Raw genomic sequence first — 62251 nt, forward strand, 5'->3', positions numbered from 1 at the left:
AGTTTGGTATACTCCCATTTGTTTATTTTTGCTTTTGTTGCCTGTGCTTTTGAGGTCTTATTCAGAAAATCTTTTCCCAGACCAATGTCCTAAAGCATTTCCCCTATGTTTTCTTCTAGTAGTTTTATAGTTTCATGTCTTACATTTAGGTTTTTAATCCATTTTGAGTTGACTTTTATATAGGATGAGAGGTGGAAGTCCAGTTTCATTCTTCTGCATATGGATATCCAGTTTTCCCAGTACCATTTATTGAAGAGACTGTCTTTTCCCACAATGAATGTTCTTGGTGCCTTGGTCAAAAATCAGTTGGCTGTAGATATGTGGATTAATTTTGGGATTCTCTATTCTGTTCCATTGGTGTATGGTCTGTTTTTATGAAAGTACTCTAATGTTTCGGTTACTACAGCTTTATAGTATATTTTGAAATCTGGTAGTGTGACACCTCCAGCTTTATTCTTTTTGCTCAGGATTGCTTTGGCTATTCAGGATCTTTTGTGGTTCCCTCTGAATTTTAGGATTGTTTTTTCTATTTCTATGAAGCATATCATTGGTATTTTGATAGTGAGTGGATTGAATCTATAGATTGCTTCTTTGGTAGTATGGTCATTTTAACAATATTAATGTTTCCAGTCCATAAACATGGTATATTTTTCAATTTTTTTGACCTCTTGAATTTCTATCATTGGTGTTTTATAGTTTTCCTTATAGAGATCTTTCACTCCCCTGGTTAAACTTACTTCTAGGGTTTTTTTTTTTTTTTTGTAGTTATTGTAAATGGGATGGCTTTCTTGGTTTCTTTGTTAGAAAGTTAATTGTTCATGTATAGAAATAGTACTGATTTTTGTGTGTTGATTTTGTATCCTGTAACTTCACTGAATTTATTTATCAGTTTTTAGAGGTTTTGTCAGAGTCCTTAGGTTTCTGTCTATATAAGATCCTGTCATCTGTAATCAGAGACTATTGATTTCTTCCTTTCCAATTTAGATGTCCTTTTCTCATTCTCTTGCCTAATTGCTTGAATAAGAATGGTAAAAGTGGCCGTGGAGTTTTACTCAGCCACAAAAAACAATGGTGATATAGCACCTCTTATATTATCCGGGCTAGAGCTGGAACCCATTCTACTAAGTGAAGTATCCTGAGAATGGAAAAACGAGGACCACATGTACTCACCATCAAATTGGTATTAACTGATCAACACTTAAGTGCATATGTAGTAATAACATTGATCAGGTGTCAGGCAGATGGGAGCAGGGAGGTGGGGATGGTTGCGCACCATCTGGGGGATGGACACGCTTGAAGCTCTGACTCAGGTGGGGCAAGCGCCATATATGTAACCTAAACATTTGTACTCCCATAATATGCTGACATTAAAAAAAATTTTAAAAAAAGAATGGTAAACGTGGGAATCCTTGAATAAGAGTGGTGAGAGTGGACATCCTTGTCTTGTTCCACTTAGAGGAAAAGCTTATAGCTTTTCCCTGTTCAGTATGATGTTAACTCTGGGTTGGTCATATATGACCTTTACCACGTTCAACACATTTTTCTGGAGGAACTACATGTGCAGGGCTCTGTTCTAGATATGTCAGGGGAATGAGACAGACATGGTCCTGTCCCTTCTATGGGAAACACAGATAACAGACAAGTAGACAATTAAGTGTAATAATCACAGACGGTAGTAAGGGCTGAGAGGGAAATAAAAACAGTGCTACGAAAGACATTAACAGGGATGACATGCTTAGATAGGGTGATCTGGGAAGGCTTCTTGTTGGGGGCAAGATTTAAGGTGAAACTCAAAGGATGATAAGGATCTGGCAGTGTGCTGAGTAAGGGAAAAGCAATCTGCGAGGAAAGAACAGCAAGCACAATGTCTCTGGAGTGGGCAAAATCATAGTGTCTTCCAGGAGCAGCCCTATGGTAGGACAGTTCCTGATACAAGGTTGAAGAGATCATCTGGAAGGCGAGGTGTGCTCTGTAACAGGGTATTGTAAGAATGAAGGAAGATGATATGTAAAAGCACTTGGCTCTAGGCCCAGCACATAGCTGGTATTATACTAAATAAATGATAGTCAGGTATTAGTAAAAGTGGAGCTAGAAATTTGAGATGATGGTCCTGACACTGACACTTACTTGCTTTGTGACTTTGCGAAAGTCTGTCAACATCTCTGGGCCGTAGTTCTCCTGTTAAATAAAGTTAATAACACCTGGTAAATCGAGGAGTGCTCTGATTGTGCTTTGCAAAGATTAAGCACTAGGCAAATAGAGAGGAGACATTTTTTGAGACTTTACTGCACGCTAGTATTGTGCAAGGTACTGAGGTGAGAAAACCTCATTTCTCAGACTCATCTCTGCCTCCCATTCCAGGAAGTCGTGACACAGCACATTCCCAGCGGAAAATAAACATGAGAATTCTGTGCTATACTTCAAACTAGAAAGGCAAGTGAATATTTAAGTTTTAAAGGCTTGTGCTTGGGAAATGCAATCTTTGTAGACGAGTAAAAGTAAACAAGATATACAAAATTGCACCAATATCAAACTCAAAACCCAGAGAACGGGCACCGTGACCTACCCGCAGGAGTGACTGATGCAAGCTGCCACCATGGGGATCGACTGCCCCTCCTCTGCCTTTGTTTGGCCTATACACTGAACAAAGAAGCATCCAGAAACAAAACTATCAATTTCCTTTTTCAAATGTGGCATCCAAAACTGATCTTAGTCTGGTTACCATGATGATCTATTCACCCCAAAGTTTTCTCATTCTCTCTCTCTCTCATTTATCAAATCAGTAGGTATCGACTGAGCATCACCAGTAGGCACAGTCCTCTGTTGCATACTATGGGAGGCATAAGGACACAGAACACCCAGTTACAACCTTCCAGGAGTCTTTGGTTCAGGTACCTCAATGTCAAATTAATGGAAACGATATTTAGTTGTTAATAAATCTTGACAATGACAAACACAACCTTCTAAGGGCTAAGCGTACACTCTATATACAGTTCTGCTTTCATCACTTTGTTAGATCCTTCACTCATAGCGTTAAACATTCTCATGTACATCATTTTCAATGACCACACTCCACCCAGCCACGTGGCTTGCCATCCACTTTCTCAAGGTGCTGCTCTGGACAGGGAGGCTTGCATTAATACCAATATGTGGGGTAGCTGATGATCCGAAACATCTTCCTGCTACTGGGAATCACTGGATAAAACACAGCAAGCATGAAATGTCCCCTGGAAAATTTAGGGGCTGCCATTTGGACTGAAGGCTCAACCTGATCGTCTCCTTTACACGAATGGCTAACAGCGAAGTCTCTGAGCCTGCCTGTTTGGGATAGAATCCTGGCTGCACCTCTTGCCAACTGGGTGACCCCACACAAACAGCTACCCTCTTTGTGCCTTAGATTTCCCCTCTACTGTATGAGACGAGATTGAAATGAAATAACTGCTTTGAAGGGTTGTTGTGAGAGAAAGCATGTAAAGTTCTTTGTTCAGTGCCTAGAACATAGTAAGTGCTCACTAAATGTTAGTCATGACCACATTATGAGTCCACGAGTATTATAAAGAAGAAACTTAGCACTCAGGGAGAGAAAGAGTCAAAAGTAGAATCAAAGCCAAGCTCTGTGACTCCAAAGTTCTTTCCACTACTGTCCCTCACAGTGTTGGTGAAAAACAGGTGCTGAGCCAAGTAGGGAAAGAGTCAGTGTCTCAAAGTCCCTGGTGAGACATGTGATGGAAAGTAACGACAAAACTAGGGGAAAGTTGGGTGGAGTGGGGTGTGAGTATTTACATGTCCCTACAGTTTGGTTTGGATAGGAACCCAGGATTCAATGCTGAAAGAAAAGAACTCTAGCTCCGTGGGTTTTGTGATGAATCACTTGTCATGAGGTAGGTCAAAGGACGAGGGTGTTGGCAGTAAGAGTGTAAATGGGTGACAGAGCAGTAGGAAATGGGGCCCTTTGGAGAGCTGACTTCCAAGGAATCTTTCCTGAAATATATTTTGTTTCACTCTCTGAATTGGTGCTTTTTAGCATAACCTTTCGGGAGATAATCATGGAAAAAGTCACAGGAGTGTTAAGTTGAATATGAACTTTTTCGATTTCTTGCTCTTTCATATCTAATCTTCATAGATTTGCCAGTGCTATTTCTGGGATTCGCCAGCTGGCAAAGTCCTATCCATCCTGAAAGCTCCCTTAATGTGTTTGTTTTCTCTTTCCCCAGGTGGATTGAGCCCACTGTTTATTCCTTCAGTGCATCCTCTATAATGTCTTGGGTTTTTTGTTTGTTTGTTTGTTTGTTTTTTGATGTTGTTGCATCCTCTATAATGTGTTGGGTTTTTTGTTTGTTTGTTTGTTTGTTTGTTTTTTGATGTTGTTTCCTGGGGTAGAGTGCTTTGGCATGAGCCTAGCTCAAAGCAACCTCAGACTCCTGGGGTCAAGAGATCCTCCTGCCTCAGCCTCCCCAGTAGCTGGGACTACAGGCATGCGCCACCACGCCTGGCTAATTTTTTCTATTTTTTGTAGAGATGAAGTCTCGCTCTTGCTCAGGCTGGTCTCAACGCCTGAGCTCAAGCAATCCTCCTGCCTTGGTCCCCCCAGAGTGCTAGGATTACAGGCGTGAGCCACCACACCCTCTATAATGTTTTAGTGTACTGATTTATTTTTCTGCCATTAGCTACTAAACTGTGAACTCAAAAACATTTGGGTTTTTGGGTAAATAAATGAGTGAATAAATGAATAATTCTATGAGGTATTCACAGTAGTGTTTCTTATCCCACTTATTTTAGTTTTTTAGTTTCATTTTAATAAATTACCAGAAACGTGATGGTTTAAAAAAATAGAAATTTACTCCCTTAGTCCTGGAGGCCAGAGTCTCGAATACCTCCCTGCCCTGTCTTCACATGGCATTCTCCCCTGAGCGTGTCAGATCTTCTTCTGCTTCCCTCTTATGAGGACACAAATGATTTCATTTAGGGCTCACTTTGATAATCCAGGATAATCTCTCAATCTCAAATTCCTTAATGTAATCACATCTTTGAAAATCTTTTTTTTCTGAAAGGTAGCATACACAGGTTCTAAGAAGTAGAACCTGGTATCTTCAGGGGTCCTTAGCCACCGTAGTCTCCCCTCTGTTTCCCAAAGATTCATGTCCATCCCACGTGCAAAATATATTCACCCCTTCTCAACATCCCCAAAGCCTCACTCAGTTCTTTGTAGCGTCAACTCAAGTCCAAAATCTCATCTAAATCTCGTCAGCTCAAAAATCCCAATCTTACCACCTAAACCATCTAAGGTACTGGTGAGACTCTGAGTATAAGCCATCCTTGGGTTAAATGCCTCAAAATCTCTGGAGCTCTGAGAGAGAAAAAAAAAAACCCACAAGTTATCTGTTCCTTAAATAAACTGTGGGACAGGCATAGAATAACATTTATAGAAATTCTTATTCTAAAAGGGAGAAAGTGGAAGGGGAAAAACGGAGTCTCTGATCTGTAGACATTTCAAAATCCTGCAGGGCAAATTGCATTAGGTTTCAAAGACTGGGAATAATCCTTTGTGGCTTGAGACTCCACCCTCGGGATCCTCTGGGACTGAGCTTTTACCTTCAGAGTTATTCTTCTTTTCTCTCCAAGGATGGCACATACTTGCAGCGTAGTAGGTTTTTCAGCTTGTTTCTTTCCTGTAGGATTCTAAGAGTCCAGGAGCGTTCTTTCATTTTGCCCTCTCTCTGCTGCTTACAGTACAAGGTAGCTCTGCTGATATCACATTCTCAAAACCTCTGTGAATCTCTCATGGATGTCACAAAGATTCACACTCCTAGTCAAGAAAGTCTTCCAAAGATTTTCCTAGATAATTCCGGTCGCTGTTCCTGGCTTCTGAGTTCCTTGGGAGCATTTGAGTCACACACCTAATGTCTTCAGCACTAGCAAAGATTATTCAACCTCACACTTGGTCTCCTCGCCATGGCACGTTTTCCTAACAGGGATTCTCTCAACTGTATCATTTTCTTTCAATCTGGATAGACTGACAATTTCCCGGATCCCCTGCATCACCAGGAACTGGTTTACTTTTGTTTAACAATTCTTTCCTCCGTTGAATTCTCTATTCTCACATCTTACTATAAACAGCAGAAGAAGCCAGGCAGCAGCTTTCACACTCTGCTTAGCAATCTCAGCTACATCTCCACGGTCATTGCTTACAAGTCCTGCTTCCCACACAGCTGCAGGATATAATTCAGTTAAGTTTCCTGCCACTATATGACAAAGTTTGCTTTTCTTCCATTTCCAATAACATGTTTCTCATTTCTTTCTGAGCTCTCATCAGAAGCATGTTTAATGTTCAGATTTCTATTAACATTCTGTTATGGTAATACAAACATTCTCCAAACCAATACGAGCTTTTCCACCCGTGCTTCTCACTTCCTTCTGAGCCCTCAGCAGAAGCATTTTAATGTCCCTATTTCTACCAATAGTATTATATTAATAAGTTTATGGCCATCTAGGCTTTTTCTATGCTGCACTTCAAAATTTCAGCTTCTCTGCCCAGAATCCCGGCCTGAGTTTGTAGCCGTGGGAGGAGGGGTGCCCTGGAGCTCGCTGCAGCTAGAACCTACTCTGATCTTCCCAGAAGACACCCAACCTTGAGAGTCTAATTCACAAATATCCCCTCTGTGTCCCTGGGTGATGCGATCGAGACCTGGTGTATAGGATCTGACCTTCTGGTCCATCCCCCGGGCCCTGGGGATTAAACCCCGACCATGCCAGGGAAAGGATACTCTCACGGGGTGCCCAAGCTGATTCAGTGCCCTTCCACCTCAGGGTGTGTCCCACTCTGCTGGAGTCACCAGACAAGCAGCACCAGAGAGGGCCAGCAGGTAGGGAGCTCACAGTCTGAGCACCCCTCAGTCTGCTGCAGGACCCCAAAAGGAAAGGTCTGAGCCCTGTTTCCTGTGGAAGCGTACATGTGGTGGCTCGATTGTCTCTCTCGGCCAAGAGTCTATGTGGAGGAAAAGTCCAATCTCTGGTCGTCTCCAGCCCCCTCTCTGGGAGGCAGTCCACCCAGAATGATGGGGCTCTGGAGCCACGCAGGTCACCCAGGACCCACTAGATCCCTATGGCTCCTGCAGTCAGGGCTGGAGTTGGGAAATGTCTGTGTGGGGATGAGCAAATGGGACCTGTGTGGTTGAGGTCCGCTGGGGAGTGCAAAGGCACTCGGTGGGTAGAGAAGCAATATGGGGCCTGCTGACCGGCTTGGATCCGAGGGGTGGGAGGCACCCCGGTGGGCAGGTGAGAACTGATGCCCTGTTTACAAGAAGCTCTCCACTCACTGGTGGCAGCAGTCTCTGGGCTTGCTTTGGCAGAAGGTCTCTCTAGCAGCTCGGGAGCCCACCAACAGCCTGAGATGAGAGGGAGGGGGACATTAGGCGATCCACCGACCCTTCCCGCTGGTCTCCGAGCCTCTCTGGGCTTATCCCCATCGATGCCGTTCTCCTTCCAGTTCTGCTCTGCAATCTCTTCCCGTGGAGCCTCCTGCAGGTTCAGGCACCCTTCCTTCTGACCCTCATCTGGTCTATGTTTGTCTGTCTGTTTTTTCTCTTGTCTTTCATCTAAAATTTCTCCTTCTTAGAGACACTCTGGCTGGTGGCGACTTTGGTCTGCCATCTTCAATAGTTACTTTAGTAAGGCTAGTGGATTTGAGGAGGACAAAGCAATAATTATTTAAATATCATTTTGTGTTAAGGCACACATTGCACCAAACAATACAGTAAGGGCTCCTAAACAGAGTGTAAAAGTTTTAATTGTATAATTATTTTTCTGTTACAGGATGAAAGAGAATTAGTAAAAATGCTCCTGCTACAACTGCGGAACTTGGCTGAAGCAGGACTGAACTTGCCACGGGCCCTTCTGTGGGTGACAGAAGACAGGAGCATAGTCCAAGTGGAGCAGATTTTTCTGGCTACAGCTAAAAGTAGACCTATTAATGGGAAAAGATCATAATTAAGATTAAGTTTAGGGCTGGGCGCGGTGGCTCACGCCTGTAATCCTAGCTCTCTGGGAGGCTGAGGTGGGCGGATTATTTCAGCTCAGGAGTTTGAAACCAGCCTGAGCAAGAGCGAGACCCCATCTCTACTAAAAATAGAAAGAAATTAATTGGACAACTAAAAATATATAGAAATATTAGCCGGGCATGGTGGCGCATGCCTGTAGTCCCAGCTACTCGGGAGGCTGAGGCAGGAGGATCACTTGAGCCCAGGAGTTTGAGGTTGCTGTGAGCTAGGCCAACGCCATGGCACTCACTCTAGCCCGGGCAAAAGAGTGAGACTCTGTCTCAAAAAAAAAAAAAAAAAAAGATTAAGTTTAGAAATTTGTTGAAATTGTCATGTATTTCAATGGAGAAGGAATCATGCTAATGATGATATAAAGCCAATCTCTTCAATGCAATGATATAAAATCGTGCGAAGTCTGCTATGTTCGCATCTCTTTGTCCTTATCATCATCCAGGAAATAGAAATGACATAATTCCCACTTCTTGTCACCCAATATATAGTTGAAAGAGGTTGTTACAGTAAACAAAATTAGTATTGGAGTAAGATGTAAAAGTAATGATTCAAAGACTTGGTTAATATTAGGCTTTGAATGTACGTATCATATGGAGAATTTAACTTGATCATGTAACAAAAAAAGTGCTACTGAATGAACATTGTTGCAACGTAGTAAAGAAAAACGAGAATTCCTTGAAGTCAGGGCTCATGTCTGTTTTCCTCCCAGCCATGCCGCCACCCAGCATACTGGCTGACACGGAGCAGGTGCTCATTAAATATTCGTGAGTACTATGGGGAGGGCAACATGGGTGCTCGGTGGCCATTACCACTGTCAGCTGATGAAGCTTTGCTCTCCCTGCTTCCCCAGCTGGATCCTCCACAGTTAATCGACTCAGAACACCCAGGTCTAAGGTAAGTCCTCAACCTTCGCCCTCCCCACAGGTGGGCGGGGCAGCCCTCCCAGGACTTGGCAGGGGCGGGCAGCAGCAGTCAGAGATAAGCAGAGGCAGTCAGTGGTCCTGAGGGCACTGCAGAACCATGGGTGTCTCTGTGCTGAGCTCCAGCGGACTTCCAGGAGGCATCTCTGGGCTCCTCCAAGTGGCCTCCGTGCTCAGCCTGCTTCTGCTGCTGCTCAAGGCCATCCAGCTCTACCTGCGCAGGCAGTGGCTGCTCAAAGCCCTCCAGCAGTTCCCGTGCCCTCCCTCCCACTGGCTCTTTGGGCACAGCCGGGAGGTAAGAAGGAGCTGGATGGGGGAGTGGGAGGGTAGGGAGGACTGGGGCGCTCAGAGCCTGGTCAGCAAGTCCAGACGGCAAAGCCTTAGGCTAGGCACAGTGGCTCACGTCTGTAATCCTAGCACTTTGGGAGGCCGAGGCAGGAAGATGACTTGAGGCCAGGAGTTCCAGACCAGAGGGCAAAACCTTACTGTGTGATAAGCGTGTGGCCTCTGAGAAACACCATGCCTACTCTCCAGTCTCGGCTCATCCCAGCCACGGGGAGCTCACTCCCTTGCAAGGGAAATGGTTGGTGTTTCCTGGGTCTCTCCCTCTCCAGGCTGAGCACCCCCAGCAGCCTTAGCCGTTCTCAAAGAGCAAGGCTTCTAGATGATTCCCTGCCCCTGTCACTCAATGCCATTCTCTCTGCCTGCCCCTGAGCCTGCCTGGGAACATCAGTTTGATGGAATCCCTAACCTGTGGGTTCATGGTCTGTAGAGAACATAGGTACGAAGCTCAGAAGGTGTCAGACCGCAGGGAGAGAGCTCACTCTGCTGGGGAGAGTGGGTGATGTCAGGTGTAGGGGACGAACTGGCTCTGCCCGAGACTGAGGGAAGGCCAGCACAGGTGATTTCCGGGCTGAAATCCTGACAGTCATGGGAACACATGAGAGGGTCGGCCAGCACGATGTCCTTCAGGTGAGGGGTGCTGATGTCTCAGTTGTACCACTGGACCGTGTCTGTTGACCTCCTGGCTCTCTTCCCACACTCCTGGACTATGAACTACTTGGAGCGAGGATATCATCCCCTCCCTGTGCCCCAGTACCCCGCACCCAGCAAGAGTATGGTACAGTGGGACAGTCAGCCCAGGTGTGTGGAGAGACAGAGGAAGGAGGGAAAGGAGCATCTGGATGGCTGGGGAGGGACAGTGCCCACCCCCTGCACTGCCAGCACCAGGGGTGGAGGCACCAAGCAAGGTAAGGGGCCGAAGGGAGAGGGCCCACCAAGCGCTGTGGATTGAATGCATCCAAGAGGAGATATGGCTTGCAGGGAGCTCAAGCCTGCTGTTTCTCAGCAAGGAAGGCAACGTGATCATCAGCAGAGTGGAACCAAAGTAGGGAACTGGAAACATCCAAGCCCTACATGGACTAGTCCCAATCCTCTATCCCTCCTTCTTTCCCAATTTCCTTTACTCTAAGACAGATTATCAGCTAGATCATGACTTTATCAGATGATCTAACTTTGCTAGATCAGATAAAGTCACTCATTGTCCTCCCTACTTACCTGTGCATTCCAACCTCTGGGCCTCGGCTCACACTGTGCCATCTGCCTGGAATGACCTTGCCCTACGTATGTCCATTGGCCAAGGCCCATCGCCAAGCCACCTCCTCCACGAAGCCCTCCTGGGTATTCCAGAAGTGGAGGGGGCAATTCTTTTTCCTTTGGTCTGCCCTCAAGGGGACAAAACGGCATTAACCTGATTGAGTTATTTTTCTGTAGTGTCATAACTATGGGCTCCTTCCAGGAGAGACCATCTCTGATTGATCTTTGTAACCCAATTGCCCCTTAGGAAATGATGACTCAATCAACGAATTAGCAAGTGAACAATCAAGAGCTTTCTAACATTCCGTTCTGCACCAGGGCCCCTCTCCAAAGCTTCCCCAGGTGCTTGGGCTTCCTTCCACCCCAACATTAATTATCCTCCACTGTACAGCCTCTACTCTTTCTGTCTCCCCACCTAGACTGAACACTCCAAACAGGTGAGGATCCATAGTTGTATCCAGTGGCTGAACCAGTGCTTGGCACACAGTACATGTTCAGTAAGCATGTGCTAAATGAAGGACCTGTCCCACAGCAAGGCATGTTGCCTCAGAGCTGGTGAACATTGTTGTCAGAAGGATGTGGGCAGAGATTCTGTACCTCCATAGCAGACAGTTGCTTGCAGTTACGTAGAAGCAGTTAGAATAAAGAAGAGTTGACTAAATGGAATATCTCTAGGACCCAATGTCTACAAGGATTCCAGACAAGACAAAACAAAGCTGAGTCTTGGAAGTTGAGGACAGGTGGTTGCTCTGTGGCAAAGGGGAAGGGCATTCCAGGCAGAGGAAGAGCAAGTGCAAAGGCTTGGGGAGTGGGAGGGTTTAGCTGGTGCACAGGGCAGCAGCAGCACTGGATCATGGTAGACTTGCCAGCACGGCAGGGGGCAAGGATAGAGACACCGGAAGGCAGAGGGCTTTGAGATCGACACTGAAGACTTTTGAAAAACAACACCAGGAAGCAGGGACCTCGCAAAACTTTCTTTTCATTGATGAGTGAAAATGAGAATGAAAAACATAAATCTCAAAATGAAAGACCAACACCAATTTGATATGTGTATATCCAGACTTTGTTCTTTAAACCCGTACATATTCAGCATGTAGAATACTATTATACACATAGTTTCGTATTTAAGCTTTTTTTCACATAGCCATATGCATCCCAAACACCATTTTACCTTAATAAATACTTACATGTATGCTGGGATAATACTGAAAATATAACAACTGTATGGTAATATAAAATTAATGAATAACTAAAAATTTTAAATGTATCCATGTTATTCTCTGAATGAATTATTTTACACATCTGTTTACTGGGTGATGCAAGTTGTCGTGTAAATTGTCCATGGAAGATGTCGTACTTCCGAAGGTTGTGTACAATGTGGAGACCATGCCTGGCTTAAGTTTCTGTGGGCCACGTTGAGTGAGAACCACAGCTCTGCCCAATAGGCAAACAGCATCTGGCTTAGGTCGGGGCCTGGGGAGATAGCAAGAATCTGGATCAGAGCCCAGGTCATCAGAAATGGTTCCAAATTCCTAATCTATACTGATAGAGCTAGAACAATGTCTCTGTGGTTGTCTCGTCCTTCTCTCCCACTGCAAAGACTGGCACAGAAGTTTTCACCAATTTGTCCTTCCTGATTGACAGTTCCCAAACGACCAAGAACTGCAGAGGACTCTGAAATGGGTAGAGGAATTCCCAAGTGCCTGTCCTTTCTGGCTGTGGGGGAGCTTCGCCCGTGTCCAGGTCTATGACCCTGACTACATGAAGGTGATTCTAGGGAGATCAGGTGAGACTGAAAGCTGCGCTGCGGCTGGAGCAGCTCCTGCCTCTGGAGTGCAGCCCCTGGGCTTGTAAAACTGCAGAGGAAAGTGGGAGCTCACACATCAGTATCTGAACCTTCTACAACCATTCACCAAGCCCACAATCCAGCCTGTGGCAAAAATTATTGACTGAGCACTGAATGTTAAAATGGCTGTGTGGGGCTGAATTTCCTATTCTTTTCTTTCTTGCTCTTTTAAGCAAATTGAGGTGATGTTATGTAAACTGACCTAATCTGAAACACAAATTTCATGTCAACACTGACTTGGGTTTGGAAGCTCTAATTATCCCCTGTCCTGGTTTGGGGAGGCCAAGCCACCACCTACGTAGAAACACCCAAGGCTCTGTCTTACTCTTCGGCATGGGGGACGGACGTCGCTTGTGTCTCTGGCCCACCCACCCCCCGGTTCTGTGAGTGCTCTGACTGGCTCCCCAAGTCTGCCTTCCCAGGCCCACACTGACGTTCAGGAGAGATGTAGGAGGCAATGTCAGACAAGTGGGTGGTGACATGAGACACACTGCCACTGACACACATCCAGAACTGTTGGCAACCACAGCTACCTTTGTTTGATCTTCTAGTTTACTACTAATGTCCTGCCTCATCTTTCAGATCCAAAGGCTAATGGTTCCTACAGATTCCTGGCTCCCTGGATTGGTAAGTCTGCCTGAACAGGACTGCCATCCACATGCCAGATAGGTTTGCCAGGGGCTATCTCTTTGGCTCACAGAGAGCAACAGGAGACAGGCCGCCACTCTTCATGACTCCATCCCTAAATCAAGCCTCGCTTCTCTTCCTCTAACTACACCACACCCCTTCCTAATGCTGGTGTCAGCCCTCCTGAGACTCACCCTCTTCCACTTTACCTCTCGGTCCTCTCTGTTCTTGCCTGACATCTGGTTAATATCTGGCCCCAACACTTTTCAACCTTCGTCTACTAGCTGTCCTAATCACGTCGATGTACCAGCCAAATCAGAAAGTTCACATTCCCGAAACGCACTGTGCCTTTCCTGCCTTTGCCCATAATGGGACTTTCTTCCGGGTTTCTGCACCCAGGATCCACCTTCTGTCCCTCTGGTCCCATCTCCCTCACATGTGTACACACCTGTCTCTGGCCCAGGGTACGGTTTGCTCCTGTTGAACGGGCAGAAGTGGTTCCAGCACCGGCGGCTGCTGACCCCAGCCTTCCACTACGACATCCTGAAGCCCTACGTGGGGTTCATGGCAGACTCTGTCCGAGTGATGCTGGTGAGCATGTCTCTCTCTGCCCTCCACACGCCCGCTCAAGGCACACACTCCCACCAGTTCCACTCAAACGCCTGTGCCTGCACACAGCCGCGGACATAGCCGCACCAGACCACACTCTCAGGCTATTCCTGTGAGAGTGGGGTTCCTCTAAGTGGGTGGGGTGGGAGAGTGCGCAGGCGTTCAGTCACGGTGGATACAAGCCCCTCTCTTCCTGTGTTCACATCTCCAGCACAGTGGACGGAGGAGCGGCCAGTCCCACTGGCCAGCACCACTACCTGCCCCGGGCTGGCCGAGGCGATGGCAGCTTCAGGGGAAGGGTGGACATGCCAGGGTGTCACTCAACCAGGCTCTGGCCTGGGACTCAGGGCTTCTGGTGTGCATTGGAGCCACCATGGTGTGCACTGGACACCAGTTCTACATTCTCAAAACCATGCCTGCCACGCCATCACCTCCCGTCAGGACTCTGATTTCCTACCAGCTGTGCCCAGCAAACAGTCGATGAATGAAAAGGAATGAAAGTCCTTGATGTCTCTGCATTACGAGCCCATGGTGGTCCCTGAGGCTTCTGTTGCCTCGACACATTTGCTCCGTAATGCCGGCGTCCTCACTGTCCCTCAGGTCTAGCTCTGCTCTCAGAACTCTAGTCTTTGTCCCAAACAGAAAATTTTTTCCTCATGAACAAAAAGGTCACAACAGATTGCCAAAAGATAAAATGTAAATCAGACTCTAGGAGAAGATATGTTTAACTTTGTAATGAAAGTTTGTGTGAAATAGACAACATTTGAGAAACATTTGCTTCTCAGTCCTAATCCGCTATAACGCACCTGCTCTCTAACGGGAGGGCTCCCAACAAAGACATCTGCAGATTCAGGGGAAAGCTGAGCCCGATTAGCAGAGGACTTCTGGGGGAATTGAGGTCAGTGTCCCCTTTCACCACAGGACAAGTGGGAGAAGCTCGCCAGCCAGGACTCCCCTCTGGAGGTCTTTCAACCCATCTCCTTGATGACCCTGGACACCATCACGAAGTGTGCCTTCAGCCACCAGGGCAGCCTCCAGCTGGACAGGTCTGTGATGACCCTTCAGCTGCAGGGTCCTTGTCCTTACCGACTGGAGCGGATGTCCCCGAGCGGCCAGTGGGGCAGCATGGAGGCACCTGCACACTAACCAACACTCAGCCCCTGGCCCAACTCTAATTCCAGACCAGAGCAAACCGCGACTCAGCCCCCGTTCCCTGACCTCTCGCACAGGCGGACGCAGGCTGTCACGCCGTCCTCTAAAGGCCTGAGGGTCACGGGGCTGTAGGACAGAAGAGACTTCTGCCTCAGTGCTGCTTGTCCCCACTCTTTGAGGCCCTGTCCACCCAGACCCCACCGTGCCTCCGGGTGAGAGGCTCCCCGCCACCCCGGTATCTTCTGCATCCTCCCCCTCAGGAACGCCCAGTCGTACATCCAGGCCGTGAAGGACCTGAACGACCTGTTCTTTTCCCGTGTTCGGAATGCCTTTCTGCAGAATGACACCATCTACAGCCTGACCCCATCTGGCCGCTCGAACCAGCGCGCCTGCGAGCTCGCCCATCAGCACACAGGTTCTGTCCTCTGGTCTCCCCGCCCCTACTAGCCACAGCCACAGGCCCTGGCCCTGAGACCTGAGGCAGAGCCAGCCCCCCTGGTGCCCCTGAAGAAGCTGGGACTCACTCACGCAGCCACTCCCGCTGGGACTTCCCTGGTGCGGGGGGAGGGAGCTGAGATGTTGGGGGACCAGGTGCTGCGCAGGGTCTCCCTGTGTCACCATGTTGGCGATGGGGGAACGAGATCCCATCCCGACAGCATTCAAGCAGTGGCCGTGTGGGCTGCGCCTCGGAGAGGACACCTGCCCTGCATCACCTTGGGCTAGAGCTCCCACCCCGACCCATGCACCCACTCCCACACCCATCTTGAGCTCTACCTGGCACCCAGGTTGGGGCAGTGGGGCAGCCGGGGCTACTGGGGGTGCTTCGCTCTTGGCTCTGCAAGTAAGCGCTGTTCCGGGACAGACCGAGTGATCCAGCAGAGGAAGGCTCACCTGCAGGCCGACGGAGAGCTGGAGAAGGTCAGGAAGAAGAAGCACTTGGACTTCCTGGACATCCTCCTCTTGGGCAACGTGAGTGTGTGTAGGAGAGGCCTGAGGCTTTGCTCAAAGCAGAGAGCAAAACCCAACTGTGCCCTCTCACCGTGGCCTCCCCAGAGGGAGAACGGCAGCAGCTTATCAGACAGGGACCTCCGTGCTGAAGTGGACACGTTCATGTTTGAGGGCCACGACACCACAGCCAGCGGCTTGTCCTGGACCCTCTATGCTCTGGCCACACAGCCCGAGCATCAGCAGAGGTGCCGGGAGGAGATCCAGAGCCTCATGGGGGATGGAGCCCCCATCACCTGGTGAGTGAGCGCTCAGGTGAGGAGAGAGCCCTGCTCTCCTCGCAGGCGGAAGCCCCTGGTCCGCCCAGCCCTGCCTGCTCTTTGAGATGGGCTTCATTTCAGGGACCACCTAGACAAGATGCCCTACACCACCATGTGCATCAAGGAGGCACTGAGACTCTATCCACCGGTGCCAGGCATTGGCAGAGAGCTCAGCAAACCCATCACCTTCCCAGATGGACGCTCCCTGCCCAAAGGTGTGAACTTCCCCACACTCACTGACCTAAGCCCTGCACAGGCACACAAGGACAATCAGACATCCACGTGCGCTTCAGCAATTCTGACCCTCCCTGTCTCCCTTTCCTCGTCGGCTAAATGCAAACTTACTTTGTAGTTAGGATTAAGTATGTAAAAGGCTTGGCACCGATCTTGAACCCACCAAAAGTTCGATGAATACATGCTGCCTTTGGGTGTGTCCTTGGGATGACAGCCCTAACATTCTATTCCCTGAGATTGCAGGGCTGCAGGGAGAACCAGACAGGGGCAGAGGGAGCTGAGGTTCCTTCCCTGTCTGTTCAGGGCAAATGAGTGGGGTCGGGAATCCAGGGGCCTGGATCAGATGGGGTCCAGTCACTGAGGAGCCCCGAGGTTGAGGGCAGAGAGCAGCTGGTGACCAGGTCTGAGACCCCTACCATGGTCAGAGGCCACCAAGCTCAATCCCAGTGGAGTCTGGTCCCAGTGCTGCCATATCCTAGCTGTGCACTCTGAGGGAAGACAATCAGCCTCTCTGAGACTCAGGCACCTTGTCTGAAAAATGAGGGTGACAGACTGTGTTCCTTGGAGGGTGGTGGTGAGCACTGGGTGAGTTAAAGCATATTCTCCAATGGCTCATGGGTGCATTGGTCAATGTGAGTTGTGCCAGGACTTACTACAAACAGCAGCCTCCAATTCTTTCTTGCTTCTCCTTCCTGCCTTCATGGTTTTCTCTCCGCATCTGAGCTTACGTGACCAGGCAAGCCCACCCCACCTGCATAGTGACAGGATCATCCTGCTCACAGTGATGATTTGTGGCACACTGGCGTTTTGTGCATGCCTGTGCCCCCTGCTGGCTGAGGGACCAGGTGCCCACTCAATGGGTATAACCGTGACCACCCTTCTGTCTCATACCTGCCCAACAGGTATCGTAGTCGCGCTTTCTATTTATGGCCTTCACCACAACCCGAGGGTGTGGCCCAACCCAGAGGTAAGAGGGTCCTGGGAAGAGGATGGGGCAACCCCTCAGGACCAACACTGCTTCCTGCTCCTACCTCTAGACATCCTGTCCCCTTACGGGTGGCAAGCAGGGGCTTGACCCCTACCTGCCCTGGCCCTGGCGCTCTCTCTGCAGGTGTTCGACCCTTCCCGCTTTGCGCCGGGTTCTGTGCCACACAGCCACGCTTTCCTGCCCTTCTCAGGAGGATCGAGGTGAGGCATCCTGTGAGGTCATGGAGCTGGGGAGATAGGAGGTGTCTCTGGGCACATACCAGATGTGTGTGAGCCCTATGCTCACATGTGACACCTTCAGTGACATCCTTGAATGTTGGTGTCTGTGGGAAGGAGGCCTGGTGTGGCTGTCTCTGTGTACAAAAGGAAGGTGGCGTTTCAGGGCACACCATGGGGACTTTTCTTCTTTGCTCTTACTCCACGGCCAGCCAAAAATCTCTCCCAACTTCAGTGTGCTGTGGTGTTTTCCTCATTTTAGGAAAATGAATTTTCAGAGTTAGATTTTCTCCAGTAAATTAAACTTCATATGTTTGCTTTTCTCAGTTATCAGGTTATTAGTCAATTTCTCTCTTCCCAGACATTCTCATATCACCACATCACCTTTCCACTTAATTCACCAGTCTGCCATAAAGTGGAATCATTGAAATGTTTCCATGTGTTTAGAATTCACACGCCTTGCTGGTCCTACCGTTCAAGCCAAATACGTGAAAATCTAAGGTAGCCCTTTGTAGAAAGTTTTATACTCGTGTTTGTTGTCTCACGTATTTTGCTATCTTGATCAATAAAGTTTTCACTGAATTATAAAGTTAATGTATTTATGTGTAGCTTCCCATTCGAGTAAATTCTGTATGTGCAGTGGATCTCTCCACCATAGTCCCATAGTCCACATAGCACAATGTGGCAAAAAAATAAAAACGAGAAAACATAAAAACAATAAATTGTCATTGAGAGAAAGCCCACTATTTGGTATATAACACATACCTTTTGAAAGGTTCCTGGTATATAGAATATAAAAGATGCTTGAAATAGCTGTCGAGCTGGGGAGCACACTCCCTATGACAGCTGCGAAAATCCTCAAAGGCTGCAGGAATCGTCCTGTGAAATACAAATGGCTAAAAATGATGTAAATAGTTAGGAGAAATAAGATTTTTCTGAATGCATAATTCTGTGAATTCTTCCAATGGCAAATCAACATTCACAGAACAGACTTCAAGAAAATCGTTCCTCTAGGAAATAATTTTCCACCATTGATTTCTCCCAGGATGAGTCTTTTCTCCTGAACAAAGTCTGCAAATCATGTTGCTGCCACTAGAGGACAGGAGAGTATGAGATACCTCAATTTCTAGCTGAAAACTAATACTTCCTCTCGGTGTACTCCACTCCATATTTTTAAAATTAATTAACTTCATTCAAATACGAAAGTATTTATTAAGCTGATGACTGTGGGTTAAATCCTCTGCAGCATGATGGGGAAACACAGATAAAACATATTGTCCCTGCCTCCAGGAGTTGAATGTCCAGGACAGAAATGAGTCGCAGGAACCATATCCCTACACTCCAGGCAGACAGCATGCCTTCATTTCTGCTCTCGCTCACTCATTCACTCTCTGAGCAGTTTGTTGAGTGTTCCATGCTCCTGGCACTGTCTTGGCACTGGACTGGGATTGTCCTTGAATAAAGCACTAGAGCTGCCTTAGACCGGGGCAGGGAGAGGTACAGTGAGCAGAGGGGTAAGGCCAGCTGGTCACTGGCCTTAGCCTTGGAGATGTGGTGGCAGAGGTGGAGGGAGGACATTCTCAATGACCTCCACATGATCTGAGCTAGGAGTGGGGCTGGACAGGCAAGAGGGGGTGAGACGAGCAGCTGCAGAGGGCTTTGATGCCAGCGGGGGCATTGGGCCACTGCCCCACCTGTGAAGAAGAGCGGGGCAGGGACTGAGCTGGGCTGTGGCTTCAGTGTGGAGGGAGGGGAAGCAGGGAGACCAGAATCTTCCAGGAGAGAGGACTGAGGGATGAAAGGAGGGACATTTCTGGAGTGCAATCAGAAGGTGACAGGCGCTGGCACACTCAGGGAGTGAGGGCAGGGCAGGAGCCTGGACCACAGAGTGGGAGAACGGTGGGGCAACAGCTGATGACAGCTAGGACCTCTCTGAGGATCTGGGTCCCTGAATGTGCCCCTAGGTGGTGAGCACCTGAGACTGTGGCCCACCCTCACCCTACAGTGACCTGAACTGGCCTCCCCACTGGGGAACCAGAAACTCTCTGTGGAGGGAGTGAGCAAACCAATGATTAACTGTTTAAAGGATTCACGAGACTAGACTCTGCCTTGGAGCGCTGCCCTCTCCTATCGCAGGGTTTCCTGCCTGCTCAGAGCAGAGGTAGAAGTTGGGAGCTAGCCCTGAAAGCTGGTAGGCTTGTCAAAGGCCAAGGGAGAGTGTGCCCTGTGAGGAGACGCGGGCGGTGCGGGGCCACGTGCGGGAGGGCCCTGAATGCCCAGCTCTGGGCTGGAGCTTGGGGCCAGTCCCTGCCCCGCTCAGAAGGGGGCCTGATGCCATTTCTTATTTCACTGTCCCTGCCCCACCCAGGAACTGCATCGGGAAACAATTTGCCATGAATGAGCTGAAGGTGGCCGTGGCCCTGACCCTGCTCCGCTTTGAGCTGCTGCCTGATCCCACCAGGGTCCCCGTCCCCGTAACACGAATTGTGTTGAAGCCCGAGAATGGGATCCACCTGCGTCTCAGGAAGCTCCCCAAGACTTATGGGGTCCAGGACGGGCTCTGAGGGCCTCCATCTGCCATCCTGCTGTCTTGCTGTCCTGACCCCTGCTCCTGGCCCCTGGCTCTCTGCCCACATCCTGCTTTCTAGCTGCCACCTGCCATTCTTCCTACAGCTGTCCTGCCTCCTGTCCCCTCATCTGTGTGCCCTTGTCTCTGTCACTGACTCCAGGCTCACTACCTGTTTGTCCACCTGTCTCCTGCCCACCTGCATCACCGCATGTCCACCTGACTTCTGATCCCCTGCCTGCCCTCCCGCCTGTCTGCTCCATACCTGTGCTTTCCCTTTCTGCCCGCTTGTCTTCCCAGTATGAGTTTCCTATCACGCTATAATAAACTAGCACAACCTTACTGGCTTTAAATAATAGAACTTTATCATTTATGGTTCTGGAAGTCAGAAGTACGAAAAGGTTTTGGCTGGGACACAATGAAGGTATAGGCAGGGCCACACTACCCCCAGGGCTCTAGGGGACACTTTTCTTCTCTGCTCTTTTCATTATCTGGTGTTGCTATCTTTGGCTTCTGGACCCTTCTACCAGACTCAAATCCAGCAGCATCCACAAATCTCCCTGCTTCTGTCTTCACACAGCTTCTCTTTTCTAAGGACCATGGTGGTGACATCAGGCACACTCAGATACTACTGGACATAGTCACAGTTTCCAAGGATCAGGACACGTGCATCTTGGGGAGCCATTATTCAACCTTACACCACCCCTGTTTGATTGTCACCCGATCTGTCCATCTAAATCTCTCCTCTATGGTGCCTGTCTACCTGACTGTCATTCACACAACCCCTGTGTCTTCCCTCCTTCCTGAAATAGAGTGCGCAAGGTGGCAGGCACATTGTGTCTGCCTCCCCCTGGAGGAGATGGAGGCAGAAGCAGGGGGACAGAAGAGACAAGTCCCTCCTGAGGAGGGAGAGAGGAGGTGATGTCTTCCCTCTGGTGCCAGGACCCGATGGGACCTGATGCGGCTCACCCCCTTCCACACAGCCTCATGCCATGTGATCCCTGATGCCACATACCCCACCCAGCTCCCGAGGCTCCCATGGGAGCTGAGTTTAGACGAAGGGCTTTCCTCTGGGAGCTCAGAGAGAAGCTTGCACCTGGCATGGAAGAGACCAGACCTCCATTTTATTCAGAAGTTAGCTTTTCTCACACTAGACTTTTCAGAGCAGGGCTGACCTGAGGATGTGTCTTAGTTCACTTTGTATTGCTGTAACAGAATATCTGAGGGTGAGTAATTTATAAAGCAGGAGTTTATTTGGCTCGCAATTCTGATGGCTGGAAAGTCCAAGTTTTGGCAGCTGCGTCTGGTCAGCACCTCATGCAGCTTCCACTCATAACAGAAAGCAGAAGAAGATCGAGTATGTGCAGAGATCACATGGGCAGAAAGGAAACCAGAGAGAGACAAGGAAGCCAGACTTTTCTAAAATCCCACTCCCTTGGGAACCAATCCATTCTAGCTAGAGGAAGAACTCATTTGCCCCTGGTGGGAGAGATTAAGCTATTCATGAGGGATCCACTCCCATGACCCAAACACCTCCCACTAGGCCCCACCTCCCAACATTGCCACATTGGAGATGGAATTTCAAAATGAATTTGGACAGGAACAAACCACATCCCAACCATAGCAGGGCAGTCTTGAGCTGAGCCAGAAATCCTTACAGGTCTGGTCTAGCACGAGGGCCTTGGGGACACTGCTCTTCACAGTCCCAGTGAACCATGAGAAGGAGGCCACATCACCATGCACATGTCATGGAGCCTCACACATGGGGCCTGCAGGCTCCTCAGGAGGCTCACGCAGTGGACAGCTGTCCAGCACAGGCTAGAGGAGCCCACGTGGGCAGATGGGTGTGCCCGGCAGCAGAGGGTGTCAGACCCCAAGCAGCTCCTCCCCCAGGACAGCGTCTTGGTGGTCCCCTGCCTCTCTGGCTAGCCACACTGAGGGAGCAGGGGCATTGTCCATGCTGCTCACACTTGGTGACTGCCTGGTGCTGCTGCACCTGCCCCTGGGCCCTGTTCTAGCACCCAGCCTGTGTTGACTCCCCCTGCTTCCCTGGGCTGGTGTCCCTCCTTCCACCACCCTCTCTCAGCCAAGACCCTTATTCTTCCGCTGGATATGAGCACAGGTGTCTGGCTGACCTCTCTCTCCTTCCTAGCCCAGGGCCCTGGGTGCCACGGACAGGCCTCCCGGGAGCCCTCTGCCAGAAATGTGACGACTTGCTCTGCTTCCCTGAAGGGCTCTCTCCCAGGATATCCCTCTCAGTCCCCTGGCCTCCCAGGTCACTGGGCTAGTTCATCCTGCTCTGAGAAGGGGCAGCAAAGGGGCAGGTGGCCACTCGGTGCTTGGCCAGGGCAGAGGCTTGCAGCAGGAGAATGAGCTGGGCAGTCCAGAATACCGTGGTCGGCAATCCCCCCAGCATGATGCAGCGCAGGAGGGCTGGCTCCTCCACACAGGACACTGGGGTTCACAATTCTGTGCAGCCAGCAGGGAACGGTGCTGTAACCACAAGTCCTGGGGGTGTGGAGGAGTGGCCAAAGAGTGACCTACTTGCTCCAGGCAATGGGTAAGATCCAGGCTGAGAGCCCACCGTGTGCACACCCCCGTGACACCCACTCAGAGACTCTCACGTACAGCCACATCTGTGTGCCTATGGCACACTTCACACTCTGCCCACACACACGTGCACACGTGCACACGTGCCCAGGATCCTTGCAGCAGCAGAGTGTGTTTGGAGAGCCAAAAGGATGACGTGGAATCCATCTTTGGTGCCCGACCATCCCCAGTCCCCACCCTGCCCTCCCACAGGGACCTGCCTACCCCTTCTCACACCAGAGCACTCAGCTCCATTTCTCAACAACACACACCCTCAGAGAGGCTCACTACTAATGACAGATTCTTGGTCAAAAGAGCCCAGAGTCGGAGGCCTCAGCTCAAGTTCCTCCCAGACAAGTGTCTTGTAGGTTCCTCCCTTCATACTGAAGTGGGAGAATAGCCTCCGCACACAGGGCCTCCCAGGCCTCCCCAAGATCCAGAGTTAGGGGAAGTGGGTGCGTTTTAGACTCAGGTGCCACCCAGTGGCACGAGGAGGTTATGGCCACTGGGCTCAGCTCCCAGGTGATAGCTGTTGAAAACTTATCTTTACTGGTGCAGAGAACAGTCTGCCCAGGTGCCATGACCGAAGAGGAAGTTGGCATAAGGTGCAGGGCAGACAGCTGGGAGGCACACCCAGGCTGGGACCTCTGTCCCCCAGCCCCAGGTGGGCAAGGAGGTCTGGGTCTTGGCAGGGCTTTGCAGGAGGGAGCAGGTGGCCTGTGGCAGACAGGGGCCTTCTCCCAAGAGAGGAAGCACCAGCGGCAAGGGCGGACGTATCTCCAGATGGCACATCCCCAGGGCACCACTGAGACATCACCACATCCCATGACTGGAATTCCTCTTTCTCGACCCTGATCCCCAACCCTGTCCAGTCTCCACCGCCCTTCCTTCCATACTGTCTAGTTCCTGGATTGGAGCCCACCAGTGCCCTTAGACTCTGAACCCAGAGGCATGTGCCCCCAGCCCTCAGGAAGCTGCTGCAGGGACTGTCAGGGAAAGACCTCTGAGTCCTCATGCGGCCCCCAGCCCAAGGCCCTCCCCAGAAGTCCTTTGCACCTTCACTCCTCAGCCATGCCTCAAGGCCTGATTCAAGCTGATTCAAGGGGGGCTTCCTTACTTCCAGTAACGCCTGAAATTCTCCCTGTAATGCCACTCTGCCATCTTCCCCAGCCACACCCCAAATGCCAGACCATAGTGTGACTGGAAGACACAGACGCTGACAATGGCAGAGGTGCCAGAGAGACCCATCTCAGGAGGGGCAGAGACACCAGTGACATCATATTCCAAATTCCTTTACTTCATTGGTGGCTGTCAGGGCGTTTGATTTGGGATTACTCATTATTTTGTAAAGTCTTGGTTTAGGCAACTTTTCCTCTTGTCTGTTATATCACACACACACACACACACACACACACACACACACACACACAGAGTGACAGAAACTCATCTCAGTGAAGAGGCAGTCCCCAAGCCATTCTTCTGTCATGTAGCACCTGGTCATAACCATGCCTCCCAAGGCAAAGCTTCCATTGCATTCACTGAGTCACTAAGGCTACAATGTCAGTTCTGCTACATTTTAGAGAGTGCACCAATTATGCAAACTAAATGAAGTTTATTGAACCAAGTGGGTGCTCACCAAATGTTTGTTAAGTGAATGAATGAGCTCTGGAATACATGCATAATAAACAGAACCACACGTTTACATGGCACTATCCTGCAGATGACTGTCATGGCAGTGCCTACTCCCCTCCTAAACTGCGAGCCTCCCAAAGGGAGGATGCCACAACTCCACATCCAGCGGCGGGGGTGGTGGTGCCCAGGGAGAGGCCACGGCCTGGGCTGTCTGGGGCCCTACTCTCGCCAGAGCTACTTCCCAGAGCCAGGGCTCAGCGACTTCAGGCGGAGGTGGATACCATTCTTGGAGTGCAGGGTCAGATGGAGGGCCTTGATGGGCAGCCGCGAAGGGTCCAGAGAGAACTCGAAGCGGAGCAAGCAGAGGGCCGTGACCACCTTCATCTCATTCATGGCAAACTGCTGCCCGATGCAGTTCCTGCGGTGAGCAGCACAAAGAGGCATCGGGCGTGGGGTGCCCAGAATGATGACACCCAGGCTCTTAGTGGCCAACAACAATCAATGACTTGGTGGACGAATAACTGGCTGATAGAGTGATTGACTCACGCTTAAGAAACAGACCTTGGGAGCATGGTGAGAGGCCCAGACTGAGTAGATTCACACTGGGGGTTCTGGCTTGGGGGTCTCTCCTGGAATGACTCACCCGTCACACCCCCTTCCCAGGGACAGGAATACGATGATGGCGAGAAGGTCCTTGGAGGCTACCCAGCATTAGGATCACCACAAGCCCAGCTTGGGTCCCGCTTACACAGAGTACCCCTCAGTCATGCCTCCCCATGATGTCCTGAGGGCCTGGGGATGCTGGGCCTCTCCCTACCTGGGCCCCGCGGAGAAGGGCATGAAGGCGAAGGGGTGGCGTCCAGACGCATTCTCAGGGGAAAAGCGCAGGGGGTCAAAGACCTGAGGGGACAGGCCTTGCTTAAATACCCACCACGTCCTGCCAGAGGGTGACACTCACAGCCCCCTACCCTGTCTGAACTCCGGACCCAGGGAAGGGGTACCTCAGGGTTGGGCCACACTGCGCTGTTCCTATGGAGGGCATAGATGTGCAGAGAGATCAGGCTGCCTGTGGGTAGAGCAGAGGCCTGGTCACCAGGTGGTCCTGACAGCCAGGCCCACCATCACATGAGGCCAGAATCCCTCAGTGTCCCGCTAACGGGGGCACTGGCCCCTGCCTGACCACTGCCAGTGATGGAGAACTCATGACCATACTCGACTCATCAAACGGACTTTTGGTCGTCATCACACCAGTTCCTGTAACCCCAGCACTGGGCACAGCACCTGACACAGACATCTGTGGACTGGGGAAAAAGGAGGAATGAACTCACTCCATCGTGAGGTAGGACAGGAAGGGACCATTCTGCTCTCAGTTAACTGACTCTTAGGAAGTTACTATTCATAACGTGATGCAATCAATAATAATAGCTATCATTCATCGGGCGCTTACTGCACACCAGGTACAGGGTTAACGCTCTTTACGAGGCCACCACATACGGTTGTGCAGGCTGCACACTGCACAGCATCACAGTCTGTGTGAATGATGCTCTCTGACGCTGCTCAGGGCACAACCTGCATGATGGCACGTGACAGCCGTGACGAATCTCTTGTTGCTTTAATCCTGACGACAACCTTAAAAGGTAGGTGTTCTTCTCACCACCATTTTACAGAAGGGGAAATGGAGGCTTAGAAGTACAGGAATGTACCAATATGTGCGCAGCCAGGATTTGGACCCTGGACTCTCTGAACACAAAGCCTGGGCATTTTCCCATCAGCGCAAAGATTTGGCTGAAGGCACAGAGGGTGTGAGAGGAGCATCCAGAGGACTCCAGTCCCACCCCCAAATCCACCCCATCTCACCTGCGGGTAGAGATCGGCCGTCCACAAAGGTGACAGGCTTGCTGAGCTGGCGGTACACCTGGGGCACTGGTGGGTAGAGGCGGAAGCTCTCCTTGATACACATAGTCAGATAAGTCATCTTGCTCAGATCATCCCTGCCAGCAACACAACCAGAACATTCTGGGCATGGGGAGCAACGGGGTCTTGGGAGAAGGCAGGCCCCAGCCCCACCTTTCCCCTCTCCACCGCCACACACTCTGAGTCAGAGGGCACAAGGGATCCAAGTGTCCAGACCACACATGGGGTGGCCACTCAGACCCAAGGGGTCTGGTTCCACTTCCATCCATCCCCTTCCCATCTTCACTGCTAGGAGCGGAAGGCACAGAACCCCAGAGATGGGTGTGCACCCAGCCATCAAAGGCAAGGTCACTCCTGTGTCTCTCAGGGCTGCATGGAAGCCCATAAGGAACAGTTCTCTAGGCTCTGCTTGGTGTCCCCCAGGGAGCTGGAATGAGAAAGAACAGGAGCTGATACATGTTGGTTGAATGAACCAACCAATGTTGATGCACTGTTCGATGTGTGAACAATGACAAGCTCAACTGAAATGCGAGTGTGTGTGCACACGCGTGTCTCTTCCTTTTGGCCACCAGGAAGCTCAGACACAAATGTGAGGTCCAGCTATCTCTACTGCATGATATTTATAAATGGGCCATTTATTACAGAGCCCCAAACTTCAGGTCCTTTTTCCCCTTGGGCCTCATTTTTCATTTGTGTTTTACTGTTTTATTAAATAAGTGCCTCTAAGTTGATTCAAGTGCTAGATGGAATAAAGCGAAGATAAAATACAAATTTGAATTACCTGGCCTCGGGCTGTGTTTACATCGTTGCCCAGCCTAGAATGCCCAGCTCTCTCTCTTTGCCTGAATTTTAACCCTCCTTGGAAAGCCAATTCAGGCCCCATCCCTGCCTCTGCCCTCAACATCCGGGCCACTCAATCCTCTCATTTTCTCTAGATTTTGGGTTGTGGGAGTTTGTCTCTCTAAAATCTTCCCAGGGACAGCGGACATCAGGGCTCCAAGGTGGCATCAGTCATACCAGTGAAGGAGAAGAAACTCATGGATGTCAAACTAGGGGAGCTGCCGAGCTGGATTTTGATGCAGGATTTCACCCCTAAAGGCGTTACTGGAGCCTTTCAAAGAGGTTACAAAGAGGTTACCGGTATTACAACAAGAACATCAACGTGAAGAAGGGGAGTGTCGCCGGGATTGCTATGTTGCTGGCGGCTTAGGTGCTTTTCAACTACTGCCTTCCTTACAAGGAGCTCAGACACAAGCGGCAACACAAGTACCACTGAAGAGGCGCCCATGCGGGGGGTGCACTGTGCACTCGTGACCTTGACCTCCCTGGCCCAGCACCCTCCGTGAGGAACTCAATCATTGCTGAATCCTTTCATATCCTAGTGAGAATTACCCTCCAAATGAAAGATGACTGCTATATGTAAAAACAAAAACAACTCCCCAGGGGCAGCACCTGGGCCTCTCTTCCTCTTCACACTGGCAGTCCGGATAGCATCTGACCTGCGCTGGACACCCTGGGGGGTCCAACATCCAACCAGTAAAAACAGTTAACGGAGACTTCATCTCCCGTGTCTCAGACCTGCCACTGCAGGTGGTCCCTGTCAAGCGACTCTAAAGTTCCTCCACTGACTGAGCATTTTCTGCGCCCCCGCCGTGTGCCTAGCCCTGTGCGGAGGCAGATCGGGAGCCCAGAAAGAAGGCGAAGTGTCTGACCAGAAGGGAAGTCCTGAGCGGAGGAGGCGTCAGGGAGCAGGGTGTGCAGGCAGAGGGAGAGGAGCCTGGGAGAGAGTCCCAGAGATCATGCTGCAGAGAGAGATTAGAGTCGGCCATTTTTGTGTTCAGGAGTTCAGTCTTGAGCCAAGAAACAGGGAGGAACAAAGGAGGAACAAGTTTTTGGCTGACAGAGTTTGGGAACAGTCTTTCCTCCTTCACCAGTGGGACGAGTCTGGAAGCTGAGCACTGCCATCCAAAGGCAGGCAGCAAGGGACTGGCTCTCCCCGCTGACCCAGCTCTGTGCATGCCCCGTGTCGAGCTCTTTCTCTCCCGGCCCTCCCTGCTCTACGCAGGAACCCAGAAGGTTCTGCCATCAGAGGAAGTCAGCACATGGAAAATCAGCCTCTTGCTGACAACTTTTTCTACGTGACACATCTGAAAAGGCTCCAGTGCGACAATGGGCTCAGGGGCATGTCTGCACTCAGCACCGCCCCCAAAGCTACAGCACTGGAGGGAACAACACAGCTGCCGCCACCCTCACCTGGTTTCCAGGATGGCCCAGCACAAGGTAGGCACAGCCCTCCCTAGGGCTGAGCAGAACAGAGTGGCTCACCCTCAGCCTCACTCACCACTGGAAGGAGTCCCGGTCTCCTAGGATCTCGCGGGCCTCCTCCCGGCAACGCTGCTGGTGCTCGGGATACCGCGCCATGCAGTAGAGAAACCAGGAGATGCCACTGGTGGTGGTGTCATGGCCTTCAAACATGAACGTGTCCACTTCAGCCCGGAGGTCTGTGTCTGACAGCTTGACCCCATCTCCGTCCTGGGTTAGGGAAGGCACAATAGGACAGCTCAAGGTACTTGAGTGGGTGGGTACCAAGAAGAATTGCAATAGTAGTTCAATGAAGTCCATTTGAAGTCCATTCAAATGCAGGTCTGAGGGAGGGAGTGAACGCTCTTTTTCAGACTAGGGGCTAGGACTTTCTCCAGATTCAGTCTTTCTCCCAGCTCCATCTCGATGCCTCCTACTGCACAAAGCCCTTCCTGATCCCTCTGGCGAAGTGACTTGCGACTTTATCAGCCCCAACTATTAGCTCTGCTCACTTGGCACACAGAATGCCACCTGGCAGAGGAAGACATCTTTGTAAACATCCACCTGCTGTCTCCTTGGTGTGACTGTAAGTGCATGGAGGCCAGGGCCTGATCTTTCCCATCTCTGCCTCCTAGCATGGAAGTGACCCAGGGTAGGAGCTCAGTGAGTTTCTGGAGTGTATGAGTAAAGGATCAACTGGATGAAGGAATGAATGAAGTCTAAGATTCCAAGATTCTGTGGTGCCAAGTCTCCTGGTGATCTTAGAAGTCTAGAAATGTCTTCAGGCTGCTATCATGTGGCCTGGGCTCCCAACCACTCCTCCCCTGATGCCACAACCCAGCCACAAACACTCCACCTGCCCACCTGGACCTTGGCTGGTAAGTGTCATGGGACAGGGATCAGGTTAGATTTGCTGAGGAAAGAGGGACAAATGCTTCACGGCCCCCTCTGCTGTCCAGGGAGCCCTGTCCTACGAGGATGGTCTGAGGGCCCCTCTGGGCCCACTTCCCTTTCTTTTTTTTTTTGAGACAGAGTCTCACTCTGTTGCCCGGGCTGGAGTGCCATGGTGTCATCCTAGCTCACAGCAACCTCAGACTCCTGGGCTCAAGCGATCCTCCTGCCTCAGCCTCCCAAGTAGCTGGGACTACAGGCATGCGCCACCATGCCCGGCTAATTTTTTCTATATATTTTTAGTTGTCCAATTAATTTCTTTCTATTTTTAGTAGAGACGGGGTCTCACTCTTGCTCAGGCTGGTTTTGAACTCCTGAGCTCAAACAATCCGCCCGCCTCGGCCTCCCAGAGAGCTAGGATTACAGGCGCGAGCCACCACGCCCAGCCAAGGGCCCACTTCCCTGATGGGGTGGGCAACAGTGTACTCACCTGAGCACCCAGGAGAATGTCCAGGAAGTCCAGGTGCCTCCGGTTCTGGATCTTCCTCTGCTCCTTCTCATCCTGCAGGGCTGCCTTCCGCTCCCTAATGACCTGGTCTGGGCCAAGAGCATAGGGTGTCACTGCCTGGGAACCCATCCTCTGCCCAAAGGGCAGCTGAGGTCCTATAATGGGAGGGAGACAGGGGGCTGGGGGGAGGAACCCAGGCTTCCTCGTGGTGGGCCCCGCGGGGAAGGCCCACCTGTGTGGTCGTGGGCCACTTGGCAGGCCCGCAGGAAGCGGCGGCCGTGAGGGGTGAGCCAGTAGATGAAGTCATTATGGTACTGGAAGGACTCCATGCGCTGCTGTGTCAGCAGAGTGAGATCTCTGACTGCCAGGTAGTAGCTACTGTCCCTACACGGCAGAGGGTAGGAGGGAAGGACAACTCAGACGCTGACCCAGGAGCAGAGTCCAGAGCAGTTCCATCCCAGGAATCCACCCTAACCACAGAGCTTCCTGCCCTTCCCATCCTGCCCTTCCTCTCCCTGCTCTTAAGCCTCCTCACTAAAGCCAAACGTGTCTCCCCACCATGGGCAAGGCCTGGCTCCCCCTGAGCTGGAGCTCTCTAGAGCAGGATCCTATCCCCTCGCAGACCAGGGCCCAGGAGTCCTGCTAACTCTCCCCTCTAAGCTGGCTTTGGGGGAAGAGTGTGGTCAGCCCGGGTGCCCCCTGACCTTTGGCCTAGGCTGCTGTCTCCTTTGCCAAAGGTGCACTTCATGAGCGAGTCCAGCGCCATATGGCCCACATCGGAGAAGATGTCAAAGCACTTATCCTCACGAGCCTTGTCCTCCCACTTGTCCTGGAGCCCAGAGACAGGAGACAATGCAGGGCCAGCGGGCTAGATGCCCCACTCTGCCCTCCAGCACCCTGAGGCTGTCCTCCGCCACCAGGGCCCACACACCCTGGTCCCTCCCTGCCCTCCATCCTGCAAGAATGGGTGGGTGGAGTGAGTAGGAGTCTGGCAGCCTCTGGGCTTCAGGCTCAGAGGGCAGAACCGGGAGGCAGATCTTGCAGAGCACACAGACACGTCCTCCCAGTCAGGGCAGCCTAGAGGGGAAAGGGAGGGCCGAGAGGTGGTGAGCTCCCCAGCACCGTTTTTGCATGAGTCCGGCCTGCAGTAACCTGGAGAGGAGCTTGCTGCGGGGGGAAGGCCAGCCTGGGTAAGCCCTAGGGATCATCCCGCCCTGAGACGCTAAGGCTGCCCTTGGACACGCCTCGTAGAGATGAGTCGTGGCGACGTTATTTTAGGCAGTGGTGGATGGCAGAGAATGAGGCGGAGAGGCTTTTTCAATGTGAAAGCCTTTCCTGATACTTTCAGACATAGGTGGTCTTCAAATCCGCTGCAGTAGGAGCTTTTTTAAGGCCTCACAGAGCCCCTTGGTCTAGGAAGACAGAGGGCTGGCTGTCCTGGGGGAGGCGAGGACCAAGGCTGCCTGGACTCTCGCAGCTGCGGCACCGAGTGAGCCATGGCACGAGGCACGTGCCAGCAGAGCAGAGCTTTGGGGCTGCTGCTGCAGGCAGAGCTGGGCCTCAGCAATTCTCCCCACTGGGAGCACCACCTGCCCGTCCCCCGGGCAAAGGCAGCGTGGAGGGGGGCTGGGCTGGCAGCCGACGGCCTCCAGGAGCCTGGCACAGGGGGCTCACCAGCATGGCGTTTGCAGACTCAGCAAACACAGCCACATAGGGCTTCAGCACATCATAATGGAAGGCAGGGGTGAGCAGCTTGCGGTGCTGGAACCACCTGGGCCCCTCAAGAACCAGCAGGCCTTTCCCTGGGGATGGGATGGGAGAGGGAGGCTGTTCAGTCCAAGAAATATGGCCCCAGCCCTGGCAGTCTGGGGTCAAGCCTGTCCCACTCCACCGCATCCCAGAGCCTGGAACCCTCCACAGGTGGGCTACTGAAAGACCCAGTATTGCCCTCTGTGCCCCCAGCCCCAGGTTGGCAGGACCTCAGGACACAGAGGTGGCAGCAGTTCTTGGCTGAATGAGCTCCTTCCTTAGGACAGGATGACTCAGTTTCTGCCTCTCAGCTGCACCCACAAAGTCTGGGCTCCAGAAACTCGTGTCAGACGACACTGTGTCAGATGTCAGACAAAGGAGATACATCTGTCTCCCTGGGGACAGCCAGCAGGAGGGAAAGCTGCTGGGCCTTGACTTGCAGCTGCTGAGAACGCGGCCACAGCTTCAGGACTTGGGGAACAATCTGCCATGTTTATGCTTCATGGCCCCCAAAGGGACCCTATCTTCCCTACCTGCCAGCACGTACCCAGTGCTGAAAATCTATTTCTCTCTTCAAAACTGCCTCTTCATTTCCTAAGCCTTTTCCATCTGTCTTTTCATTGTACCTTCCCTTTGATAATTGAAGAGAGAATTAAAATCACACAAAGACTTCCTTGTGGTCCTGGGTGAGTAAACAGGTTTGGGGATGTTTACTTCCTCTTGGCCCTGCCCTTTCTCAGCTCCCAGGAAAATGCTGAAGATACCATGGGATCATAAGTAAAAGAAGGGCTTTGGAGAAGTATGTGGCCTTGGCTCAAGAATACTCAATGGCTCCCACCTATCCTCAGCATCGAACCTTGTCGTCATCCTGGCAGCCAAAAGCAGCCAGTCCTTTCTACCTAGCTCCATCTCCCAGCCGGGCTCTGCCCTGCAGCCACCCAGACAGCCTCACGGCTTTCGGTGACCAGCTGTGGTCTTACCACACACCTTTCCTCAGGCTCTTGCGCTGGACGGCACCCCTATAAACGTCTCCTGTAAGATGGACTCTAGCACCACCTCCTCCAGGATGCCGTTCTTTATACTCACACATCCTCCAGAGCCCTTGCCCTGCATTATCTAGGGAAGAAGACAGGCCCAGCAACAGAGGGTTCCTGAGGCCCACATCCTGGCAAGCCGGGAGCACTCCTGCTCCTCCCCTGTCTGCCTACTGAGCAGCCAGGCTTAAGATGGGCACCTGGGGACTAAGATGTCTGGGATAACTGAGTGGGGCAGGGCAGGATCCTGGTCACCCAGCACCAAGGTCTGGGATGGGCCGGTCAGGGAAGGCAGGTGCCCACTCACCAATCCACTGGAGTAAGAAGTCATACACATCCGGGTCCTTTGGGTCTACAGGAGAAGGAGAAGATCAGGTCAAGCAGAGACAGGGGTTTCTCAGAAGAGGCTCATCAATAAGTAGGAAGATCTCGGCTGCACAGACTTAGGACACAGGCCCAGGCCTCCTCCCCACATGGCGCCCTGAGCGAGCCCTCTGCTCTCAGGAAGCCCCACCCTTTCCCAAGAGCACCTCACCTCCGCGACTGTACACAGCTTTGGCATAGTCTGGCTCATAGATGTTCAGGAAGCCTAAGAACTGTCCAAACCAGAGTGGGTGGGCATAGGGGAACTGGTGGGCCCAGGACACCACTTTGTCCAGGTTCCCTGTCTGCTGCATCTGAAATGATGACAGAAGGCCAGGGTCACTCAGGAACCCAGCGTCACCAGCCAGGCCCCAAGTTCCTAGGAGAGGAAGGGAAGAGGAGGGGAGATTCCCTCCCTCCCCCTACAACTCCCTCTCCTAAGCATCTCTGGGCTCAGTGCCCTCTCCAGCCCCATAGCCACCCTCTTCTCACACTGGGGTAAGCTCAACAACCCCAAACTCGCCAGCCTGCTTCCACCTGGCACCTGCCACCCATTCTGTGTCTTCACTGAAGCAAGAAAGCACTTTCTTCTCAACATTAAAGCATTTTCATTACGAAGTTAATATCCGCTTATTGTGCAATAGAGAAATCACCTGAATTCCACCCTGTCATGTCATTGCACACATTTTCATTGAGGACCTATATGTGCAGGGCTCTGTTCTGGACATCCCAGGGCAATGAGACAGACACGGCCCTGCCCTTTCATCCTATGGGGAAGACAGATAATAGACAAGTAGACAATTAAGTGAAATAATCACAGACGGTAGAAAGTGTTGAGAGGGAAATACAGACAGTGCTATGAGAGACACTATGGGAGAAGCTGCTTAGATAGGGTGATCTGGGAAGGCTTCTTGTTGGAGATGACATTTAAGATCTGGCCGCATGAAGCGCGCATAAGGGAAGAGCGTTCCAGGTGGAGGGAATGGTAAGCACAGAGGCTCTGGAGTGGGAGAAATCATGGCATCTTCCAGGAGCCGCTCCATGAGGGGACGGTCACCCGAGATGAGGTTGGAGAGATCGTCTGGCAGGTGGTATGTGCTCTTTGGGGAGTTTTCTAGCCACATCTTCTCACGCAGTGGTATTTTGTATAAGTGAAGTTATACTATAAATACTTGTGCAAAACCAGCCTTTCTTCATTTAACACATCTGGTCTTCCTTTCCAAGCTAGTGCAATTAACTGTCACTCAATATTTTAACTGAAATCCTGAACAGTATTTCGCTGTAGGGATGTGCCATAATGTATTTATCCATTTTTCCCCACTTGGAGGGAGTCTTTTGAAGATACACTTAACACTGGTCAGTGGTCTTCCCATGGGTCTCAGAGTAATGCCTGAGCTCTGGAGTTTGTCAAGAATATGTGACTAACAGCTAATCTTTACTGATCACTTGCTGTGTGCCAGGCCTTGTTCTAAGCACCTTACATCTTGGCCTGATAGAATCCTCACACCAATTCTGTGAAGCCCCATTTTAGGGAAGAGCTGCCTAAGGTGTAGAGAGGTTGGGTTGCTTGCCAAGAACCATACAGCCTGGAAGGGGAGCTGGGATGTGAAGCAAGCAAAGGACACCCTATGGCCCACAGCTGTGACACCTGGCAGACCTAGGTTTGAATCGCAATTGCCCCTATTTTCTAGCTGTGTGAACTTGGGCACTTAAGTTCCGTAAGCTCTCTGAATCTTACTCTCCTCACCTGTAAAATGGACATAAAAATGCCTACCTTATAGGGTTGCTCTGACATTAATGAAACCATTCAGGGCATGTGCATGTGTGCGTGTACGTGTGTGTTAGCTGTTGCTAGTTGAGGTCATGTGGCATTCAAGGCCCTTACCTGAGATAATGTGTGAAAGGACCTAGCACTGGATCCTGCCCAAGGTAAGCCGTCAGCACATAGTTCCCTCCCCTTCAAGCCTACCTTCGCCTAATACATCCCCTCCAAGTCTCCTCCCTGCACCCACTGCCGCATCCCACCCCCAAATGCCCCCCAAACTGCACTAGAGAACATGCTGTGAACACGCCCTGGAATACTCCCACCCATGAGTAAAGTGTAACCAAATGTTTCCCCCATCACATGGGAACCTGACCTTGGGTTATACTCTCCAACTCTGTTCCTCTGGAAACCTAACTAGGGGATGTCAACTGTGTTGCTAGGCAACATGTCTACCACAAAAATGACTCCTGGTTGGTAACTGATATCTGGACCGGGAAGAACTACAAATGAACGATGAACACCTTGATGGGAACACTATGATTTGGGCTTCCTCTAGTTTGGCGACTCTTGCAATGTTCATGGCCCTCGCAGGAGTCCGGAGACGGTCAGTGGACTCAGGGATTCTGTGGGGCGTGAAGATTATCAGACAAGGCAGACACATACCCTCTGATGTGGGTCTCATCTCCTTGCACCTGGCCCTCCCCTGAGGAGAAGACAGATCACCGATGGCTGTGTGGATGTTGCAGAAAACGGCTGGCGCTGCCTTGCTGGCAATCTGTGGTTCCTGCCCATATCCTCGGAGTAGACCTATGCTAACTGTGCCTGTGCTCATCTTGTGAGTCCAAATGTTTAGAACCAAGATAACCTCCTATGGCATCATCTCCGTGCCTTTGCTTATACCATTCCCTCCTTCTCACACACCTTCTGCCCAAGAACACCTGTTGAGGTTCTGCCTGTACCTCGACATCTAGTGTGAATGCCCTTCTCCAGGAACCTCCCTAATCCCTCAGTGACTGAAATTTCTGACTCCTCTGGGCCTCTCCAGCACTGTTAATGCCTTGTCCACGTTCCACTTTGTATTATAATTACCCAGGATTTTTTTTTTGAGATAGAGAGAGAGTCTCACTCTATCACCCCAGGAAGAGTGCAGTGGCATCATCATAGCTCCCTGCAACCTCAAACTCCTGCGCTCAAGTGATCCTCCTGCCTCAGCCTCCTGAGTGGCTGGGACTACAGGCAGGCACCATCACGCCTGGTTAATTTTTCTATTTTTTGTAGAGACGGGGTCTCACTCTTGCTGAGGCTGGTCTTGAACTCCTGTCCCCAAGCAATCTTCCTGCCTTGGCCTCCCAGAGTGCTGGGATTACAGGCATGAGCCACCTTGCTCAGCCTACCCAGGATTCTTTTTAAAAAATTAATATTAGTATTGACATTCATTGGGCAGTTAACATGTGTCAGATACTACGATAAGCATGCTACCCCCACATTTGCATTTAATCCTCCGAAAATTCTGTAAGATAAGCACTATCATCATTCCTACTTCATAGGTGAGGAAATTGAAGCCCACGGGGTTAGTCAGCAATGGAGCTGGGATTCACACCCAGGACCCCTGACCCCACCTCTAGGCTGTGAGTTTCCTGAGTGCACAGACCACATCCTGCAGAGCTCAGCGCAGGGCCTTGGGAACACACTGCATACTTGATACAGTGTGTATTGAATGAATTAAATTAAAACATGAGATGAAGGAAGGCCAGAGATGAAGAGAGAAAGCATACAAAGCATCTGACTAATCTAAAAATTGGCCAGAGATTATCAGTCTCATGAGAAACTAGCCAAAGGTCTTGCTCAATTTCAGGGAGACAGAGAGGAGCCACTACCAGCACTTCCTGCTTGGTAAACAGCATTGCGGATTTCTGTATGCTTTTCCCAGTTGGCTCAGGCATGCCTGCTTGGGCTAATATTCAAATTCACTGCTCAGTTCCACATTCTATTTCTCAGCATAGAAAATGGAAGGGAACAGGTATGTATTGAGTGTCTACTATTAATATGTGCCAGGTACTACCTGAGTGAATTCACAGATTGTTTCACGTACCTCATGTGGAACAGATAATTACTCCTGTTCTGCAGATGAGAAAACTGAGGCTTGGTTAAGTGAACTGATTTGCACATTGCTTGTAGATTAGTAGTGCTCTACCTCACATAACCTTCTGCACATTGAAGCCCGTGAGAGCCGCTGTGTTCAGTTGCATAAATTGTGCACTGCATCCTAGAGAATGCCATTCACATTGAGGTCTGTGCACGTGCTGGCTCTGCTTTTCCTGTCTGTAAAGTTCCCTCTCATAATCTCCACCTATTCAACTAATCCATGTTGTATCTTCCAGGGAGAGGCCTTAAAGAAGGACACAAGCATCTGATAATGTAGCCCCCAGGGATCCTAGACTGACCCAAGCCATCATTCCCAGGACCCATGGGATTGGGCCTACTTTGGTTTCCAGCCACCCATCTGTGCCTACTCTGGAGTTCCTCTCTTCCTAGGCCCTCTGTAGAGTCCGGTGTAATCATCCCATAGATCCCTTCTCTCCCTGCCTCTGAACTCAGAATCCTGAGTTCAACTCAAGGGGGCTGTAGAGTTTTCACAGCTCTTGAGCACACAATGTCAAGAAGAGCACGAAGTGATAAAAATCATCTCCACCCACTCCAGGTAAGAGGGAATCTTCTGGTGCCCCTGCCTCCTTCCTGGCTGATATGCTAGAAGCACTCCTTTCCCATCCTTCCCAGGTCCAGAGAGCCCAGTTGGACAAAGCAGGAAAAGGCTTAAGTCACCAGAAATCCAGACTCATAGGATCTTGGGACTGGAAGAAGCCCTTGGCTGATCTGGTTCATTCGAGCCCCATTCCGGTCCTTATCAACCATGTCCCTCTGCAGCATCCCCACCAGGGACAGGGACACTGACCTCATGCTGGCCTCAGCTTGCCGCTATGCGCCCTTGATTGCTCCAGGAACTTTGTGAACGTGAGGATGGCCCCCAGCACCTGGCCCCACTACTGCAGCTGCAGCCCTGGAGAGACCTGGGGCGTCCTCCCTCCAGGGGACATGTGACTGCCTGGCCAGTTCCTCTGGGTTACACAACTGGATGACTCAAACTCATCCTCAGATGCCCTGAGTTGGGACACCTACAGGGCTGGGAGTTCAAGGCCAGCTTGTTTTTTTCCAGAAGGAAGTGGAAAGGGCAGGGCGTGGGGATAACTTGGTGACCCCAGCTCCCCAGCTCTGCCCCCCATCCTCACATTTGCTCTCCTTGTTGACCTACCAGAAATAAACCACAGCAGGGAATTGGAAGAACAAGCCTAAGTCACTACTCTCTTCCCTGCTCCCCAAAAGTCCGAGTAGGCTTTGCTCCAAGGATCAGATGGGAGAGGGACTCCAACATTGTCCAGTCGCACCATGACCTCTCTTTATAGGTGGGAACAGTGCATCCCCAAGACCACAGGGAATGGTCCCACGTAAATTAGGGTGGGCCGGGGATCCTGATTGAGACCCTTTCTGTGGTCCCTCCTGTTAACCAGCCTGCTCAAGCCACCCGCCAGTTGACCTGAAGCTCAGTTGACCAGTGCCCAAGAAACAAGCTACCCGCTTGGTTAGTCTGCTGCAGCTGCAGCTCCCTGGGGGTTGCTTGAGAACAAAACACCTGCTCACAAAATGGGGATGGGAGTTTAGAAAAACAAATAGTTAGGGATGGGAAAGGACAAGGATTTCCTCTTCCCCAGCATCCTGGGGTTCCCTCCAGGCAGGTCCTGTTGATCCCAGATTGCCAGGACCCAGGCTGCCTGGTCCAGAACTTCAACTTGTGAGAATCCCTGCCCCGGAGCTCAAACATCTCTAGCAACAGGAAACTTATTGCTTTTCCTGCCTGTAGCCTTTCTCGTGCGTCCCCACTCTGCTCTCTGGGACCACACAGGCTCCCACTGCCCAGGGAAGTCCTGAGGGATTGGGAGTCTGGGCCAGATCCCCCAGTCTGCTCTTCTCCGGGATGGACACTCTTGGGTCCAGTCATCTCCCCACGTGGGTACCCACACACACACAAGATTGTCAGGGCTCTGTGTGTGCATGAGCCAAGCCACTGTCACGGTTTTAAACAAAGCTAGAGTCAGAAGCGCCTGCCCATGAGAACCAGCCGGAAGTGAGAAGAGGCAGCATCTCTGAAACAACAGTAAAAGTCAGTGAAAAAGTGCATTTACACAAACTCTCTGGGGATTGAACTAGGGGGTTGAGGAGAGTGCCATGGAGAGCCCCGACAGAGGGGGTCCAATGTATAATGCCCCAAGGAGCAGAGAAGTGACTTCCCCCCACTTTGGTGACAAACAGGTAGCTTCATCCTCCATCTTCCCTTTCAGAGACAAATGGACTATTACACCTGTACATGTGAATGTGTTTGAACACACGAGATACAGGAAGAGCCCCTAGCTCACCAGAAGGAGCCAAGTGACTTTGAGTGAGATCAGTGTGGCCACTGCATATTGGGTAGGAAGTGACGATGGGTCTGGCCCAAAGTCACTCAACTAGCATCATGTCCCCGTCTACAGATTCCAACACCTGTGCTCTGCCCCCCACACCTCTCCCATCTTCAGCATCCAAAGATGAACTCCAGCCCCAGAATGACCAGATTGGAGGGGGAACGCAGGAAAGCATTCAAATGCTTAAGAAGACAGGAGCACAGAGGCCCAAGAAATACCTAGGTGTCCAAGGGATGCAGTCGTTGGTCCCCAGCCTGTGTGGGTGGTTTGCTGCCCAGAGTTGGGTCCCTCAGGGATTTATTCACTCATTCAGCACATGGGCATTGAGCACCCAACTGTGTGTCAGGCACGGTGCTTTCCTGGGGTTACAGTGTGGAGGAAGACAAAGCCCTGTGCCCTCTGGAGCTTACACTCCATGTGGCAGAAAGGAAATGAGCAAGAAGCCAATGCACCAATAATATAATTTCATGTAGCAAAGACTCTGAGACGAAAAATAAAGCAGAGTAACAGGCAGGGCTGCTACTGTGGACAGGGATCGGGGAGTCAGGTGTCACTCTGAGGTGACACTTGAGCAGAGATCAGCAGAAATGCCTTCTGGAAAGCCACATAGCATTGGCCACAATCTGCTTCTCAAGAACATCTCTCTTTCCTCAACTGTCCCCTCCCCCTCTCCCTCCTCACTCCCAGCAGGAGAGCCTTGCTTTACTTCCCAGAGAAAAGAGAAGCCATCAGGTAAGACACCCCTATAAGTCAAGTCGCCAGACCTGAAGAGCCACCTGCCTGCACCAGCCTCTCGCCTCCCCTGTTCCTGGCCAGGGCCAATCTCTCTGGATTCCTGTCCTCCGCTCAGACGCCCCTGCATCAGTCAGCCCTTCTCTCTCCCACGTCACAGATCTCACTCTCTCCACAGGCTCCTTCACGTGTGCATTTAAAACATGTTCAAGTTTCTCCCGCTTAAAAAAGAAAGAAAGAAAACAAAACCTCCCTTGGTTCAGCTTTCTCCTCCAGCTAACTTCCTCCTCCCTTCACAGCCTGACTTCTCAGAAGAGTGGTGTCCACTGTCTCCCTTCCTCCCATGTCTGCCCGGCTTCTCTTGCAAAGGTGCCCAGAGGACAGCCGGCCGCTGTGCCACGCCGATTCCCCTGTCCTAGTACTCTCTCCCGGATGACCTCCCCTGCCTGGTAGCCCCTCTCAGTAGCTCCTCACTGCTGCTGTTCCCCAAGGATGGATGCTCCCCCAAGTCCCATCCTTGGCCTCTTCCCAAGCTGCGCCTCCTCCCTGGAGGCTCTTACCTACTCCTGTGTCTGCCTTTGCCATCTACCCACCAGTGATTTCTCCATGGTTGGCTAGTTCAGGCATACCTTTCACCTGAGGTCAGGGCCTCTCTGAATGACATCTTCCAGGCCCCTGAGACAGCATTTTCAAACTCACGTGCACATGTATGTATTCATGCACATCATGTTTGCCCCCTAAATCTGCCCCTTCTCCCGTACCTAAGAGAGGAACCACTACTCGCCCCAACACTAGCCAGGAGTATGGAATGTGGTTTTCTCCATGGTTTATAGTGATGCAAGGGGGTGCCCTGTGGAGGAGGCCCCTCCTCCACAGGCCCATCAGGTGACTTTTACATAGGAATCAGCAAACCTGGCTCAAAGAGCTCGGTGTAGCAGCTCACCAGAGGAAAAGCCCACCAGGAAATTTTCCAAATCCAGTACTCAAGGATCCCATGCCCGGGCACTGACAAGTGCTGCCAGCCCCTGAGCCTCCTCTTCCTGGGTCTCAGATGCTCACGTTTTAAAATTTAGACATGGAAATTCATTCCTCCTGTTTACAATCCAGTCTTGTGGCTCAAGAGGCCTTTTTCTCTCTTTAGGTGACTTTGCCAAATTCTGCTCTGGTCCAGCTGTGCTGATATTTCCATTTAACAAAGCTCCAAGGGCAATCCTTGTCCCCCTTATCCTAGTGCATGGAGGGGACCTCACTGACACCCTCACATCTGGCTGTGGCGGGCCTTGATGCCTCCCTCTACCGTGCCCACCAGGCCAGGACCTGGCTGTTCTCCCTCTCCCTTCTCCCCAGCCCACTGGCCCGCTCCCCTGCATCTGGATTGCCCCTGCCCTGGTCTCCCCGCCTCCTGTTAGCCCTCTGTCAATCTGTTCACCACCCAAAGCCAAAGTGATCTTTCTAAATCACAAGTCTGACCTTGTCCCTCCCTTGCTTCATTCCCATCAGTGGGGTCCCTGCTGCCCTGGACAAAGTAAAGCCTTTTGATCTCAAAGATCCTGTGCGGCTTGCCCTGCCCACCTCCAGCCTCGCCCTCCCCAGTCTGTCCTCCCTGTCACCACTCCAGGAGTGCCGAGCTACTGACACAGGCATGTGTTGGACCTCGAAAAACAGCTGCATTTCCTAACACACTGCTCCTTCCAGCCTGTGCGCCTTTTTGCACAAGTAGCATCTTCTGCCTTTCCTTCTGCACTTCCGCAGGCTACTACTTTCAAATCCCTTAGGATTTGCCTCAGCATCACCTCCCCAGACCTCCCCTCACTCCCAGGCTGGGAGGGGGCATCTTCTCTAGCCCCAAGGATCTGTAACACGTGTGCTGTGTCTGTCTCTCCTACAGACACAGTTTCTCTAGAGCAGATTCTTGGTCTTGTTTCTTCATCCTCTGGCCTCAGCTTAGGGCCAGACCCAGAGTAGTCGACCAGACAATGCTAGTTTCTTGGAAAAGAGGGCCTTATCTGGCTCCAAAGACTGGGTTGATTTGGGAGGAAAGAAAAGATGAAGAAAGCAAACGCTTTGGGTGTTTTGCAACAAGAATCCCTCTGTAATGATTTCACACCTGACATTTATCTGTCTAGCAGTTTGCTCTTCCTATCCTCTTCTAACCCAGCCAGGTAAAGATGATTATCTCCATTTTACTGACAAGAAAACAGAAGCACAGAGAGGTGAAGTGACTTACTAACAGGACACAGCAAAAGCCCACGATTAATGTTTGCTAAATGAAAACGAGCCGGAGCCCTGTCTTCACTACACAACACGAGTTCAAGTGCACTGTCACAGAAACCGGCAGGGCTGAGGAAGGCCTCTGCAGTCTCAGGGAATCATATTTCCCTAGGCTGGGAGTTGGCATTCTCCCAGCTACACACACACACACACACACACACACACACACACACACACACACGGAGATCAGAATTGTCGGCCCCGCCCAGAGGTTCCAACCCCAGGCCAACAACATGGCTAAACACCTACTATGTGCAAAGTCCTCCCTGGTCCCCAGAGTGGAATGAGGGGGAGCCTAGAAAAACAGGACATGTCCCTGCCTCAAGAAGACATATTCTGAGAAGCAAGGATGACTGGTAGATGCTACCAAGGCCTCCAGACTATGATTGAAGACCGAGAAGGGTCTCCAATTAGTCCTGATGGCCAGCTCTTCCCTGCCCCCAGGCCCTTCGCCCACCAGCCCTCCTCCTTCCCTTCTTACTGCCTTCATTGCTCGGCCTAAGAATCGAACTTGCAGTTATATGTGACGGACTGATCGCGTTATGAATGAAAAGGCAGGAGTCCTGGGCCTAGCCTAGACTCAATTCCTGAGTGACTATGCAGACTTAGGCAAATACCTTGTCCCCTCTTACCCTCAGTTTCCTCATTTTTACATTAGAGAAAATAATCCCTACTCCACCTTCTCCATTACTCAGGTTCAGGTGTGTATCTAAGTAAGAGCAGAGGAGCCAAGCCCTGGAGGAACACAGAGGTGTTGTGCTTGCGACGGTTCCCCAAATAGCCTTAGTCGTGCCCAAGAGTGGCCACCTCTCCAACCATTGCCTGCCCTACGTGGCCAAGAGCCAAGAGAAGGCCCTTCAGTAGTTGTGAAAGAGCAAAGAAGCCAAAGCTCAGATGTGTTCCAGGCCCTCTGCACACTCTCAAGGTGGGGTGGGAGCAGTTGGGGGAAAGAGGCAGCCAGTTCTAACATGGGGGTGGGGGCACAAGGTTCCCACCCTAAGAAAGTCCACTGGTCAAGGGCAAACCGAACTTTATGGAGGCAAGTAGAAGTGGAAGGGGCACAAGAGGAAAGGGATGAAGTTCTCCCTAAATGCCTCTCCTACCCCATTAGACCTCAGCCTTCCCATGACCATCCTTCTGTACTTAGCAAAGCCCCTCCCAAATGCTCCTGTCCCTCTGCCTTTCTTCTCTACCACTCTCTCCTCTGTGGATACACTTCCCTACTCTCCAACATTTAATGTTGGTTCATTTGGTGATGCCTACTCTGTGCCAGGCTTTGTGCTGGACCCTGAGGGTACAGGGATGACGCAGACCAAATTGCCGTCCTCCTGGGCTCACAGTCTAGCGGGGACAATGAACAAGTAAACAGAAGATGACAACCCAATGGGACAAGTGCTGAGATTAAAAGGATGGCACTAGGCAGAATCCTGGGGAGGCACCTCGCCCTGCTTAGGGACAGGGATGGCTCTGGTGTCTGTTTCCCCTCCAGACAGCAAGTTCCTTGAGAGCCTGGGCCTGGGTCCAATTCATCTCCCTGACCCACCCTTTCTTTCCTAGATGTCTTCAGGATGCATGAGGGTTACTGGGCCATCCCAAGAGGTTCATCAGTAGGGGCAAGAATAAGCCTAGCCGTCAAGCTCGTTTCTAGTGTCAATCAAGGGACAGAGGCAATGCCCCAGTCTGAAAACGAGGAAGTTGGATTCAGGAGGCAGGAGAAGGAACTAAGCCTCTCTCTGAGCCTTAATCTCTGGCGTCCCAAACCTGGGTTCCCAAACCCGGCTGCAGATCAAAACACTTGGAGAGGTTTCTAAATTTAGACTCCTAGTTCCAATCTGACAAATTGGAACCTCCAGGGGCTGGCGGCCCAGGAATCTGCTTCTCCCAGTTGATTCCAATTCCCTGCCCAGGGAACAAGAGGTGCTCCTGAGAGTGGGTGCTGAGGTGGTCCCCACCACCCTGGGGTAACAAAAGGCAAGTAGGGATCTGGACCTGGGCAGGTGCCATGGCTCCAAAGCCACCCACAGGTGTGGTAGCCTCCCCACTTGGACTCTGTGAGGCCTCCCATGTAACAGAACTCATCTCCACCCTTGGAAATGGAAACATTTATGCTGCACAAAGAGGACCCTGATTAAGCTCTAGGAGTGATTGCCGAATTCCATCGAACTATCCAGAGGCTTTGGTTCTCCCCTGTGCCATTGCTGAGCCTTTAGCAGAGCTTAGTCTGGACTTTGGGACTCAGAATAACGGAATGGAATCTGTGGCCTGATTGTACCCCAAATCTGAAGTGCTCCCCACCCCTTCCAAAGCCAGCTTGAAAGGCAGGAGTGAGGCAGAGATCCCAGAGGGAAAACCAAAAGGGAACCATGGCTCCCAGGACCTTAACCCCCTGCCTAAGTCTGAGGTCTCCACCCACGGTCCCCCGTGGCCCCGGGGGGATTAGGCCTGATTTTCCGAAGGAAGGGAGGTCGTTTCTTTCTCCTCCCCTTTCTCTCCCCCACATACCTCGAGGGCATGCCCGAAGAGCCAGTGGGTGGGGGGCCCTGGGAAGCTGTCCATAGCTCTGGCCAACTTCTGCCTCCGCAGCAGCAGGCTGATAAGCTTGAGGAAGCCTAAGATCAAGATCAGTGCAGAAGCCCACAGGCCCAGGCGGGAGAGGCTTGGGAAGAGGAAGCCAGGCATCATGGCTAGCGTTGCAGTCGCCCAGGCTCTGACCTGCTTCCAGCTACTCCTGGGTTCCTTTAAACTCTGGAACCAGGCACGCTGCCAGCTCCAGCCCCAGCCACACCCCATAGCCAACAGCAGCCCAGGCTGGGCTGAGTGCCATGGGACAGAGACAGCAACTCCAAAACTCATAGACAACAGAGAAGAGAGCCTACCTGCCTTCTCCCAAAACTCAGCTGAAAAGAAACCTAGTGGTAGGCTTCAAAGAAACGAAGCCATGGGGGCATCCCACCTTGGTTCCTTGGAGAAGTAAACAGATGGCAATTCTTGGTGTAATCATTAGCCTAGTAACAACTGCCTTCTCATACAAGCAGCGTGGCCACGTATTAAAGGGAATCTTTTGGGGGAGAGCCTGAACAAGCTCCCATCTGATCAAAGAGCCATGGCCCCTGGCAAGGACCATGTAGGATTCACCTGGGAAATGAACAGGGCTAGCTTAGAAGGTGTTGAGTGGTGAGAGTGGACGTTGGGTGAATGACTCTCCAGCATCCATTCCTTGCTTCCCACTTCCAGCCAGTATCATGAATTTCCTGGCTTTGGGTGCATTAGGATTGATCTTACCTCCAACTCCAGTATGAGCCTGTACTTATTTAAGATAGTCAGCATTCATCTTGCCCACAGCAATTGACTGTTTCAAGGATAGTCACATGATCAAAGTCAGCCACTCAGGGACAGTGAAACTCAATTTCCAGTATTTAACTGAAGCTGTCTGGGAACAGAGTCTCTCTTCAATATTGGGTTTGAATCCGAAAGCATGTAATCTCAACAGCCATCAATGTGGGGGAAGCCAGACAAGAACGTACTTGACACCAAAGGAATAGAACTAAAATGTGTAGAGAGAGAAACTGAATACCACGTTGTTTGAATTCCTGGATCAAGTTTCACCTGAAGCTTAGATTGGCTTTGATTCTTTTAATTACATGAGCCAACAAATCCTCATTATTGTTTAAATTCAATTCGAGTTGGATTTTCTATTGTTTGAAACCATGATATATCCTACATGATATACCAGGGAAAGGCCAGGAAGATGGGAAAGGATTGGTTAAATTGGGCTGTAACATATTTAGGGGGTTAGCCTGGGACAAACTGAACGGAATCAACCTGGGAAGGACAAGCGGGGTTAACGTGTGATATATTTTGAGCGGCAGGGCTACCCTGGGAAGTGGAGAAGAGTTCACAGAGGAGTTCTAAGTGGGATTGGCCTGGGCAAGGCTCCCCTAAGACAGGAGCAAGCAATGACGTGGGTACAGTGAAAGAGAGGGGCACAGGCTGAGGAAGAAGCAGATCTCGGAGATGTTGTGAAGCAGAAAGCATAAAGGGGAGAAATGTGTCAGGAAACTGAAGTGTCAAGAGCAGGTTTAACATGGAGCTTCAAACAGAGGGGTCAGGAGACTAAACATTGTCTTCCAGGCTGCAGGGAGCTGTGGGAGGGTCTTAAGCAGAGGAACAGGGTGGTCAGGGATGGACTCCAGGAAGGTCACCCCCTCTGTGTGTGTGCAGTGACTTGGGCTGGTGAGGATGGGGGGCTGCGGAAGGCCTGGAAAGGAGAAGCAGCTATCAATGCGCCTATCCCTGTGGGAGCCAACAAACCCAGACAGTGAGGTAGCAGAGGGCGTGACTCCGGGCAGGTGGCGTGGAAGGGGCAGTGGCTCAGCCTGGGTTGGCAGGCAGGGAGATGAAGTCAGAGGTATGACAAGCCAGGTAGATGTTGCTTGTGGCCTCGGAGGTCCTTGCGTGCCTTCTCCTGCCAGAAACATGGCCCAGTGCCCATAGTTTATTTGTCACACACCCTGCTGTCCACTCCTTGGCTGAAATCTGGCAGCCATCCACACTTCTAGGGCAAAAGGCAGGTCGCCACATGGCCAGAGTAGAGGCTGGGCAGCAGTCAACTCCCAGGTCTTGATCCTACTAGCTACCCACCCCGGCCACCGTGGCAGTATGATTCTTGGAAGCCAGAATGTGCCTCCCTGAATGGTCCACCCACTGGCCTTATTTCTGCCCTCAAGAGCCCCATAGAAAACTTCAGCTGTTTAAAAAAAAAAAAAAAAAAAAGGCTTGGAGACAACCCCCAACTACAGCAATATGCTAGGACAGGCCAGCACTGGCTCTCCAGAGCAGATGGTGTGCATCACTTCCCAACTCTAGGTCCAGTGACATCACAGTGGCCTGAAATTGGCCATCAAGGGAGTATTTACACCATGGAAATTGGCAAATGCTACAACTCACACTTTTCCCCTGGGGAGGCAGTTGTTAAACACTTTCCAACACACCATTGCCCCAACCCCAGGCTGCATAGTCAGCAGCTCTCCTTCACCAGTGATATTTGCCTAAGAGACCACCACTCTGTGAGCCTGTAGTACCGGACTGGAAGGCTCCTTGGAAAAAAATCTTTGGGTCTTTAGCAATGATAAATTCCCATTTGTGGGAGGAGTCCTGGGGCCATGGAGGTAGGGAAGGAACAGTGTTAGGGAGATGGAGAAAATGAGATTGCCTTTATCCAATCCTCCCCACCCACTCTTCTCCCAGAAGGCTTCCTCCACACCCTTCCACTTCAGAAACAGCAGTCAGAGCCAGTCTTCTAAATCTGCTACCTCAGTCTGCAACTTCTCTTGGATGTGTTCACTTTCAACCTTGCAGTAGTTATTTCATTCAGTGCTTCTCTTATCCTCAAATACTCTCATCCTGCTGTAAGCCAGAGACCAAGCTTGTCTTTTCCCTGACTTTGCATGGGACAGACAAGATATAAGCACTTGGTGAACCCATGACTAGCTGCATGAATGAAAGAATGGACCATCCTTGAGGATTTTGCAGGCACTTGCCAGTGTGCACCCACCACACTGCACGCTCTTACCCACAGCTCCATAAACCATCAAGGGACATTCCCCATCTTTTCTACTTCCCCAGCATCCAGCACACAGTAGGCACTTAATAAATAATTGTTTGTTGAACGAATGTTGAAGAGATTGGCTATTATAGCTGGGGATGTGGGGAGGAGATGGCAAGGAAAGGTTTACTGACAGACACAAATATATTGGAAATGCTGCACTGATGCCCTTTTGGACAATGCTGTTGGCACCTCTTGTGACTGGGTCCCAGTAGCCACTGCCTGGTGGGGAACCCAAAGCTTACCACGGTCCTCAATGGGATCCCTACCTCAGTTCCCAGAGATGTCAGGCAAACTGAGTATGAATTCCTGAGAGGAGAAGGAGCCAGATAATATTCAGAGGAAGCAAAGATGTGTGTAGAGTGATGTTCTTGACCTTGGCTGCACATTGGAATCACTTGACACCCTTGAGACACCCCTGTCTTCTGTGCTGGCCCATGACCTGTCCTCCTGTTCACAGAGCCTTCTCCACAGGGTCATCGCAAGGATCCTGTGACCATGACAACATTCTATGCACGTTATAAAGTTGGTGTCCCATGTGAGGGGCAGTTATCATTGCTACAGTCAGTGCCCAAAGTGAGAGGGGGGAAGAAGGCAGATGGCTCCTTGTCCTGGCATCTGAGATTTCCTGATCTTTGTGGTCTGCCCAGCTCCTTCCACCTAGGCTGCATCTGCTCATGAGCAATCCCAGCCAGCCTGGGCTGAGTGACCTGGTCCCGAAAGTGTGAGGGATAAAGGGCAAGCGTAGAAATGGGGAGAGCAGGAGGGCAGTGAGGAATGGGAAGCAGTGGGCTGGACAGAAGACAGTCATTCTACAGGCCCTGTCCCTAGAGCATGGGGCCCTCTTCCAAGGCGCTCCAATCCACCCCAAGAATGGCTTTGCCATGAGGACAGCTAAGAATGCAGCATGACGGGGAGGACAGGACTCAGAATCCCTGCTCTCCTGGGGACCAGACCCCAGCCCTTCTTCCCAGGAGGGTGGGGTATTTTAGGTTCCGCGTGATACCGTGAGCTATATCACACTCTGAAGGAGATGAGTACAAGATGCGTCCCTGGAAAAGATGGGTAATAGGAGAACAGGAGGTGAGAGAACAGAACAAAAAACAAAACTCAACAGATAAAACCTGAGTCTCAGCAAGTGAACAAAGATAGGTCAGTGCTTGGGAAGATAAACACCAAAGAGGAGACTTCCTTCATCTGCATGTGGGAGGAGAGGAACCACTTTTCTTCTATAAGTCTTCAAATTCATTCATTCATTCATCAACACACATGTGCTAAGCACCTATGATTGCACCTACTAAATAAGTACTCCTATTGATTGAAGTATTTGAAATAAAATGATACACAAGGCAGACAAAGAGCTCACATTCTGACATAATTCTGCCAGAAAAAAGATTCCTCCTCTGTCTTCCCAGGACCCCAGGTTCAAAACTGAAGCATTCTCCTGCCCACCAGGTGACCCTGTTCCTGGGAAGATCGCTTCTGTGTAAGCCCAGTAAAATTAAGATCTCTGTGTGGGCATCAGAAAATGTGGGTTCTGGTCTCAAGTCTGCCTGTGGCTTACTAGGTGACATCAGATGAGAGCCTGTTTGTCCCCATTTCAGTGAGTGAACCACACACAGTCTAGGAAGTGCTCTCCAATGTGCAAACCACGGTGTGTTTGAAACCGCCCTTTACACAAATCGATAAGGGGGTGTAAGGCGAGAACTATGGTAAAGGCCTAGCTAAAAATAACCATAATAATTCGTCACTATAATTGATGCTCTGGAGCCACGCAGCTGGTGGTCGTAGAGATTCTTAACTTTCTCCATAGATAACATTACCTTTTTGAAACCTAAGGGTAGGTTTCGTCCTTACAGGCTCTCTGAGCCCGACCCGCGCTTGTGCCCCGCGAGTCATGACGTTGAAGGCTGTGTGCGCGTTGAAGGGCGACGCCCGGTGCAGGGCACCATCCACTTCGAGCTTGAGGCCCATCGCGAGGCCGCACTCGCGCACCTGTGCAGGCAGCCGGGCGGGGCGGGCCTGGGCCGCCCTCGTCACGCCCCCGCCGCGCCCACCCTGCTCGGTGCCTTTGCCCCGCTGCGATGCGGCGCCCGCTAGGTGCTGAGTCACCCGGCGGGCGGGGCGCGGCGGTGTATGACGGAGGCCGCCTTGGGGCTGGGCCTGGGCCTGCTCCTGGGCCCGGGTCTTGGCAGGAGTGCCGGAGTGGGGTGGGGGCGGCCGGGCTGCCGCTTCGAGGTCTGTGGGCCAGCGTGGACACTTCAAGTGTTGGAAGCGGCCGAGATCCTTCCTTGCATGGTCTGTTCTTGCTCCAGAGGGTCCCTCTGTTACCGAGTTGCGCAGTACGGGGCTCATTCTGCCCTTGAGATCCCGAGTGGCGAGTGCGCCGGGGCCGCCTGGGCGTCCTCGCATCGCTCATGCCTTTGCTGCTGCTTTTCCATCTCGTGCACTCTAGGTCTCAGGTCTCCGTTTTTGTACAGCTCACCAGCTAAGAATGTTTTTTAGGGTTTTAAAAGTCTGTGAAAAACAATACGCAATAGGGACCATATGTGGCACTTTACAGGAAAGTTGGCTGGTCCCTGTTCTAGGTCATGGCCAGGCTGCAAGGGCAGAGAAGATGGCCTTGGACAGAGATGTTTTTCTCCTTCGAAGCGCCAAAAGCCAGCGATCTGACCCTTTTGTTTGGGATTCTCCAGGACAGTGATTCTCAACTCTGGGTGCACAGTACACTTATTTGGGGAGCTTTTAAAAAAATACAGATACTAGGGCCCACCCCCAGACAAATTACATCAAAATCTGTCCCGGTGCAGTATGAGCATTGCTATTTTTTAAGTTTCCGTAGTGATTTTAATGTGTACCCAGGATTGACAACTGAGGACAGCGGGTGGGGTTTGGATTTGGAATTTAGGAGACCTAGAAAAAAAAAGAAAAAAAGAAACCTAATAGTAGTTTTTAAGATATCTTCCAGGCCCTGCATTCCAGTGAATTGGTTGACCTACCCAGAAAAGCAGCCCATACCAAGAAACGGACTCCACTGGAACTGTGACCCCAGGGACTGAAACAACACAAGAAGATGATGTCTACGCCCCTGTAATTTAGCCCCAATTAACAAACCTAATTGCCTAATCCCTTGCCTGCCAAACTATCTTTAAAAACCCTGTCTCCCAGATTCTCAGGGAGGCAGATTTGAGAAACTCTCTCCCGTCTCCCCGCTTAGCACTATGCGGAATAGACTCTTTCTCCATTACAACCTCACTGTCTCAGTACGCTGGCTCTTCTCCGTGCAGCGGGCAATACAACCCAGTTGGGCAGCAATGTACCAGCTCCAGCAACTTTCATGCTGCATCTCACATGCCCTCAGCCTACCTTTCCGCTCCGACCATTGTCATGGCGGCCAGCTGCACACAAGTGTGGCCTATTGGCACTTCATCTCTTGCTTTCTGCCCTAGGATTTGCCCGCTGCTGCCAAGTGGATTAACCAGAGGAGCCTGCTCGGCCATTCTACCACAGGTAGACAGACCTGCTCCAACCAGCGTGCTAAGCAATCTCTGACCAATGGAAAACAAGAGAAGAGTGGATAAATAAATACTCTCCAATGTCCCAGGCAGGCATCCCTGGGGTGCATTCTGTGCAGCTCCTCAGAGGATCCCCAGCGTGACTAGCTCTGTCATCTCCTATAGATAACAGCTTTGTCTTCTTCCCTGCAGGCTCTTCTCAGCCCCTCACTCCCAGCTCCTGGGCTCACTACCTGCAAACAAGCCTTTCCCTCCAGCTCTGAATTTTGGTTATGTGGCTCTGTGTGGATGGGAGGGTGCTGAGGTGACAAGGTTCAGAAGACAGGGGTGAAGTTTACTTGCTAATTCCAAATACATGTGCTAATCCCATTTTATTGCACTGATAGTGTAGTAAACCCTGAGTCATTTGGCAGCTCTTAGAGCCTGGTCCTGGAGAACCATGAAGCTTGGGAATTACCATAAATACACAATTTCCCAGACACCAAGAAAAGAGATATGGGTATTCTCAGTTGCTTCAGAACCAGTTGTGGCGAAGGGGTGTGTTTGGCACGTCAGAGAAAACTTCTTCTGGCATCCCAAAAGGATTAACTTCCTTGTCTTTCTCCCTCTCCTTCTCTCCTTTCTTCTCTTCTTTCCTCCTTTTACTTCCCCACCCCCACCCCCACTAGGGATAATGACTTAGCACTTTCTCCATTGTCTGTCTCCTGGGGACAGCTAGCCCAGCTGGCAGTCTGACTTCTGGCAGACAGGGCCTCTGCCCCCTTCTAGAGCAGCCCAGGTAGGGGGGCATTTTTCCCTATGTGGGTGGCTCTTCAGTCTGCCCCTCCTGTCCTGTCCAGCCCCATTTGGCAACTTCCAGATACAAAGCTCCACGAGTTTCTGCTCTCAGGGGCCTGGCCCATAGCGTGGCATGCAGATCACTCACTGTAGAAGCCTTGCGGGCCCCTGTGCCTCCTCATCAGACATGCTAGCTGCCTGGGATGGCAGGAGCTTCAGTCAAGGGCATCAGCTTGGGTTTCTGACTGGCCTGAGATGTAAATCCAACCCTGAACAAGTTCTTAACCTCTCTAAATCTCAGGTTGGTAACTTGTGGAACAAAAGTTATAATAGTATCTACTTGATAAGGTTAAGGAGGGTTAAATGAGATAATATTTCTAAAGTTTATAGCTCTCACATTGAGAGCTCAGTACATTTTAGTTTAATATTCATATCTGTAGTTGTTTATGGATGGGTGGTGATCAATAAAAGGAGAATGGGTGAGATAGCCTCTAGCCTGGACTCCAAGCTTCCTTGCCTTCTGCACATCTTGTTTTCCTGAGATACACTTGGCTTCAGTGTAATTCCAGCTGCCCCTGGTCTCTGAGCTTGGGTGTGTGCGAAGTGCAGGGAGAGGGAGAGGGAGAGATCTGTGGAATGTGAGCAGGCCAGACAGAATCAGGAGGCCTGGAAGCTGGCCATGTTCTTCTCAGGTATTGTCCCAGTAAGGCAAGCCAGCATCTGCTTCCAGGGCAGCCGGAGGGCCTTTGGCTAAGGGGCCAGGATCAGGTCCCTGGAATGAACAGTTTGGGGGTGTGCTGGGCAGTGTATTGGGCTGGAGAGCTGAACTGCAGGATAACCTCTGCCATGGACTCACTGTGTGATCCTAGGCAATCAGGTTTCTTCTCAGGTCCTCAGTCTACCCAGCTATTTAATGGGAGAGTTGAACAAGGTCCCATCTTACTCTAAGATATGGCATTTGAAAGGATCTGACATCTTAGAAAGAGAGCAGAGTTAGCACAAAATCATAAGTGGGTGAGAGTCTGAAAGCAGTTGAGAGAGAAGCAAAACCAACTTTTTTGTCTCTTCTAACCCCTAATCTCTGCCTACCTAATACTATGCATTCTATACCCAAGGCACTTCCTCCAGGAAGCCATCCCTGAGACCACCTTCACTCCCACACTGCTGTGCTTGGCTGTTTGTGATTCCCTTCCTGCATTTAGCATGCTATATACAAGTACATTTGTCCACAAACCTCCCTCCCCTCATCCTCCATCTCAGTCCCCCAAGGCCCTCCAAGACCCATCCCCCTCCTCAAAGGCAAGGGCTCATCCAATTCAACTCTCTGGTGGCCCATCACTCAACACAGCACCCAGTGACCATCCCAGTGTGCCTGAGACTGAGAGTTTCCCAGGACACAGGACTTTCAGCGGTAAAATCAACAAAGCGTTGGGCATACTGCGTTGGCAGGTCACCCGTTGATCCACAGTTGAGTCAGGAAGTGCTTATTAAATTAAATTAAGAGGAAAGAAAAAGCACAGGAAACTTGTTAGCAAAAGAGGTGGCCTTTTTCTCATGAATTTTAATCTCAGAGAGACAGGGTCCAGAAATTGGTAGGTCTTAATAACATGCCAAGGCTTCGACAAACATATGCAGAACTACAGACTTTGGAGGGCGTTTTCTTGAGCATGGTCTCTGTGAATTCTCACACAACCCTGTGAGCTTGTTAAAGAAGGAAACCTAATCCCCAGCTCACCAGCCACTGAGGTCTAGAGAAGTTGACACATGGAGTAATATACCAAATCCATGCAAGAGGAGACTCAGGATCATGAAGATGGCACTTCTTCCTAAAGTATAATAATTCATAACTTCAGTTTTATTCTAGACAAAATCCCAGCAGGAATTTTCATGGGACTTAATGAGATGATCCTAAAATTCTTATGGAATAATAAAAGTCTAAATATGGCCAGAAAAATTTGAAAAAGAACAAGAGTGGACTCGCCCAAGACTCACTTTAAAGCTATCATCATATGAAAAAGTGCAGTAATGGTGCAATGGGACAGAAAGACTAATAATGATATTGAAACTTCATATATGACAAAAGTATCATTACAAATCAGTGGGAATAAGAGAAATACACAATAGATGGTGCTGTGACTACCGACTGTCCACATGGAAATGGGGAAAATTCCAAACATTAAATTTTGTTTAGGTCTTTAGGTTTTTAAAGCTTTAAAACTTTTAGAAGAATATCAAAGTATAAAGGAAAAAAATTGATGTATTTGACCACATTAAAAATCGATAAATGTCACATTAAAACTTAAAATCTGTGTATGACAAAAGATATATTAGCATAATAAGCAAAATTAAAAGACAAGTTACAGACTGAATTGGATATTCACAAAACATGTAACTGACAACAAATTAGTACCCAAAATATATAAAGATTTACAAATAATAGGCAAAGGACAAACATCCCAACAGAAAAATGGGCAAAAAGTATGAAAAGGCAATTCATAGAAGAAACTTCAATGACCCAAAACATGGGGCAATGTTCAACTTCACTAAAAACCAGGGATATGAAAATTTACTCCACAGAGGGAGTCCTTTTCACATCCAACGAATTAGCAAAAATCTTCAAGTCTGACAATATCACGTGTTGAAGATGTGGAGAAACAGAAGCCCTCATATATTTCTAGTAAGAGTGCAAGGTGGACAGCAATGTGGCAACGTTCAGGAAATTTCCAGAAGCACAAGACTCACCACCCAGCAATTCTTCTTCTAGCCACGCACCCAATTCCTGTGCTTGCACCCGGAGACCACGCAAAGGTGTTCCTCATAGCAGTGCTTGTAATGGTAGAAAAAGTGGAAACATCCAAATTTGCCTCAGTCAGAAAGTGGATATGTAAACTGAACAATCCCTACAACGGAATGCCATAGGACAGTTAAAATGAATCAACCAGTCTACATATATCAACATGGAGAAATCTCAAAAACGAAGCTGGGCGGTGGGGGTGGGGAAGGAAGTTGCAGGAGCACATAACCATTTATGTGAAATTTAAAACACAAAAAGCAATACTATGCATTACACACACACACACACACCCCATATGTAGAAAAAGTATAAAAACATGCATGGAAACAATACATACCTGCGGGGAATGTGGCCAATGTTCCCCACAAAAAACCGGGTCCCTTTGGTAGAGTTGCAAGGGATAAGAAAATAATAGAGAAAAATGGAAAATGGAAGAAATGAAAGAATACACTGAGATAAAGATATAGTTTTATAAGTTTATAAAGATTATAGGCAAAGCGGGAGCTCAGGGGGCTTAGACCTCTCCGTGGGTCTCAAAAGCCCCAAATGAGGTCTTATATGGTAACTTATAGGAAATAGTGAATAATTGCCAGGGGTAACAGATTTACATAACAGCAGATAGTTCCTCTCAGGTTAACAGATTTTCAAAAGGCTTTTACAGAAGGCTTCTACAGATTCTTTAACTAATTCTATTTACGTGAGCAAACGGTTACAAAGTCTTTCAAAGGTTAATTTCTAAATTCTAAGATAAGTTTATCATTTAAACAGAGGGGTTAAACAGAGATATGTAGGCTCCATGTTTATTAGGTTATTGTGAATGGAGACAGGTAGTCTAGAGTGGTTTAAACAAAAGCTTTGCTTTTAGCCATTCGGGAAGCTGTCGTTTCCGGGGAGCTGTTTGTTCCAGAGGGCACTCCATTGTCAGCTCTCAGCCTATAGTTTTTAACAGATTCACTTGTGCTCTACAAAGCAAATCCAAACCTTTAGGTCTGAGAAACGTGGCGCCTTGTGGGATACAGCCACTACTGCCTTTCAGAGATGCCCTTCCAAGTATAACAGCATTAGAAATGCAAACCAACACGTTCACATATTCCTTCAGGGCAAAGCTCTGCAAAAGTCCTAAGACAAATCCTGTCCCCAAACATGTTTAATAGTAATTCATGGAGCAACACATACCAATTTCAGGTTAGACTTTTGTGGACAGAGGGAGGGAACAGGGACAGGAGATCAGTGCAGGGTTTTAGCTGTATCTAGCATTTAATTGCTTTCAAAAGATAGAGAGGGACATCTGAAACAGATAGGACAAAATATTCACATCTGTTAAATATGGGAGGTAGGTTCATAGGTTTCTGTTATATTATTTTCTATGTTGTCCGTTTGTTTGACATCTTGTCTCATAATTTAAATGTTAAGTTTGAAACACCCCCTTCGTGGGGGTGGTGTGTCCAGTGGCTCTGCTGCGGGGCTTGGAGCTGCAGTGGGAGCAGCCCCACATGAGACGTTTTAGCAGTAGTGGTGGTGGCAGTGACCCTCAGAATCTCTTGAGCTTCTGGTGGCAGTTATGGTGTCCTCATGGCTCCAAGGAGACCCATCTAAGCTAAGCATAGCCAGAAGTGGTCTCTTGACCCCAGCAATCTCCTGGGGATTTCCTAAAATGTCACAGTAGCGGGAGCCCCAGGGAGGAGCAAAGGGCACTCTCAGAGATTAGGGAGGTGGGAAATCAGCCATCTCACTGGAATATTAAAAGGAGATATAAAGTAAGTAGTGCCACTTCCCTTTTGCCTTTTTTTGTTTGTTTTATTTCAGGATATTATGAGGGTACAAACATTTTGGTTACATTTTATGTCTTTGCCTCACCCAAGCGAGGATTAGAAGCATGCCCTTCCCCTCTACAATGCTCACTGCATGGAAACTGCTAGAAGAACCCATTCCCAGCTTCAGGGCCTCAGGCTAAGAAACACTTTCTCTTGCTGAGATGACCCAGAGGGTCTTGGTGGAGCCGGGAGGAGAGCTCAGAGTCCTCACTCCCAGCTGACCCACAGCTGCCATCTCAGCAAACTCCCAGCACCCCACCCTCCCCAGCATCAGGGAAGGTTCTGGTTTAGTAGTAGAGTAGGATTGTTGCCCAGAGTCTCCAGGTACAGCACTTGGAATGAAGACAGCTCTCTCTGCCACAAATTCCCTGAATCCTCCTTCAGAACCCAAGATCCCTCCCTCAAATTTGCTATCTCCAGGTGCATGTGGGACAATGTCCCCATCCTCACCCCACAGCTCTTCGGCCTATGGTCAGTTAATCAGTTTCCTACCATCAGAATTACAGAGCTCAGAGCTCAGAGCCTTAGCAATAGTCTTTCAGTCTCTGGATAAGTCCTGGGGAGGAGAGGGACCTGGCTAGCAAGTCTCTGAAAGAGCAGGGAAGAGAACTTCATTCTCTAGACTTGCACAATCACTGAGGCTGAAAGTCCTCAGACAGAGCTGGAAGCCCTGAGGGAAAATGGCACAGGGCAGGGAGGAGAGTAGTCTGAGCCATTCTGGTGATGGAGCCCAAAGTGAGGAGACAGAGCTCATGGGATGGGGTCCTTGGAAACTGGGAGGAGCCCGAGGGTCCTGAGCTCTGAGGCCCAGAAGGCGAGGTCCTAGGGACAAACTCCATCAGCCTTCTCTAATTCTCTAGGTCTGCCCAGAGGGTACAACCCAGAGCAAGCTCCAGCTCCAGCAAAGCAGTGGGGAGCCAGCAGGAGTTCACACGGCTGATGTCACAAAACTGACAGGAGACCGTCACAGCAGAGTCTGGCAGGCATGGTCACAGTGGCTGGCCACCCTCTTGGCTTCATCTTTTTCCCCAGTACTATGTATGTTACCCAGATGTAATGGCGGAGAAGCAGCCTGTATTAGTCAGGGTTCTCCAGAGACACGTACTAAAAGAATCAATACATAGAGGAGGCAGATTTATCACAAGAAATTTACTTGTGGAGACCGACAGGTCCCAAGATTTGCAGTTAGTCCCAGCCTGCAGGCCTGAGAACCAGGAGAGGTGATAGTGTAGTTCCAGTCCAGAAGCCAGTAGGCTCAACACCCAAAGACAGGAAAAGTGATGTCCCAGCTCCAAGGCAGTAAGGCAGCAGATCCCTCCTATTCAGCCTTTTCATTCTCTTTAGGTTCTCAACTGAATGGAAGAGACCCACTCACATTAGGGAGGGCAGTCTGCCTTGCTCAGTCTACCCATTCAAATGTTAATTTCATCTAGAAGCATCCTCACAGACACACAGAATAATGCTTGACCAAATATATGGGCACCCCATCACCCAGTCAAGTTAACACATAAAATTAACCATCACACAGCCTCTTCATGCAGAAGCACAGATGGCCACAGAAGCACAGATCTTCAGCCACCCCTTCTCAGTCTCCTTGCTGACTCTTTGCTCTCTGTATTAGTTATCTGTTGTTGTATAACAAATTATCCCAAAACTTAACAGCTAAAAACAGCAAACATTATCTCATAGATTTTCTGACAGTCAGGATCTGGGGGGCAGTTTGGGAGAATGTTCTGGCTCAGGGTTTCTAATGAGGTTGTAGTTGAGCTGTTGGCCAAGTCTGCGGTCATCTGGAAGGGCTGGGGCATCCACTGCCAAGTGCACTCACACGGCTGTCAGCAGGAGGCCTCAGTTCCTCCCTCCCTGGGGCTGCTCCCAACGTAGCAACTGGCTTCCCCCAGAGCAAGGGATCTGTGAGAGCGAAAGCACGAGAGAGCAACCAAAAAGGAAGCCACATGTCTTTTATCATTTATCTCAAACATGACATATCATCACTTCTGCCATATTCTGTTGGTCCCATCGTCGAATGCTGGCACAATGTGGCAGGAACTACATAAGGGGGAGAATCTCAGGAGGCAGAGACCATTGAGGGCCATCTGAGAGGCTGACTACCACAGCCTCTACCAGACCATCAAATGTTGGTGGCCTCAGGGCTCTGTCTCAAGCCCCTTCCTTTCCCTCTGCATTCTCTCTGGAGGCAATTCCCTACTCCCATCTATACTTGAGCCACTCCCAAGTTTATATCTCCTGCCCAAACCACTCCTGTGAACTCCTTTTATCCATACCCTGGCTGGACACTCCCACTGAGCTGTCTCCCAGGCACTGCAAACTCAGTATGTCCAACATTCTTACCCCAAGCCAAACCTGTTACCTACCTGTGTACCGCATTTCAGGAAGTGGCCCCATCATCCACCCCTTTTCTCAAGTAGAATTTGGATTTCCTCCCAATCCAGTCTGTCCATGTGTTCAGTAGGCTGTACTTTCCAATGAGCTCTCAAATCCATCCACTTCTTTCCATCCCACTACCACTTCCTAAGTGCACCCCACTATCATGTTTACACGAACTACTGCAGTGGTCCCCTGACTGCTCCTCCCAAACCCACTCTTGTTCCCCTCAAATGCACACCCCATGCTGCAGCCAATAGTATTTCCAGAATGCAGATTCGACCATGTCACTCCTCTGCTTAAATCTCTTCCATGGCTTCCCTTGCCCCTCAGCTGAAGGAGGAAGTCCTTCATATGCCCCCGTAGAACTGCTCGGCCCAGCTCCTGCTCCCCACTCAGCTTCACCCTCTTCCCCACCCTCCCTTCGGGATTTCCAGGGCTATCTTCTCCCTCTTGCCTTCAGGCTTCCCACGTGTTCTTCCCTCAGCCAGGAATCGTCTTTCCCCTCTCTTTGAAGAATCTCAGTCATCTCTCAGTTCAAACATCACTTCCTGCAGGAATCGGTCTATGAATTACTGAACAAAACTGGGCTTATCTGTTTTCTGTACTTCTGTGGGGACTTGCCCTTATTTTTCATATCTCTCAGTATATTTTCACTTGCTTATTCAATTCACTGTCTCCCTGACTAGAATTTAAGCTCCATGGGGAAAGGGACCATGACTGTGTTCTCCCACTGCTATCTCCCCGGCACTTAATAAATACTAGTTGAAGCAAAGAAGAAATGGAGATGAGCACTGAGTTCCGAGCCATCAAGAAATCTACAAGGATGAAAAGTATCCCCAGGATTCAGGATTTAGGAAGTCATGGACCTTGGAAGGCACCATGTCAGTGGAGATGGAGGTAGAAGCATAATTATAGTGTGTTGGCACAGAAGAGCATTCAGGGTGTGTGGATAACTCTTTTAAGACCCACCCGGATAAGAAGTGGAGGGTGGAGATTTGGGTGATGTCTGGAAGGAATGTGGTGTCAGGTGCCAGCTGAGGGTGTTTTAGGGATTTGAGAGGGACTTAGATACATTTACAGGATAGAGAGAACATAGGAAATAGAGAAGAGAGGGAATAACCAACGACACAAGTCCAGGAGAGATGGGAGGGATGGAGTCTATGGCACATGTGGAGGGGTGACCTTAAACAAGAGGAGGGACCCCTCACCCCCTGAAGTTGGGGGAAAGGAGCTAAGGATGAGTGTGGACATTCACAGGTTTGTGGTTGAGGGTAGAGATAGGATTTTAAGAGAGTCCATACTACATATTAAGAAAGAAGAAAACATCCATTTTAATGACTGATTAGAGGTGGAAGATGAAAAAAAAGAAAGAGGTAGGAATGTTTCCAATGTTATTGACTTGAACGCCTGAGTTGATGGTGGTGCTCTTCTCTGAGAGAGAGAAGACAAGAAAAGAAGCAGGTCTGAAGAGGAGAGGTGAGGAAGAGGGAGGGGGCGAGAGATGATAACAGCAGATTAGCCCAGTGAGTTTGAAGAGGGGTGCCGTCCACACGTAGATGCTTGTTACTCAAGTCTTTAACACAAGATGGAGCCTGGGACGGCAGTAAAGTTTTGGAACTGTATCCATTCAGAAATGGGAAGAATCAAGGGTGCTCTGGGGATCCAGACAGCAGGAACTCGTGGTCAGTCTCACTGGGACACTGCTGCCAGGAAAAATCATCTCAAAATTTAGGATCCAAGAAAAACATCCCTGATTGGTCCAACTGGAGTCATGTGTTCACACCTCGCCAGGGAAAGCAGGCATCTCGATGAGTGGTTCCACCAGGATTACACCCAAGCAGAGAAGGAGGGGTGCACGTGGAAGACCAGAAGCAGCAGGAAGGCATGTTCAGGGCAGACAGGGAAGTCTGCTTCAGGGGCCAATAGCCTACATGGTGATTAAAGCTGTCGAGATGGATGAATTCTGTGGGTAGCATGAGAAGAGAGAGGCAGAGGAAGAGGAGCAGGAAAAGTTTTTTTCCTGATGTTCCCCACGTTCTCCAGAAACCACTTGCCCTCAGAGCTCACTCAAGGCGTGGAGGCTGCTTCTCCACAGGAGCTGAAGGGGGCACGGAATCTCAGCTCTGACTTCTTTCTCAGAAGAGTCTAGTTTTCATCCATAATTTTGCACTACCTGGTATTTTAGGGATTTGAGAGGGACTTGGACAGGCTTACAGGCTGGAGAGAACACAGAAAGTTGCCCACCTGCCTGGGGATCTGATTTTGTCCCCTTTCAGGCAACTGGTGAGCACCCCAGAAGATGCCAGCATCCCCCTTTGTCACCCCCAGCCATCTCCAATACGCATCCAATCTGCAGAGCACAGAGATAATCCCATCTGCAGAGCATTTATACCCACATCGCTTTGCCCGTATCACAGGCCTTGGGGAAGGCAGAGCCCCTACAGGCAGACACCCCACGAGAGGGCAAACCTCTCCCTCTAGGCCTCAAGCATGTGAAGGAATTCACTCACTGAAGTGGAGTGAGACAAAACAGCTTGACCTTTGGCTTCTATCATCAGCCATTGCCTCCTCCCTTCTGCTTTGGAGTTATTTCTGAAAAATTAACAACTGGATTAGGGCACCCATGCCTACACTCGTTATATCTCAATAAGCTCAGGGGGGATTTACAAAGCAGCTAGCTGCTGTGTGTGGCATCACCAAGGTGAGTAGGGAGGGTGAGAAACAGAAGACAAAAGACCACAGGATTGTCAGAACTGGCACAGTGTTGGTCCCCACAGGCTTGGGTTTCAGTGATCACAGCACTGGGCTAGAAATGGAAGGAGAGGTCTTCTTCAAATTCTGCCCCTGGCTGAATTCTGCCTTGGCTTGTGTTGAGTGAAGCCTGCCTCAATCTTGTTCATATGTGTTGTTGACAAACCATGTCCCTTCCATCCCAAACTACCTATAGGTGAACTTTTGAACCATTGCTCAGGATTTTGTACTTCTCCCTGGTAGATATCATCTTAGTTGTTTTTTTTCCCTCCCGTTTT

The 62251-nt window shown here is 50.3% G+C and overlaps 2 protein-coding genes across 4 annotated transcripts; one reads left to right on the top strand and one right to left on the bottom strand.

Annotated features, from left to right (window-relative positions):
• The first annotated feature begins 9024 nt into the window (after nt 1-9024).
• Nucleotides 9025-20419, top strand: LOC105814130 (cytochrome P450 4A11). Its single transcript, XM_012649050.1, has 12 exons — nt 9025-9263; nt 12209-12350; nt 12993-13037; nt 13501-13628; nt 14568-14692; nt 15059-15213; nt 15661-15767; nt 15852-16042; nt 16145-16278; nt 17200-17264; nt 17409-17485; nt 19869-20419. The coding sequence occupies exons 1-12, from the start codon at nt 9069-9071 to the stop codon at nt 20062-20064; spliced, it is 1560 nt and encodes a 519-aa protein (XP_012504504.1). The 5' UTR covers nt 9025-9068; the 3' UTR covers nt 20065-20419.
• A 3833-nt stretch (nt 20420-24252) lies between these two features.
• On the bottom strand, nt 24253-45081 carry LOC105814136 (cytochrome P450 4B1). Of its 3 annotated transcripts, none has more exons than XM_012649058.1 (12): nt 44832-45081; nt 33220-33361; nt 32992-33036; nt 31576-31703; nt 30606-30730; nt 30134-30285; nt 29884-29990; nt 28543-28733; nt 26145-26278; nt 25289-25353; nt 25105-25187; nt 24253-24705 (listed from the first exon to the last, which is right to left on the bottom strand). In XM_012649058.1, exons 1-12 carry the CDS (start codon nt 45009-45011, stop codon nt 24522-24524), a joined length of 1536 nt encoding a protein of 511 aa, XP_012504512.1. In that variant the 5' UTR covers nt 45012-45081; the 3' UTR covers nt 24253-24521. The 3 variants fall into 3 exon arrangements, with proteins under 3 accessions (XP_012504512.1, XP_012504513.1, XP_012504514.1); XM_012649059.1 differs by lacking the exon at nt 44832-45081 and adding an exon at nt 37766-37867; XM_012649060.1 differs by lacking the exon at nt 25105-25187 and having other exon boundaries at nt 24604-24705.
• Between the last annotated feature and the right edge of the window lie 17170 nt (nt 45082-62251).

This window comes from Propithecus coquereli, unplaced genomic scaffold (assembly GCF_000956105.1).
Source record: "Propithecus coquereli isolate 6110/MARCELLA unplaced genomic scaffold, Pcoq_1.0 Scaffold299, whole genome shotgun sequence".
NCBI lineage: Eukaryota > Metazoa > Chordata > Mammalia > Primates > Indriidae > Propithecus > Propithecus coquereli.

What these genes read in the sequence shown, in the direction of transcription:
- LOC105814136 (XM_012649058.1), bottom strand. Translation starts at nt 45,011, where the DNA reads ATGATGCCTGGCTTCCTCTTCCCAAGCCTCTCCCGCCTGGGCCTGTGG. An exon ending in CTTCTTACTCCAGTGGATTG is followed by an intron (nt 31,704 to 32,991) that starts GTGAGTGGGCAC and finishes TCCCATCCCCAG; the next exon opens with GGAAAGGCCTGCTGGTTCTT. An exon ending in ACATTCTCCTGGGTGCTCAG is followed by an intron (nt 28,734 to 29,883) that starts GTGAGTACACTG and finishes TCCCTAACCCAG; the next exon opens with GACGGAGATGGGGTCAAGCT.
- LOC105814130 (XM_012649050.1), top strand. Translation starts at nt 9,069, where the DNA reads ATGGGTGTCTCTGTGCTGAGCTCCAGCGGACTTCCAGGAGGCATCTCT. An exon ending in GGCAGCCTCCAGCTGGACAG is followed by an intron (nt 14,693 to 15,058) that starts GTCTGTGATGAC and finishes CCTCCCCCTCAG; the next exon opens with GAACGCCCAGTCGTACATCC. An exon ending in GATGGAGCCCCCATCACCTG is followed by an intron (nt 16,043 to 16,144) that starts GTGAGTGAGCGC and finishes GCTTCATTTCAG; the next exon opens with GGACCACCTAGACAAGATGC.